We start from the raw sequence: 71335 nt of genomic DNA, 5'->3' as shown, positions 1-71335 counted from the left end.
AACATCTGTCACAGTCGTTTCTACCTTTCCTGCCTGAATCACACTGGTTCGTCTGTTGGCACTGAGAAGATTGCGGCCAATGGTTAACACAAGCGGAGGTGGCAAATGTGCTGTTGGCTCATGTGAAAGCCCATGTGGACTGAGTTCAGGAATAACGAGGGGAAGATTTACGGTGGAAGGGCAGCGATATGAGTGGAAATTCCAGTAGTGGTGGAGCGGAGACACGGACGGATCAGAATGAGAGGGTTAGACCCGCCCACTGAGCTACGAGCAAGGAAATCTGGACAGAAGCACCGAACCAATTTCAGGGCTGCAAAGGGAAACTTGTGTCAGGGAAGGTTGCAGGGCAGTGCTAACTTCGGTGCCCCGGCTTTGCCCAGTGGACACCTGGGGGCCTTCAGCCCTGGGCAACTTCTGCAGTGAAATGAGCGATAACAAGCCAACGAGGTGACAGGTGGCAAAAAGAGCTTCCAAAAATCTTGGTGATGTTCTATCCCCAGCAAGAAACAAGTTTTATGTCTTTTTGAAAAACGTTACTCTCTGTTGAGGTGTCCACGCATTGGAGGAAAACTCATCTTATTGATGCAGATAAAAATCAGAACCTATTGATCAGTTACCCCTGGGTTGTGCTTATGTGTACCCAGCATTCCCCCCCCCCCCGCCTTAAATTTTTCTCCACCAATAAGGAGGATGTGGCTATAAATGCTAGCGATCTCGGGAGCAAGATTGACCCCCGGCCTGGAGAAGAGGCACAAGGTGAAGGATGCCCTCATTAAGGTAGGTTTCATTTTCCCTCTATTGGGCTCTTCCCTTCGGCCAGGGTTGAACTCACGGTGAGGGAGGAAGCCCAGTTCACTTCCCTATTATGGTACCTGGGCAGCCACAGCACATACTTTATAAATTATGTTTCATCTGGGTGACACTGCCCTTTGGAATTAATCATAAGAAAAATCCTGGGAAATATGCAGGAAGTAAATCTAGTTTCTGCTGGCCATTATGAAGCCTGGTATTTACTTTTTAAGAATTAGTTTGACCATGGTTTGGTGTTGAAGCTGTCTTCAGATGATACTACGAGGGTGGTGGATACAGTCCAGAGAAACTTCTTAGCTTTTTTGCCCACCTCAACACACATAAAGGATGACATTCTTAGAGCATTTCTACCCAGTAAAGAATTTTAAGGAGGGGCGCCTGGGTGGCTCAGTCAATTAGGCATCCGACTTCTGCTCAGGTCATGATCTCACGGTCTGTGAGCTTGAGCCCCACATCGTGTTCTGTGCTGACAGCTCAGAGCCTGGAGCCTACTTCAGGTTCTGTGTCTCCCTCTCTCTGCCCTCCCTCGCTCATATTCTGTCTCTCTCTCAAAAATAAATAAACATTAAAAAAATTCTAACAAAAGAATTTAAGGAAATGAAGATCATATTATCATACATGAAGAGCCTGGAATTTGTTTTTTTGTTTTTTTTTTTTTTCAACATTTTTTATTTATTTTTGGGACAGAGAGAGACAGAGCATGAACGGGGGAGGGGCAGAGAGAGAGGGAGACACAGAATCGGAAACAGGCTCCAGGCTCCGAGCCATCAGCCCAGAGCCTGACGCGGGGCTCGAACTCACGGACCGCGAGATCGTGACCTGGCTGAAGTCGGACGCTTAACCGACTGCGCCACCCAGGCGCCCCTGGAATTTGTTTTTTTTAATTAATTAATTTATTTTAAGTAATCTCTCCACCCAATGCGGGGCTTGAGCTTAACACCCAAGGTCATGAACTACACACTCTGGGCGCCTGAGTGGCTCAGTCAATTAAGCGTCTGACTTCAGCTCAGGTCATGATCTCATGGCTTGTGAGTTCAAGCCCCGCCTCGGGCTCTGTGCTGACAGCTCAGAGCCTGGAGCCTGCCTCACATTCGGTGTCTCTCTCTCTCTCTCTCTCCCTCCCCGCCCCACCTGGCTCACCCTCTGTCCCCCCCCCTCAAAAATAAATAAACATTAATAATAATAATTTTAAAAAGTTGCACACTCAACTGATGAGCCAGCCAGGCTCCTCGAGCCTTGAACTTATTTTAAAAGGTGAAAAATTGGAAAAACGTAGATGCTCTGTTGTTAATGACTCGTCTCTTGTGAGTCTCCTCAAAAGGGACAGCAACACACCGGGTGTGCTAATGATACGGTCTGAGGTACTCTTCTCCCAAAAACCTCTTGAGGACTTGAAATTTAGCTGAGGCAATTCTTTCCACTCTACACCATAGGATTCCTGAATAAAATGCAATAACCCTAAAAGTGTGTGTGTGTGTGTGTGTGTGTGTGTGTGGCCTTTGAAAGGAAACAGCCAGGTACCAAAACAAAAGATGGAACTCAAAATGAGAACAATTGGTGTATGAGACAACAAAGAAGTCCCAGGGACACTGTTACCCAGACGTCGGCCCTAATGGCCATGGGCTGGCATTTTAGTGCTATCTTTGTGAAGATGAAGGCTGTGACTGAGGGCTCCTACCAGCTGGGAGCTGGAACCAAGACGTTTGCTGCAGAGCAGAGTCCAGGGAGGGCTGACCGCTCTGTGACAAGAATGTTACACAGACCACACCCATGGCCTACAGGAAGCTTGTGCCCTGCGTGCTTTGTGTGTAAGAGGGAGTTTCCTTTGAGAAATAGAAACCCGTGCAAAAGTATAAGGTCTAAATTTATACTGTCCACATGGTATGGGACTTCTGAGCCCAGAAATTAGTATAAAAGTGGGTCCTGAATGGAATGGAATCCCAGAGGGCCATGCCAGAAGCAAATGCAAAATCTCTCTTTGAGGGCACTTTTGTGACTCAAAACACATGCAACAACAAAAGAAACAATGCATCTTGCTAAAGATATGCTCACAGTGAAAAACCACAGACCTCACGAGGAAATGAGCCAACGGGAGAGAAAGTCAGGAGACAGTGAATGGGAGAATTAGCACCCCAAGAACCTGAGAAAATAGATACTGCAATAAAAACAATCAAGGGATGATAAAATAAGGAAAAGGTGAGATGGTAGGTTGTTTACTAAAAGAAAGATGTCAGAATACGACAGCACACATATTTGCTATAAAGTCACTGATTCATCGTGGATTATATTGAAAGCAAATAATTGAAGGTAAGCTTGAAATGTTTGACCATCATACTTTGGAATAGATTGCCTACAAGGATTATGGAAACTCAATTATGTGGCTCTTACAGGATTATATTTAAAACCACCCAATGGGTTTAACTTATATCATAAATGTATAAACTTTTCACTGATTTTGAGTTGCTGTATGAATAAGTTTTGTCTGTAGAAGTGTTTTCTAGTTTTTTCATTTTTTCTAATTATCAAAATAAGAAATCTTCATTATTTGAGACAAATTCTGAAAAATGGAAAAGCAAGAGAAAAAAGTAGTCTCACTACCCTGAAACCCGATTAACATGTGAGCATATTCCCTTCCAGTTTTTCATTCTGTTCAACGTATCCTTTTTTTTTTTTTTTGAGATTTTATTTTTAAGTAATGTCTACACCCAACATGGGGCTCAAACTCACAAGCGTCGCATGCTCTACTGACTGAGCTACCCAGGCACCCCTTCAATGTATCCTTATGGAACTGAACTTATTCTTTATTCCCTTTATTTGATAAATTTTGCATTACAAAAGCATTTCTCCGTGTTCTTAAAACACGTTATAAGCATCATTTACATGGTTGCATAATATTTCTTCATGGGTATGCCATTTACTTCATAATTCTAATTGCCTATTTATATTGTTTCCATGTTTTCTGCAATAAATATCTGTGCATAAATCTTTGTTTATGGGGTTGGTTATGTTCTGAGGCTATAACTGTGTTTTTTAAATCCAGGGACAAGCCTTGATCTTTTATAATTTATGTTTTCAAATGTATTTTATTTCACTTTAACAAAATGTATTGAGTACCTGCTAGGTGCCATATAATCTTTCCTTATACATTTATTATTGTGTATTTCTTTTCTTTGAAGACTCAAGCATTGTAAGTCAACCTGTGATTATATGAATATAGTGTGTGTGTGTGTGTGTGTGTGTGTGTGTGTGTATACCTACATATATATATATATATATATATATATATATATATATATATATATAATGAGATGATTTCAGGAAGAAGAAATGACAGTGGGTTATTGTGTGAAAGACTCATTTCTGAAGGATCAAAGAAAAGGGGACAATTGTGTATATGGTTCAGGAAAATGAAGCACCTCTTTTTCAGGAGAACTATCTCTTGCACAGTGCACAAGCCTGGCCTGGCACCACGGCCAGATTTTTGAAGGTTGCTGTCAAAAGCTGAGGCTAAGAATATATGTCAAAAAGCAACTTAAGCAAATAGAAATTGCTGCAGCTTCGTACTTCAGTAATTCCTTAAACAATGTTCGATGATAAGGAAGAGGAAACTCAAAATGAATAACAGGAAAAACGACTAAGCGGGTTTTCACCCTGCAAGGATGGTGTCTCCGGTGCTTCCACTGCTTGCCTGCCACTTGAACCTTTCAAACACTGGCCCTCACAAGTGGCTTAAAACCATGTGGAATCAGCACTGGTGAGGCCACGTTCTGACCCCATGTCTTCCAGATGTGGCCACAACACTGCCGGAGCCCTTCTAGGGCTGGTTTCTGAAGACGGCGGCCTCATCTGCCTTTCTTTGGTCTCTGTTTCTTGGGCCAATGCTGGAAGGTGCAGTGAGACCCATGGAGACGGTGTCGTCCAGTTGTCCACGCCTGTGTGTCTGACGTACAGCATGCTATATTGATCGAGTGTTTCTCCTACGTCAGGACCTGATTAATTGGATTCCCACAAAACATAGACTTTTCCCTCAGAGTCACCAGGCACCTTCAGAAGCCATACTATCTTTTCCCGTGCAATACAATGGAAAGAGAACGAGCTTGGGAGTCAGGCCCAACCAGGTTTTGAACCCTGAGCAAGTGGCCTGTGCCTCATTTTCCTCATTTGAAAAATGGGAAAACAATGAGCTCCTCAAGGAGGAATAATTAACCCATGAAGATCACTTGATACAGTGCCTGACACACAAAAGGCTCAAAAAAAAAATGTAATTTGTGTTGAGCGGCTGCTTAGTAAGGAAGAGATTAAGCTTGGAGACAGACAGAGTTTAAGTGTTGGCTCTGTCACTTACAGCTGTCTGGCCTTTGGCGGGTCACTTCAACTCTGTGCCTTAGTCTCCTCATCCCTAAAATGGGAATAATGAGAGCACCTGCTTTGTGGAGAGTTGCGAGGAATGAATGAGTTAATACGTGTCCAGTGCCCGGCATATAGTAGATTCTCAATAAAAATCTTAGCCATTCACTAGAATAAGAATTAACAAATTACCTATCTCATAAGGTTGTCAGGAGGTTTATATAAAATAATCCACAAAAGTGCTTAACTAGCAAAGCTTCTAGCTCATATTAAGTACTTGCTTAGAGTTCGATATTACATTAGTGATTATTATTACTACGATTATTGGTATTTCACTATATTAAATAGTTCTGTAATAGAAGACAAACTTCCACATTTCTAAAAACAGTGATGTGTTAATAGTAGTGAATTAGATGCTATTATGAGTTGGTAAAAACAGCATTTTCACACATGGAATTGAAAAAGGTTGCAATAATATAATTAAAGAAAATACAAAATGTATTAGCCTTTATGGAAACGTCTTACTTTACTACTTTACAACCCTTTGTAACACAGATTTTCCATGTTTTTCCATCTGAGTTGGTTAAAGATATATTTTTTTTCCTTCAACGTAATTTGAGTCAGTCCCCTGGTATTCAGCTAAATTGAACTCCGGTATTTTGGAACAGCGTCTGTTGACACAAATATATTTGGCATCACTGGGGAATTTAAAACTACGTACAGACAGTGTCATGATCCCTCAAACTCAAGATGACGGTATTATTATGAAGTATGAGTGTTACTAAGAAGTTTTATGCTGTCATTTCTCTACTGAACCTAGAGACACCGTTAGTGTCTGGTTAGCAATGACAATTACAAAGATTAAACCACAGTTTTGCTAACGTTCTTAAAAAAGTACACCAGGCACTTTGCTCTTTTGCCCAAGAAAATAGGAATGAGAATCTGGTAAGATACGCAGAAACCTGTATAATTTTTCACTCACCTTCTATCTGATTTTGAGATGACAATGTAGGGTGAAAATCAATTCCCTTGGTCACTTCATCCCAGAGGCATATCTGATTCTCACTCAACCTGGAAGATGTGGATTCACACTTGAGATTTTGTTTTGGTCTTGCTTAGATGTTTCCAGTCTAGAAAATTCCCTGATAGCCAAATTAAACAAAAAAAATCTAAGAATTCAGAAACTGGCTGGCCTAGGAAGAACATTTGTAACTTGGGATCTTCTGCAACAACATTTTATTTTTCTAAGTAAAGAAGTAACATGAGGAGGCCCTACTGCTAAATGACCAGACTTTGTCACCTTGCCTCGGTTTCAGGTTTTCATAAGGCCTTTCAGAGGTCAGGAAAAGCACAGGCCACTTCCATATTAAAGCAAACCAACCAAACTAAAGCAAACAGAAGAAGAAGAAGAAAAAAAAAAAGAAAAAGAAATGCCAAAATAGTGTTACAACTTTGGGGTATATTTTAAATGTCAGTATCTAAGAAGTAAACAATTTCAACCTACACATGCACACCCACACACATTCAGTTCAATATAATTATGCTATTCCCAGGATGATTAAGGGAATTATTAGGGGATTTATTAAAAATACTGGTTCATGGGGCGCCTGGGTGGCGCAGTCGGTTAAGCGTCCGACTTCAGCCAGGTCACGATCTCGCGGTCTGTGAGTTCGAGCCCCGCGTCAGGCTCTGGGCTGATGGCTCGGAGCCTGGAGCCTGTTTCTGATTCTGTGTCTCCCTCTCTCTGCCCCTCCCCGTTCATGCTCTGTCTCTCTCTGTCCCAAAAATAAATAAAAAACGTTGAAAAAAAAATTAAAAAAAAAAAAAAAAAAAAATACTGGTTCAACATTCACGACAGATGTGGCCCAGTAATGAGAAACAGAGATAAGTTGGGAGGAAATGATCTTCTTTCTTCAAACCTACCAATGCTTCTCTGTAAATACTGGTTTAACCTGGTGGCATTGAGGCCCTTTGTGAGAGCAGGGACCCAGGCCAGTGACCCTCCTGGGGTTCCCCTTCTTTAGCCCTGCGGTGTTTGCCCTTGGGAATATTCAGCTACCTGTCTTTTTAATGTCAACTCTCATCTGTGGTCAAGTGAACAGATCAGCCCAAGAGTCTGGGCTGAACTGGCACCCTTACTAATGGCATCCATTTGTTTTTTTTCCACTTCTGTGTGTTTATTGTTCTTTGAGAGAGAACAGTTTGATCTCGTGTCTTCATGAAGTGAATAACAGTCAAAATGCAGCCTACAGCAGGATAAGTATACATTGATAGAGTCAATAGGCCTCGGGGGCTGGTGGAGGACATGGACAGACCTTGAACAGGAGGCAAACATCTGTACATACATTCTTAAAGGAAGCTACTGATGAGGGCTCATGAGAGAGGACCCCTCAGGAGCCTAAGAGGAATCTGGAAACTAACAAAAGCTTCCCTGGAGGAGCTCACTGGTCAAAGTTCAGTCCAACTCCTAGCTACTTAACTGCCCCTCTACCCATTACCTCTGATTTTTTTAAAATATAATTTATTGTCAAATTTGATTCCATACAACACCCGGTGCTCATCCCAACAAGTGCCCTCCTCCGTGCCCATCACCCACTTTCCCCTCTCCCCAACCCCCCATCCACCCTCAGTTTGTTCTCAGCATTTAAGAGTCCCTTATGGTTTGCCTCCCTCCCTCTCTGTTTGAAACTATTTTTTTCCCATTCCTTCCCCCATGGTCTTCTGTTAAGTTTCTCAAGTTGCACATATGAGTGAAAACATATGGTATCTGTCCTTCTCCGACTGACTTATTTCACTTAGCATAATACCCTCCAGTTCCATCCATGTTACTGCAAATGGTCAGATTTCATTCTTTCTCATGCCAAGTAGTATTCCATTGTATGTATAAACCACATCTCCTTTAACAGAAGGCGTGAGGCTTCCAAATGGGGCAGAGTAGCCATGACTTCAGTCCCATATCCGACTAACAGACATTGTCTACTTCCCTGAAATTTCACTTACAGATATCAGATAAGGCTTCCATTTCTCCATTCCCTGGGAATGAGGGCATGAGAGGGAGAGAAGCAGGAGAGAAGAGTAAGATGGAATTCTGGCAGACGGCAGCTGGTGCCAGTGAGCTAGGAAGGCTTGAGTTGGGGTAGAGGGAGCCTGAGGATTGAGAACCTGGGTGTCAGATCCAGCGAGAGGGAGAAGAGGTAAGGGAGAGAAAGGGTTAGCCACCAGAAGGCCTTGAAATGGGGAAAGAGGTCTCGCTGAGTGACCCTGTGCAAGAGGACTCATGGAACAAGTCTGAGGCTGGTTTAAAATGACGGTTTATCCAGTTTATCAGATAGGGGGGTAGGATGGCCAAGTGGGATGGTGGGGGTACAAAGAGGGCTTAGGACTCGGGGCCAGTGTCCCTGAAGCTCTGCCACATATTGATTGATGGATAAGAGGGTTACAAGCTTTTTGATACATGGGCTCCCCAAAGGAGCCGAGGACCTTTGTTAAAATATGCTAGGTCCGGGGCGCCTGGGTGGCTCAGTCGGTTAAGTGTCCGACTCTTGATTTGGGCCCCGGTCATGATCTCATGGTTGGCGGGATCAAGCCCCACATCCGGCTGCACACTGACAGTGCAGAACCTGCTTGGGATTCTCTGTCTCCCTCTCTCTCTGCCCCTCCCCTGCTCGCTCGCCCTCTCTCTCAAAATACAAACATTTTTTAAAAAGCCAGTTTTTTAACTGTATGTGTGTATATATATATATATATATATATATATATATATATATATATATATTCCAGTGGTTCTCCAGCGGCTTCCTATTTTGCAGACTATATTCTGAAGCCCTTTCTGAGGCCCGCAGGGTCCTAGTGGTACCCCGCTTCCTCTTCTGCCCTCACCTCCTTCCGTTCTCCCCTCAGTTACCCTTCCAGGAACCTGGCTCCTTTGCTTCCCTCTAGTGCAGAGCGAGGGAGCAAGCCGCTCCCGGCGTACTGCGGGACTTGTACCCTCTCACTGCACTCGGACCTCTCTGCTCCTGTTAGTTCACTGGGTAACAAAGTACCCAGCTTGGTAGCTTAAACAACAGAAACTGCTTTTCTCAGAGTTCTAGAGGCTGGAGGTCCCAGATGGTGCCGACAGGGTTGGCTTTTCCTGAGGCCGTGTGGGGAAAGACCTGTAGCAGGCCCCACTCCTCGGATTATAGGTGACCATCTTCTCCCTGTGTCTTCACGTGGCCTTCCCTCTCCGTATGTCTGTGTCCAAACTTCCTCTTCTTTAACATTTTATTTTCGAGAGACAGAGCGTGAGTGGGGGAGGGGCAGAGAGAGGGGGAGACACAGAATCCAAAGCAGGCTCCGGGCTCCGAGCTGTCAGCACAGAGCCCGACGCGGGGCTCGAACCCACAAACCATGAGACCATGACCTGAGCCAAAGTCAGACACTTAACCAGCTGAGCCACCTAGGCACCTGAACTTCCTCTTCTTAAAAGGATACCAGTCATTTGGATTAAGGCTCACCCTAATGATCTTATTTTAACTTATTACCTCTCTAAAGACACTGCCTCCAAATACAGGCAGTATTCGTGCCTCACACTTTGAGGTGGTGGGAATTACGACTTCAACATCTGAATTGGGGTGCAGGGGGCCACGGGGGGTGGAGTTCAGCCCAAAACAGCTTCCTGTCACAGAAGACTCCCCGACACATCCAAAATAGTGTCCCTATTAAGTGACACACATTGATTCATTTATTTTTTGAAGGTCTCCCTCTATTTATTTATTTATTTATTTATTTATTTTAAGAATGAGTAAAACATTTATGGAAGGTCTCCCTCTATTTAAACGTTAGCCCTAGAGGGACAAATTTTTTGTTTTGTTAACAGACACATCTCCAGTGCCGGGTCACTGCCTGGAGAGTAGCTGGCCTTCAATAAATATTCATGAACCAGTGATTGCATATTATGAAGCTATTGCAAGTTACTCTGCAAAAAAAGCATGACAGAAAAAGATGTTCACAGCATACTGTTGAGAGCACATTAAAAACTACTGTCTGTAGCTTAGTTTTATTTTTAAATCATACAGATATAATTTATCCTTTTTAAAAAATGTTTATTTATTTATTTTGAGAGAGAGAGACAGAGAGAGCACATGCACACATGCCCACCAGATGGGGAAGGACAGAAAGAGAGGGGGAGAGAGAATCCCAAGGAGGCTCCATGCTGTCAGCACAGAGCTGGACGTGGGTCTCGATCTCATGAACCTCGAGATCATGACCTGAGCTGAAATGAAGAGCCAGACTCTTAACCAACTGAACCACCCAGGCGTCCCAAAATATAATGTATCTTTACTAAAATAAAACTTGGAGAGAGATGCAACAAAACGCTAACAGTGGGTGGTTCTTGGGGTAGGATTTTGATTTATTTTGATTTCTCTCATTTATGTGTATTTTCTTTTCAATGAATATATACTACTTCTATATGAAGAAAAAGTTACTAAAAGTTAACAGAAGGTATTGTGTCATGACTTCTAGCTGAGCCACCTAGGCACCTGAACTTCCTCTTCTTAAAAGGATACCAGTCATTTGGATTAAGGCTCACCCTAATGATCTTATTTTAACTTATTACCTCTCTAAAGACACTGCCTCCAAATACAGGCAGTATTCGTGCCTCACACTTTGAGGTGGTGGGAATTACGACTTCAACTTTCTAGTTGAGTATTAAGAAAAAAAAATACATTATTTATCATTTTTGTGGGGAATGGTGGGATGTACAGCCTGTGGAGTCGGCCGGGTATGGATTCAAGTCCTCACTTGCCACTCTCTAGATTTGTCATCTAGGCATGTCTGTCACATGCACTGAGACTCTGTTCCTCATCTGTAACATGTAGTAATAATGGTACACAGAAGACTTGGGCTGTCTTTAATCCCAGACTAGAATTTGGTTATCCCGTTCTCAGTAATTTGGAAATTTCAGGACACCCAGGATCAGAGGATTGACTCCCTCCCAAGGATTTGACTCCCTCTATTCCCACCTCCAGGTCAGGCCAAGCAGTATCCAGATGCCCCTTCCATTGTTTCTGGGCTAAGGAGAGGTGAGTGAGGCACTTGCCACAGGAGCCCAATTTAAGGGGGCACAAAAACTCGGCAACCAAGATAAATAGTAAATAAGTGGAATGTTTTGAAAAACAAAATTATGTAAAAAACCTGTAATGAACAAACTATCAACAATTTTAGTAAAGATGGGATACATGTTACTGATTTCCCCTTTGTCTCGGGCTCCATTATGGCTCAGAGTGTTACTGTCTCCAGCCCACAGCCTGAAGGTAGGGAACCCTCAATTATTCAAATCATTATTAATTACCACTTAATTATAATTAATTATCCAAACTCTCTCTGAGCCTCAGAATTGCCACTGTTCTCTCTGTGACTGTTTGGCCTTGAGTTAAGCCCCTGCAGGGATACCAGGAGGGAAGTTGTAGTTTTCTGCCCCTGTTTCTTTCTTTCTCCTCTGAAGACACCGAATCACAATTGCTAACTAATCACGGCTTTCTTACTTCACTGAGGACTCTGAGGGGCGAGTGTCTCCCTGTTCTTTTATAGAAACATAAAATGCCAGCAAAGCATGATTTCTACCCAAGAGAGTGCTAAGCAGACTTTGCAGATGTTGCACCCCCCCCCCCCCCATTCTTCTGGGGAAGGGCACAGAGACCTTGGCATACCTTGTTTCAAAAATAGGCAACAGCAAACAGCATGCTTCCTCCATCTACTTCCCAAGAGAAGGGAAAATCCTTATGTAATGGGATCGGATCGGGGGGTCAATGGTGCCATGTGGAGAGTTGCCCTGAGGGGCTTTCATATTACCACATCCCGAGATTTTTGTGGCTGTACGAGTTTATGCACGTCAAGCCGTTCACAGTGTGCGTTCACAGGGCAATTACTAGCTAAACATTGCAACGATAGTAACATTTAAAGTCTTGTTTTCAGGCAATGGCTTTATTTTACACTGGACACTTCATTTGCTGAAACTGTAGATACTAAGTTGCGCTACCGAAGTAACCGCTAGAAAGATATGATGTTCTTAGCATGTAGATTTTAGGAATTTTCTCCTATTGCTCCTATATTTGATTTAAGGTAAACGCTATTGTCAAACATACAATTCGAAACATCACAAAAGGAATGTAACCAATGGCACATTTGTTTCTGAAGGCACCTGCAGAAATCCCTATTCTTTCTCAGAACTAAAACACTCAGGGACCAAGGGGGAAAGGGGATTACTTAGATTCCAGGTAGTGCAGAAAGATTTGGTCACAGAAAATTTAACATAATCTTGCTGGGTTTTTTTTTTTTTCTTCAGTTTATTTACTTATGTATTTTGAGCGAGTGCAAGCTGGGGAGGGACAGAGTAGGGTGAGAGAGAGAGAATTCCAAGCAGGCTCCACACTGTCAGCACAGAGCCCGATGCGGGGCTCCATCTCACGAACTGTGAGATCATGACCTGAGTCGAAATCAAGAGTCAGATGCTTAACCGACTGAGCCACCCAGGCGCCCCGTAAATTTAACATAATCCATTGTAAGGTGATGTTCTGGACGAACTTCCTAACTTTACTTCCAGTAAAGGAACTGGCTTTGAAGGGTTTTTTTGTTTTAATTGAAGGAATGTTGCTCACCACACCTCTCCCTTCCTCCCCCATATTTTTATATTAAATAGTGTTTACCAGAGAAGTGAAACGTTCTGGGATTTATACTTGTGTCCGGGAAAAGGTCTGACTACTCTGAGAGAGCCATGCTGGGAGGCATATCCAACCAGTTCCAGACACTCCGGCCTTGGCAGGCCAGGCCCCCCACGTGTGAGTGAAGAAGCAGGCTTGAGTCATGACACCCAGAAGCAGGGGGAGCCCGGCTGACGGGCCAGAACCGCTGCTTCAGACCTGTGGCCCCAGATGAGCCTTCCTGCCCAGCCCCGGTTGCTAGACGTGCTCCAGCTCAGGCCGCAGTGGTCCCGGAGCAGGGATGCCCAGTTCCCACTGTGACCTGCCTGCCTTCCTCACCCACACACTTGAGAGGATTATAAAATAGCCACCGTTTTTAAACATGCTATCAGGGAACAGAAACTAGACGCAGAGGCACAGAAGAGAATACTAGAGAATACTGAAAAGTAAGGAATCGTTACAGTCGTTCTTGAATTGTGATTTTTGGTGCTCTCGACTCAACTTTTTCATTCACGCACCCATTCATTCAAGAAAAGCGTGTGGGACAGTGGCAAGCCAGGCTTCATACTTAGCGCCGGGGATACAAACACCTAAATAAAATAGCTCTGTCTTCAGAGAGTGCCTGGTTTAATCGGGTGGAGGGGGAGGGTTCAAATAAGAAAACAATATCATACATGCATACATACATGCAATTATCATACATACATAACAATCATCATATGATACAAGGCTGTGTAATGGTAGAGATTTGCAGAAGGAACTAATTGCAGATGCAGAATTTTACAGCCTTAAGGGAGTCAAAGAAGCTTGGCAGCCAAGCTCCACTTCACAGAAGCCTCAAAGAATGAGTAGAGGTTTATCAAATGGTCCAGATGGGCCAGCTCTAACACTGTGGCTGCAAAGAACAGGGCAGATCGGGTTTGGGCCCTGGCTTCAGCTGTTTTCAGGGGGCTTTTTTGTTTTGTTTTGTTTTGCCTCTTCTGGACAAAGCACTGACTATATAACTAGAGTATTTTTTTCCCCCCAGAGGAGCATTCTATGTTATCTGTATAGTAAATAGAACTGAGCAGAAATAGCTCATGGGGTGTGTGGCATTACTCAAAGAATCACCCTTATAGAAGCCAAGGCTGCTCAGCGGAGGGGCCAAGGCCCTAGTCCCCCCCAAAATGCAATTTAAATTGTTCATTTTTTTTTTTAATTTTTTTTCAACATTTTTAATTTATTTTGGGACAGAGAGAGACAGAGCATGAACGGGGGAGGGGCAGAGAGAGAGGGAGACACAGAATCGGAAACAGGCTCCAGGCTCTGAGCCATCAGCCCAGAGCCTGACGCGGGGCTCGAACTCACGGACCGTGAGATCGTGACCTGGCTGAAGTCGGACGCTTAACCGACTGCGCCACCCAGGCGCCCCTAAATTGTTCATTTTTTAAGTGCTATTCAAATGTGTCTCTCTCTTGTGAAAAAATTCATTTATTTATTTTGAGAGAGAGAGAGAGAGAGAGAGAGAGAGAGAGAGAGAGAGAGAATCCCAAGCAGGCTCTGCACCATCAGTGCAGCTCGGGGGCTGGCAATGGGGCTTGAATTCACAAACTGTGAGCTCATAAACTGAGCTGAAATCTAGAGTCAGATGCTTCACCAATTGAGGCACCCAGGTGCCCCCAAACGTGTCTCTTAAGACAAATTTCCTGGCCCCTACATCAATCCAGTTTGCTATCCTAATCCCTTCTGATAGAAGAATTCTAGGGGCGCCTGGGTGGATCAGTCCGTTAAGTGTCCGGCTTCAGCTCAGGTCATGATCTCGCAGCTTGTGGGTTTGAGCCCCGCGTCAGGCTCTGTACCGACAGCTTGGAGCCTGGAGCCTGCTTCAGATTCTGTGTCTCCCTCTCTCTCTGCACCCTCCTCCACTCGAGCTCTCTCTCTCTCAAAAATAAATACATGTTAAAATTTGAAAAACATTCTAGAGGTAGTACAGGGTGGATCTCACACTGTGGGGATAAAAATTGATTTGTCTCCACAACAGACAATGGACTCATCATGAGGAAAAGATCATGCCCTAAAATCTGTGAGTTTTGTTTCCAGGGAACAAACTTGGTGATAAAGACTTCTTTAAACTTTTCCCTGCTGTCAAGTTTAATGAGACTCCTCTTCCTACAGTGTTTCTAATATCAGCTTGATTTTAGGAGGCTGCTGTCAAAAAGGCTACCAGAAGAAACCGAGGGAACACGTGAAATCATTGCAAGAAAAAGGTTCTAACTTCAGTAAACCAATTTGGCCAAGGATTCCATTTTAAGAGTAAAATTGACACATCTTAAAAGCACCAAGATATCACTCAAGTGAAACAAGTGGAAATAGCAAAGCATGGAGATGCCGAGGGAAGGAGTATTGGCAGGATTGGGTAAAAAACAACTGAGAGCATTTAATGCATTTATTCATACTCTGCCTTGTTCCAAAGTGGATTTGGCAGTGAGTTTGTCTCCGGGGCAAGTGTGGAGGGCAGTTCCCTCCTGAAACTAGTGAAGTGCAGATCACGGACGGTTGGTTACAGCCTTTGGAGCCAGGGGTAGAGCCGCGTCTGCTGTAGAAAACCAGGATCCTGAACGGAGCACTCGACGGGAGAGAAAGGCTCTTCCAGCCCTACCGGAAGGTGATCTGAGGAAGCACCGGCTGTGGGCTAAGATTTTAGATTTCCTATAGCACTTAGACAAATGCAACTGGATGCAAATAAACCATAGAACGGCGGAGAGGAGAAAAGGCTCCAGGAAGGGCAAAAAGAAACTCCTAGTCTCTTAAAACTGCAGGCCCTTCCTAGAACTTGTCTTAGCGCCCTAATGTTCGGAGTTGTAATCACAGTGGACATTTGGGGCCAGAACTACGTGTCCAATGAACATGAACTGCCCTTAATGGAATGCCAAACTAACACATTTTTAATTTTTTTCAGAGCATCAATTCAAATTAACATTCTTATCTCGACTGACTCACTGGACAGAAAGAAACCTGCATGCTATGAGAAGAGAGAAGGTAGAAGAACAGTTCAGAAGGTGTAGAAAGAGTCAGATGGAAGAGGCACTGGATAGATTACTTAAATATGAATGCCAGCACTATCAAATGCCCTACTTGCTTAATGATACCGATTATAATTTTCCAAACTCAGAAATGAGAAAAGTCCAGTTGTTCCACATCAAATCAGGTCTAATAATAATTCTTAACATTTTTGTTCACATATGCTGTTGAGAATACGGTGATAAGGGGAGACTCTGCCCAAAGAAACCCTATCTATTACTTACACACAAAATCCTATTCTATATGACCAACTAGTCACAATACCCAAGATGGAATCCAATTAGTCACAATACACATATAATATGTAATCCTAATCACCTGACCACCATAAAATCTTTCTTGTATCTGAGGTAGTTTATTCTATAGTTTAAGCCTCGCTCCACTTTTTTTGTCCTCTTAGCTTAAGGTCACTATAGAACTCTTTGCATAAGTTTCCATATATGCTTGCAAAGCGATATGAAATTGTATTATGATCTTCCTTGCTTTAAGCTGAGACTTCTCTAATCTTACCTTAAGATTGTAGGGTAGAGTTATCATCCAATGCCCAGTTATTCCCTATGCATTAGTTCCTCAGCTATATGACTACATTTTCTGATCCTTTCGTAGAGCTGTGTGTGGCCATATGGCTAAGCTTGAAGTCAATGATATGTAAGTTCTATGCTATATGCATCTTCTTAAAAATCTCCATTCCCTTCCTCCACCCTACTGTTTGGAATAAAGATTCAGTAGTTATTCCTGGGCCATGATTTTGAGGTGTGATGGACAACACTGCTTGTTGACTCTTTTATTGGAAGATACGTTTCATGAGAACAGGAACCTTGCTTATCTTGGTCAAAACAACATCTTCTGTACCTAAAAAGTATGTGGCATGTGGTAACAGCTTAGGTATTGAATGAATAAAATGAATGAATGGGCTTATTCCGAACCCGTGTAAAACACTAATCACAAGATATATCCCAAGAGGATATATCCCAAGAGATAATTCAGCCATCAGCAGCCATATGCAAGGTCTCAGGTTCTATCACAGAGTCAAACTCTTGCTTAATTCAAATCACATTACTATTCTTTGCTTCCCTTTTCTCCATCATTGGAGGATGGTTTTTTCTTAATGTACCCCTTAACCATACATCTCCCTCTAACTGCTACTGCGTGTCTATTCTCAGTGAAAATGTTTAGGAAAAGAAGCTCTCAGTTAGGGTCTTCACTTTCTCAACTCCTATTCATTTCTTTGCCCACTGCCGGCCACCAGGCTCACAACACATCCCCAATCACCCAGTTGCCATAACCCATGGCATTTGTAGTTTTCCCACACTTGACTCTTCAGGGAATTGCTTATTGCTGCCTACTGACCAGGCACTGTTCTAGATGCAGCCATTGCAGATATGAGAGGCAGATGTGAGCCCCCCTGCCTCCCACACACCTCATGGAACTCACCCGATCAATCAGTCTTTTCTGATTAGTGCTCAGGTCCTAGACTTCACTGCTTACCTTTGCAGGTTTCACTTAAATGCCACTTAAATCTCTCTATTCACCTAGTCTGCCTTTTTAAAAAATCTTTAAAATTATACACATCTTCTCAAGACAATCACTTCTGTACCCATGGCTTCGTTACTTTCTATATGTTTTAATGACAATACAATTGTAAATAGTTTTTCATTTAACAGTTTTGTTTTATATAAAATGTGCCATTTATTAAAACCATAGATTCCAAGCTTTTCTATGAAAGTAACCACCAGGAAATGTTACATTCTCAGCATGTCAACTTTAGGAAATCTCCCCAATTACTTTTTGGGTGGTTGAATATGTGTGTAATTTTTGAAAATGTAACTTGGGATATCACAAAACAGACTTAGTCAAAAGAGCTATAGATCCAACTTTCCCCCGGAGATCTCCATTTGGATGTTCCACTTCATAGGGCAAAGATTATCTTCCTCCTCAAACCTATTCCTCTTTCTGTGTTCTCTCTGGGAAAAAGTCACCGCTCTCTATCCAGTCCTCAAAGCCAGAATCCTAGCAGCCATTTCTGCCTCCCTCTTCACTTCTCCCTCCATACCCAGTCATCAAGTATTGCAATTCTACCTCCCCAAAGATCTCAAGTCCTTTCCCCCCACTTCAGTCACTGCCACTGCCTTCTCTCCTAGTTGAACATAAAGTCTCTGAATTGGTCTTGCATCCTTCAGTCCTTATTGTTGGGAGTGACCTCATGACAAACCATCTGATAGTGACACGCCAGCTTCCTATTACTCAATCGTCTTGTGTTTCCAGGGTAAAAACCCATCCTCTTTCCCCCAACATGTACTTTGGGGTCAGTTTAGATCTAGGTTTGAACCCCAGGTACAAGCACTTTCCAGCAGCGTGACCTCAGACAATTGGACTCTCTGAGCCTTTGTTTTGTTATCCCTGAGAGCTCACTGAGGGCCCGAAGGTTTCCCACATACAGTGACGGGCACATGGGAGAGAATGTTGAGTGAAGGGAAAACATTTACAAATCTACACTTAAAAAAAATTGTCCTCCCTTAAATAAATATCCTGATATACAGAGTCACTTCCTCTCAAGTTTTACTTCTGCCTTTATTTTCTGGTAATCACAATAAGGTGCCTGTGGGGATCCACAATATCTGGGCTCAAATCCCGGCCCCACACCTGAGCAATCACTTGGCCTTGGGAATGTTAATTCGTCTCACTTTCTTCCCCAAAATCTGTGAAAGGATTGTTGTCGAGGGTTAAACGGGTACCTACCTAACTTGGAATGGGGTTGGGCGCACTACTAAGCACTACCCAAATGTTAACTATCATTATCATCTCCATCAGGTCAGGACCCGTGCCACCTCACTCTGTGGGTCTCAATTTTGTATGAGAAAATCGTGCTTTATGGGTTGTTGGCCAAAGAAGGGCAATCTGGAAACTCCTGCCATCAAAGGGGGAAGCAGAGGGGAGAAAAGCGAGTCGGTGAAACCCAGCGTTTCCGGGCCGGGAGGGACGAGTTCGTTCCTTATTTTAGTGAGAAAGAAGTGAAGGGTGACGTGTCCTCGGGTCTCACTCAAGACACAAAGCCACAGCGCTCTACTGAGAGGAGGACCAGGGCTCCGGGGGTTGCTGTGGTCAAGTTGCAGGCGAAAACTAACGTTTGGAAGGCAAGAGAGGAGGAGCGTTTAGTTACAAAAACGGTTCAACAATTCGGGGGGAACTAAGTTCGGTGGCCGATCAAATGAGTCAGCTGTCACACCCGGTGAAATCGGGTTGCTAACGGAATCGGCTCTTTACTAACGAGACTTTCTATAACGCCCACCGACCCGGGACGGCTTAGAGTAACTAACGCCCGGTGCGCTTCCCACGGGACCGGAAAGCTCCGGGCTGCGCTAGATGAATGGAAACCGGAGTCGGCGGCGCGCCGCGCGGGGGGCGGAGCAGCCGCGGGGCGGGGCGGGGGCGGGGCACTGCGAGTCACGTGCCTCCGCTCCGAGGCGGGCGCGTGGAGGGAACTCTGGGTGTGATTGGTGCCTCGTAACCAGGTGACCGCAGAATGTGTTCCGGTTGGCAGGCGCCAGCCAGGCCAGCGGACGGCAGTCGGGAGGTGGTGGCGGAAGGAGGAGGAGCTCCGACCGCGCTCTCTGCCGGCAGTGGCTGCGCCTCTCAGCGCTCGTCGGGTCCCCACCCCTTTTAAATAAGCCGGGCTGGTCGCCGCCCTCACAGACTAGTTGGCTCGGGGGAGGCGGCGGCGGCGGCGGCGGCGCGGCGGCGGGGGTGCGGCCGGGGCCGGAGCCCTGCCCGGGGCCCGGCGGCGGGGCGTACCGGCGGGCAGCGGGCGAGGCCGCGCCTGCATGCGCGGCACAGCCCCGGCGTAGCCCGGGGCTGCCGGTGCCGACCGCGCCATTGTTGGGGGAGGGGGCAGCTGCTGAGCGCGGCGGAGTCGGGGGCGAGCGCAGGCGAGGAGTGGAGGCGCCCCATGGGGAACACGCTGACCTGTTGCGTGTCCCCCAATGCCAGCCCCAAGGTGGGCCGGCGCACGGGGCCGGCGGAGGCAAACTACGAGTCTGAGATCTACGAGGCGGCGGCCGGGGACGCGGTGGCAGTAGCCCCGGCGCCTGCTGCGGTGGAGCCCGCCGAGTTGGATTTCGGAGCCGGCGAGGGCCACCACCTGCAGCACATCAGCGACCGGGAGATGCCCGAAGGTGAGGAGGAGGCGGGGCCCTCTTGTCCCTCTCGGGGGCCGGTGCTGTCCGCTCTCTGGCGGACCGCTGGCCTGCGCCGCCCCCGGGGTCCCCCGGGACCGAGCCGCCGCCTCGGGCTCCTTCCTGCCCGGAGCGGGCTTTCTCAGGGCTGGGCGCCGGGGATGAAGGCTGGCTCTGCCTGGCGTCCCCATCCTTTCTTCTTTCCCCGTCGTGTCCGGCCAGTTTCTCTCCCTCTTCCCTGCCCGAACGCCTAGTTCTTTCCCGTATTCCCGTTTCCCAGCGCGGCCTGAGACCGTCCAGTCCGCAGCCCTTTCCTGTTTGGGGGTCTCCTGGACGTCTCCGGAGACTTTATAAAGACTCTTTTGGTATACGCGCTCCCCTTTCTCGGTGGAAATGTAAATACCCCAACTTGGGAGCATCCACCTCATCTCCCTATCCTTACCTAAGTAAAGGGACCAAGTAAGGGCCTGATGGTACCCTTCCTCCTACCATTAAGGTAGTTGACACGCGGGACGATTCAGACGAATTGTAGGAAATTCAAAATAGAGATTGGCTTGCGAAAGTCTATGCGGTGTTCTTAAGTAGGCTGTTTCCAGTAGCCTCGATGGAAACTGCCTAATTCTAACTATATTTTGAAGACGGAAGGAAAATGATGGCAGAAGAGACTTGAACTTATTGTGAACAGTGTGAAATGTTACTGCCAGGGCTGCGAGAATATAGTTTTTTGTTTCTTGTTTTCCTTTTACCGAACGGAGAACCCAGGGTGTTTAAAATTCCCACTTTGGCACAAAAGTGTCTTCTGCTCTATCTCAGTGATTTAACAGACTTAACTTACATGCTGCCAGTTCTAAAAATGAGCGGGGCAGTGGTTCATGAGGCTATTGGTAGAAAGTTTCCAAAGAGACAAAACCATAAATTTAGACCTTAATTTGTAATATAAACGTTTGGCAGTTAAAGTGTCAGATCTTGTACAGAATGTTTGTCTCCATGGCTCCCTCTCCTTCCTCCCCCCTCCTGCCAATAGAATCCTGTTCAACTTTAAGAATGTTGGGGTAAAAGTTCTTCAGACTAAACGGTTGGGGGAGGGGGGAGGGCAAAGAGGAAGTGTTTGATTTTTGCCTCTGGAATTTTGGAAAGGGAGGACTAGGTAAAAATAATTCTGAGTAACAACGTGGCTCTTTAATAACCATGTGGCTCTTTAATGAGTCTTATGTTCTTTGAAGTAGAAAACATTGTATCATAAAGATGTTAAAGCCCCATTGGCCCATTCGTTTCATTTAAATGCCACAGCTTATAGAGGAAATGTCTTACAGCTCTTTTTCTAAAACTTCAGTGGGGCTCTTAAGAATTATAATAATTAAGCCTGTAGATTCACCCATATGAGGGACATGGCTTTGTAATAGGGAAGTACTGTTTTTTCAGAATATTCAAATATTGTAAAAGAATGAACAAATTAAATGAATTAATTGGACGTTTAAACACAAAGCATGTGAATACTTGTGAAAACTTCTATTCTGCTTGGTGTTGAAAGGTAAGCTTCTGAGTGATTTTACAAACTAGTTAGTAGATGGGTAGTGTTGGATGAGAGACCAAATGGGACCTTTACATAATTCTTTTAAGATTTACACCACATTTTCATGTCAATCTCATTTGGCCCTTCCAACTACAAATAAGGCTGCAGGTATTCTCCCCATGTTGCTAATGAGGAAAGAGAGACCCAGAGATGGGCAATGACTGTGTAACACAACTACTAAACAGAAGAGACTGACATGGAGGTGACAGATTGCTGGGTTCAGCTCTTGTACAGCTCTCATAGTCAGCTCTCACCTTATTTATACATAAGGTAGACCTATCCCAACGTAGTCATCATGATTGTTTCCATTCAAGGTTGATTGTTCACAACTCAAAGCAACTTTTACCTCTCTCTCCTGTCTGTACATTCATTACAATAGGTAAGACTAGATAAAAGTGGAAGCCATGAACCTAGATTAACCTGTCAGGGAAACGGGTTGATGCATTTTAAAGAGTTTGTTCTGGTGACCTCAAATTGAAGCCAAGAATACGCTGGACAGAGGAACGTTAGGAAAAGCAGATGAGAAGGATGACTGGGAGGCTTAGTCGGTTAAGCATCTGACTCTTGGTTTTAGCTCAGGTCATGATCTCATGGTTTGTGAGTTCGAGCCTCACATAGGGCTCTGTGCTGACAGTGTAGAACCTGCTTGGGATTCTCTCTCTCTCTCCCTCCCCCTCCGTTCCTCCCCTGCTTGTGCCCCCTCCCTCTCAAATAAGCTTAAAAAAAAAGAAAAGCTGATGAGGTAAGGTACCTTAAGCATAGGACTGTAAGGAGTATTAAACCAAAAAAGTTAAAAAAGTTTGTAAGTATAGAATTTACCCTTTATGTTTAACATGATAGTTTAAATTTCATTTCAATTTGTCTTAAATTTTTCTTTGAAATTCAATAAACTGATAAGAGAACTCTCAATTTCAGCATTTGCCTATTAGATTTCCATAGAAACAAGGTCAGAACACTAACTCTAAAGTGCAGGCACATTGAAAGTTTGCTTTTAATGTCTTTATTTCAAAAATTTTATATCAGTTTCCCTGGAAACTAAGAAATACCTACTTAGATATAAAGCATTTTGGCTTTTCTATGATGAAGAATTTATTTACTTCATTTCTTAGACAAAAGTCATCCATAGATAATGCTGTGCCTTGTTTTTCTCAAACATTTCAGAAAAATGTGATTTCTTCAAACCTTTTCAAAGGGGTATTCTAAGAACCTAGCATAGATTTCAGATAGACTCAAAAGAATTTCTCTTTTTTAAATTTTTTTTTTTAACATTTATTTATTTTTGAGACAGAGAGAGACAGAGCATGAACGGGGGAGGGTCAGAGAGAGGGAGACACAGAATCTGAAACAGGCTCCAGGCTCTGAGCAGTCAGCGCAGAGCCCGACGCGGGGCTCGAACTCACATACCGCGAGATCGTGACCTGAGCCGAAGTCGGACGCTTAACCGACTGAGCCACCCAGGTGCCCCTCAAAAGAATTTTTCTAGGTGCACCTGGGTGGCTCAGTCGGCTAAGCATCCCACTCTTGGTTTCTGCTCAGGTCATGCTCTCATGGTTTGTGAGTTCGAGCCCTGCTTTGGGCTCTGTGCTGGTAGTGCAGAGCCTGCTTGGGATTCTCTCTCTTTCTGCTCCTCCACTGCTCACTGTCCGTCCTCTTTCAAAATAAACAAACATTGAAAAAAGATTAAAGAATATCTCCACTACCTTGCCTTTACCTAACCCTGTATCTACTCTAACTGGTGTATCAATGACACAAAATAAGATACTGAAGTCCTATTATCCAATTTTATTGTTACTCACCAACTTTTCATACAGTCTTTTATGTTCTGACCTTACAGGCCTCACTGATTTGCTGGCCAAAGTGCTCTCTGAAGTGACCCCTTCTTCCCCCTTCCCCCTAGGAGTGAGTAGGGAAGGAATTGGCAATATGATGTGGAAAAACCTCTGAGCAACGGATCTTTCCTCTTTCCAGTAGCTATTTTAAACCCTCCTTTTTTTTTTTGTTTTTTTGGGGTTTTTTTTTTTTTTGGCTTTTTTAAATGACAATAAGCATTTGATATAAAAGATTTAGAAAATATAAAAAAGTCATTCACTTAGAATATCCAGAACTTTTATTAATATTTTGGCATTTACTCTTCCTAAATGTGCTGTATGTGTATAAACATAACATTTTGTTTATTTAACAAAAATGAGCTAACTCTTCATGTACTGCTGTATAGCATTTTGTTTTAAAGGAAAGCAACGACCTAAAGCTCCTAGCACTGTGCTTGATGCCTAGAGAGCACTGTAGGATATATTTCCGTGCAGCTGCACGTAGCTCGACTACATGCCTTTTCATAACTGTGTAGTGTACTGTTGAATGGTGGGAGCACCATTCATTTACCTACCCCTTATGGTTGGGCATCTTTTGTAGTAAAACAGTATACAATCCCATTATTATGCTTTATTCAGGGGGCACAGATAAAAACTGGTGCATTGTACCTCCCTTTAGAATTCAGATGGTATACGGAAATTAAGTCTTATGACTTAATTAAGTCTGCAGGATGAGTCCTTTTGTAGGTAAAGTAGTTTAACACTAAATGTCCTTATACTGAATTACAGTTACCATTGGTTTTTCACTGGATGTTAGAATACCTCTTTTAGATTTTTGTGGTTCTTGGTAGCCTGTCTTGTGTCTTTAATTCTGAATAACTACTACGCTAAGAGATCTGAAAGTAATGCCAGTCTAAGATGACTAATCAAAAGAAGCATTAGAAGAAATCTTAGTAGAGATGGGAAAATAGGAAGAAACTTAACTGGTTTAGGGTACACTGAAACAGATGTTTATTGGGCACGGTTCCAGATGCTGGGCAGCCGGTGGTATACATGACAAAGCCCCTACCCTAACTCCTTACATTCTGGAAGGACCTAGGGGCAGACAGCACATGAATAATAAAGAATGTCAGGTAGTGAGGTGCTGAAAGAAAGTGAAAGAAAGCCAAGGATGGGAAGGCAGTTTTGCTTGAAGTGGTTAAAGACGGCTGTTCTCAAGTGACAAGTACACAGCCTTAAAAGTGAGGGGGAGCTGTGGGAGGGTGTAGGACAGGAGGCTTCCTTGCAGAGGTCCTCAGTTGGGAATATGCTTGGTGCAAGCAAAGGACAGAAAGACAGGGGCTGGCTCCAGAGTGAGAGGGATGCTATGAGAAATGCCGTGGGTTAAGACCTTGTATGCCTATTGGGCCTTGACTAAAAAACAAGGATCTTCGTTTAGTTGTAATGGGAAACCAATGGAGGATTATATGTGGGGGAATGATGTTAATTCTTAAAAAAAAGAAAGAAAGAAGAAAGAAAAAGAGACTAGCTACTGTGTGAGAATGTGTAATGCAGGCACGGGTTGGAGTCAGGGAGAGCAGGTAGAAGGCTGATGCAGGAGTTTAGGTGAGAGCCAACAGTGAATTGAACAGAAGATAAAGGTCTAAAATATAGGCTGACTTAAATTAAGTGAATTTAAAAGGCAACAAACGTATGGATGGGCAAGTCACAGAAAAAGAAATGCAGATAACCTTTAAACATATTTTTACGCATAGAAGAAATGTGAAATAAAACTATACTGTAGTTTCTCTCCTGTTGGGAGAAAATCCATTGATGCTACATTCTTTGGTGAGGCTGTGAAGAAATAATCATGTATTGCTGGTGAAAATGCAAAGTGGTTTGACCCCGTGAAAGAGAAATTGGCACAATCTCACAACACTGCAGGTACATTAAATCCAGAAATCCTACTCTAAGGAATTTATTCTGAAGATATACCCCACAGATATGAAACCACATATTCACAAAGGTTTTGTTGCATTATTTTCAAAAGCAAAATATCGTTAGTACCTTGTATGTCCAGTAAGGGGCTAGTAAAATCAAGTGGTGCATCTACATAGTAGATAGCTATGGAGCTGTAAAAAAAAGTTCAAGGTCTGTCTTCACTGTTGTGAAGTGATCTCCAGGATATGTTACATGAAAAAAACAAGGAGAGGACATACAGTAATCTGCATGACAGAAGCAAGAGAAATGCATATTTGCTTAAAGAAACCAGAATCAATGAGAGAAATTCTTACTGATTGTGTGAGTATTATTCCTTTCCCTTTAGTGGTAGCCAAAGCACATATTTGCTTAAGATGATATTTGGGTATGAGTAACGAGTGGACATTTCATACACTTTCCAGTGAAATGATAAATATTCACTTTTTGCTTTTGAGTTCATTTGTGAAAGCTTTGTCATTTATTGTGCTTTAGATGATATATAGATTGCTCTTACATTTCTTTTGCTCCTCACAAAGTTGAGTTACATAGTATAGGAATGATATGTTTTACACATGAGAAGACCAGCTTTGAGAGGTATAAATTGAGTTTTCTCAGTTTTAACAATGAGACAGTAGATCAGGAATGTAAATTAAAGATACACGGTCTATAGGAATAGAATTTATTGAATGACTCATCATGCAGGCTACTGTGGGATACTTTTTTTTTTTTTTTAAGAGTTTATTTTTAAGTAATCTCCACACCCAGCATAGGTCTCAAACCTACAACCCCGAGATCAAGTGTCACATGCTCTATACTGAGCCAGCTAGGTGCCTCTGTATACTACTTTTTTTCTCACTCTTTTGTGCATGTGTGTATTAAAATAATTAAGCTTTAGAATTAAGATATTAACATTGCACAATGTAAAATGAAATAGAGGTAACTTGCAACCCAGAAATGTTCTTAAAAGTTCAGGAAACTGAGAAAAAATACTCTTTAGAAATATATAAAGGAAGAAAGGTGTACTTCACTGTATGAAATGTCACATCTCAGTTAGAGTCACCAAACCATGGGTTGAGGGTTAAAACAAGGCAAGACTGAGAAGCAAGGTAGAGTCAGGTACAGTAGTTTGAAAGCCAGAGTTAGAAGGATTGTCAGAGGCTAGGAAGTGGAAGGAGAGCTCAAGCAAGGAGTAGATTGGGGGATGCGGGAACACGCTGTGTGCCCTCTGGTGACGCAGGCCAGCTCAAGGCCATACGGTAGAAATTACCTGACTGGGGTGGAAAAGTGTGGACTCAGATAAAATCATCAGTGTACATGGCAGTTGTAAGACTTGAAATGTTTTTGTTAATGGGCCATAAAATGAATGCACGTACAGTATAAGGATGATAGTGTAGTTCAGTAAATGCAGGAAGCCTTAAGTGAACAGGTACCCAGCGGTTAGCCCAGAAACTGCTGACATCTTCTATTTTAATTGGGATATATTGAAATCAATATATTGAAATCAATCGCTTTGTGAAATATGCTGCTCTGTCAGGTCGTTTCCTGGTCACTGCCTTCTCCCTCTAATATTTTGACAAGGAAAAATCATTTACTGACAGTTTCTAGTTGCCTAATTTTGCCACATTTAGCCTCTAATAATGCATTTCCTTTATTCTAAGTTGCCTGTGTTTTCACATTTTTAACATCTGTGCGTTGTATAACTGATAGAATCTTAGGGGAAAAGCAGTATTGGATGTCAATGGTTTTACAGATTTCCTCTGTATTTATATTAAGACCCAAGTTTAATTTTTTTCTGAAGTTCTACTTTTCCTGCTTCAACCTGTCATGCTGTCAAATTAAGTTGCAATTTAAATTGATTTAAAAAAAAAGTGATGGGTATTAAAATACAGTTTTAATCATAACCTCTAAATCATGAACTCAGGAATATTTCTCTTAGGTTAAAAACATTCGTGGGGCGCCTGGCTGGCTCAGTCTGAAGAGCATGTGAGTCTTGATCCTCGGGGTCATGGGTTCAAGCCTCACGTTGGGTGTAGAGATTACTTAAAAAATTCTTAGAGGTGTCCAAAGAAATAATTTTGGGCTAGATTCAAATACAAGATGTATAGTAATTTCATGCCATCTCTCTCACTGCGTGTGCTTGCATGAATATGTGAGTGCATGTTGGTGGGAGGTGGTGATGCTTTGCTTAATAGTTGGCAGTATGACCTTTGTGATAGTATGATTTTGCATAGTTATCTTAGGTGCTTGAGAAGACAGTAATGGACAGCACGGAAATGTGTGTGTGTATCTGAGTTTACAGTCTAGTGGCTTAAATATCCATTCTATAAAGCAGCAATGTGGTTTTTGTCATTAGCAAAAAGTGCAGGTTATATAGACAACTGTTGCCGGCTAAAGACAGAAGGTTACTATTTTCCGAAAACCTCATGCAGACTGACAACATCAGGGTCTTAGTAGGTGTAATACATACAGTATATACAAATCATAGCAACTCACCAAAGTGGCAATAGCACTGTTAACTGTGGGGAAAATAGTCAAACTGTGTAATCAGAGAAATGCAAATTAGAGACTGTGGACTTCCTCATTTTTATCAGTAGGAATCTTTTCTTTCAAGTAATCAAAGCCCGGGTAGGAGCTGAAACTGGTAGAGTTGATAGCATTATACACTAATATCCCTTCCTCCCCCCCCCCCCCCCTTCTTTAGAAAGCAACTCAGCAATACTTTGAGCCATGACAATGATCTAAACTTGTGGCCTAGTCATCCTATTTTGGAGATCTTTCCTAAGGAGATAAAAAACAAAATTGTTTTTTAAAAACTTTGTATATGAAGATTTCCCTCATAATATAAGAAGTTTGTAAGCACCTAAACCCTAAGAATAGGGGATTGGCCAAGTAAAGTATAGGAATAATGCTTGGTAGGCCATTGTATATACATTAAACAATAAATATACTGGAATGGGGTAAAGATCACTTGTCAATAACAAGATAGGACATAAATGGTACACTGATTACAGTTGTTTTTCTTTCTTTTTTTTTTTAAAGAGTATAAGTAACAAAGTAATGGTTGTGAGTTTATGAGTAATTTTTAAACAAAGTATTATTTTGACTCTTGTAAATTTGTGTTCATGGTATTTGTTAAAGGAGTGAGCAAGTGACTTTTATCTATTTGCACCTTTAATGTGATCATCATTACTGCCGATTAACCAGATCCCTTTCAGTGACAAATTAAAATTGATCTTAAAAATTTTTAAAAACAATATTGACTCCTATAACCAGAGTTCATGGAGTAAACTGGGTACCACTTGACCCAGGAATTAAATGGCCTTTTTAGAACCTGTCTCAGTTCTGCTCTCTTCTCTTGATATCTCCTAGCAAGGTCCCCCTCCCCCAATGATAGCAAAGGAAACATGGGACAGCTCCAGGCTAGCTGGGAGCCCACAGCTTGGCCTTGCTCAGTGGTTCTTTGGAAGTCCCAGGGCACGTGCCACCCTAGAACTCTAGGTGGAGTAGGGGCAGTGCCAGTTTCCTTCTTGTCGCTTGGGCTAATTTTGCTTTGTTCCTGCACGTTGCCATTTCTTTTATCCCAGCGCTTGATTTTTGTACTTAGATCGGTAGTAGAACATCTTGGTTTGGGGTGTATGTACATGTGTAGCCTGCTTCTTCTCCTTTGATTCTGGTACTTCTTTTTCCTGGATTTAATTTTTTTTAACTTAAAAAAATTTTTTTTGAGTTTATTTACTTTTGAGAGAGAGAGAGAGAGCATGAGGGAAGGGCAGAGAGAGGGGGAGAGATAGAACCCCAAGCAGACTCTGCACTGTCAGCATGGAGCCTGATGTGGGGCTTGAACTCATGACCTGAGCCAAAACCAAGAGTTGGATGCTTAACCAGCTGAGCCACCCAGGCACCCCTAATTTCTTTTCCCAATTTTTAAAAATGTTTATTTATTTTTGAGAGAGAGAGAGAGAGTGGGCGAGAGCAGAGGAAGTGTAGAGAGAGAGGGAGATGCAGAATCAAAGCAGGCTCCAGGTTCTGAGCTGTCCGCATGGAGCCTGATGTGGGGCTCAAACCCACAAACCGTGAGATCATGACCTGAGCCGAAGTCGGATACTTAATTGACTGAGCCACTCAGGTGCCCCCCCATTGAAAAGATTTAATTAAACTTCTGTGGTGCTATAGGCACTGATACATAGTATGTTTACTTCTGCAAACATTTCTGTTTATTTTTTGGATTCAAATGCAGTATATTTGCTTTCTTTTTGGTAGGAAGTTGGTCATGAACTCTTTTGGAAGCTTTAGGTTAGAGGCAGCTGTGAGAGTCTTTGTCACTTTGAGCACAGCTGAATTCATTTATTTTCCCAATAGCTGACACTGTCTCATTTTTCAAATATGTGAAAAAAGTTTAATTTTTATGGGTCTTTTACATAAAAATGTTGAATAAGTTTCTCCAAAAGCAGTTTTAACAAACTTCAAATTCAGTGAAGGAATTTCCATGAAGAACAAAGCTATGTTTAGCTATGTAAATTTCTAGTGCTGGCAGCACCATTAAAATGGATGGTTCAGATTCCTGTTAAACCAGGAAGTCCCAAATGATGTTTGTGCAAGATTCTAACTATATTACTTGGAGGAAAAAAGGATTCTAGGTAGATAAATTTTATGAAATGCCGAATTAGACAGGATTCACTGTAAGAATGATTAGTTTTTAATATATCATTGGACATTTTGATTCTCTAATAGCCACAGATAGTGTTTAAAGAAAAAAATATTTTAATGTTTTATTTTATTTTTTGAGAGATGGAAGGAGACAGAGCATGAGCAGGGTAGGGGCAGAGAGAGAGAGGGAGACACAGAATCTAAAGCAAGCTCCAGGCTCCAAGCTGTCAGCACAGAGCCTGATGCGGAGCTCAAACCCACCAACGCGAGATCATGATCTAAGACAAAGTCATATGCTCAAAAAAAAAAATTTTTTTTTGATTGGACTGCCAACACCCCTTTTAAAAACAGAACAATTATTATGTGGTTTCTTAACCATACTCTGTCAGGATCTTGGTCCAGTTTCTTACAAGATTGACTAAATGCTTTGAGATGGACATTGCTGAGTGTCATAAAGTTTTGTGGGTTTTTTTTTCCTTTTTAAGAGAATTTTGAGTGGTTCTTACAAAGGTTGTTGCAATATGAAAGTCATTTATTTGATAGAAATATCAAGCTGTCTTGTCAAACACAGTGAAGTAACCCAAAAATATATTTCAGAGCTTAAAAAGAGCAAAGATTATATGGAACCAGACAAAACCTATTTGTGCATTTCCTATTTATTTCTCAAACTGCTTTGCTTACCAGACTGTCACTAAACATCTTGAGGAAATGCAGGGATCATTTTATTTGGAATCTTAGACACACCAGAGGTTTTTTGTTTTGTTTTGTTTTTTATATGACAACTTTGTTTCCCATATGGTGGCAAACCTTGTTCTATGAAAATTCAAGGACCTGTTTTTGTATTCTTGCATGAATAGAGAGACTTTTTCCCACCTTGGTGCAGGATGGACTATAGACAGACATACCTTTTACATAGGCATGGAAAAAATTTTTTACAAGTAGCCTCATGATCTGCTCCAGAAAGTAGTCTTATTGAAGCCCCAAATGAATCATGCAGCATGGACAGAAGAAGCAAGAGTCTGGCTTTAGAAATCAAGGGCAAAAGTTAAAAATCACTTGCTATTATGGAAGTGTACCTAAAGAAGAGAACATTGAACCTTGTATACATATAGTCTTCTTAATTCTACCTGTGTATAGCTCCCTACATAAACCACAGCTAATTCAGTGAGTTCATTTGTTGAATGGAGTTAGAATTAGCCATTTGATTATCTAAGGAACACGAGCTTGCCAAAAGCAACTTGTTTGGTTTTGGCACATTTGATATATTGAGCTGGTATCTGACAGTAATTAGCCACAGCGTAACTTGCTTCTTGGGACTGTTTCTAGAATATGCTGTTAATATCAGCTTAAAGGATGGTAATGGGATTTTTAGTAAGTAGGAGGGGGAAGGCACATATTTCATCTAAAAGTTGCATAGGTTATTTAGGTGCAAGTTAGAATAAAAGTCTAAGACATAGCCTGGTTTTATTCCACGTGTGTGGAGAGATTCTACCAATTTTGCAGTGTCCTGGTATATTTTTTATATTGTTTCTGTTACTAAAATTGGCTTTTTGTCATTACTAAAAACTCTTCCCAAGACTGCTAAGTGATTCAAATTGATGTGTAGCTATTTTTAAAATCCTGTCTTTTTCTACTCAAACCATCATACCTTTTCTTCCTATACAGACTTAGCTTTGGAATCAAACCCTTCTGACCATCCAAGGGCAAGCACAATTTTCCTGAGCAAATCTCAAACCGATGGTAAGACAGTATTTTTTTTTTCTTCTGAAAAAAAGATTGAAAACCGTCTTTGTTTTGTGTATTATAGAAGGAACCTAGAAGAACTCATACGTTGGTTTAAGTGTTTCACTTTTTCATGTATTCACTTATTTTAATATGCGATGATATACTTGCGTTGTCACTGATTTAGTTAGCAGAACACGTGGACTGTTCACACATTTGCCACCTCTTTATCAACACAGTCGGTTGACCACATGATTTAGATGTGGTCTAACTCATACCACTTTGTCTTTTTCCCCTGTTCCAAAGAGCACACATTTTAGAGATGAGTGATAGGATTTAGGCCACAGTTAGGTTTTCATTTAACAAATTAAAAAAAATCATCAATTTATGGGGATTAAATCTGTGATTCTGGCCCCATTTCACACAGTGCTCAACCAAACAAGCCTATCTCACATCCACATTTATGCCATTCAGAACTTTTGAGCTATTCAAAACTTCCTCATCCTAACGTAGTGATGTGGCAGGATTTGTAGGAACAAACATAGCCTGTGGGGTTTCCTAGAAGGTTCGCTTCCACGAGTGAAACTAGTATACATTGCCTGTGCCCTTGATTTAGAATGAGAGTCTGAACTGGAGATTTTTTAGCACTCCTGCTTTCCTGCTTATTTTCCTTAATGTTATGTTAAATCCTCATTTATTTGAACTAAAAAGCTATACGTGACCAAGTTTTTCAGTTGATTATGACAGAAATAAAAGAAGTGAGGGTTCCATAATATTTGAAGTGATGCAGCACAATAAATAATGGGGTGTTTTAACCTGCATGTTCACAGTGTGTGTACTTAGCCTATCGCAAGCAGATCGCTTCTGGTTAGCATTGCTGTATTTCTCAGATTCATCCAGAAACATGGATTGCCCACCTGATACAGACAGTGTGGAGACAGTTAAAGAAAAGCTATCTCATGTCTCTCTCGCCTCAGTCATAAGGAGTGCGTACCTCTGATGTCACGCCACATTAAAGGAGACAGTGTGGGAAACAAAGTGTGGCCCGAGACCCTCATTGGACCCTTTTATTCTACTGCTGTCCTTTCTTAGAGCAAAGTGATTTTGTGTGCTGTAGATATGTCCAGTTAGGTTAACATACTCATTAAAATATAAATTTAAGGTAGATTACTTTGCAGTTGTGTAATGACCCATTTATTTTTTTAGTAAGGTGTATTAGTAGATTACCAATAAGTGCTTCAGGATGCTTCCAGGATACTGATGCATCTACAGATCAGTGCCTGGCCAGAGACTGGTTCTTAGAGCTGGCAGATCCTGGTAACTAAAGTAAGTTATATAGAGAGAATTAGAAAATACTACAGTGTAGTGGTTCAGATATAGAACAGATAAACATTTTTATTAGCTAAATTTTTACCTGGTGTGGTTTGCTTTGTCCTTTTCTTTTGTACGTGGGGAGCCTTTCATTTGTACCTAACAGGGAATATCTGTCGAGTCAAAAAGTAAAACTAAGTCTTTAGATTTTACTATAGGATTCCTCTTGCTAGGTGATTTAAATTATGAATTTTACTGGAAATTATATTTTAAAAATGGAATTTGATCTCCTTTTGTATGTTGGTAATCCATCAGATAATTAGCAGCTACTTTTACTTTTCTATGGCATTTGTATCAGAATTGATCAGTTAATCTTTTTTATTCTTAGTGCGAGAAAAGAGGAAGAGCAACCATTTAAACCATGTAAGTAAACAGTTGAAAAGTTAAAAAATTAACAGTTTGAATTAAAAATGTGTCTGCCATTATTCCTAAAAAATGTAATGGATCCAGTATTGTTAGTGTGAACCTCTTTTTCTGGGTTTTCTAAATCTCTTCTATTTTCCTCATTATGAAATGTATTCAGGAAAGTCTTTGGCTTAGTAGTCCTCATTTTTTAAGGGTCCTGACATTTGACTTAAATTTTAAAAACATGATTGTGATATAAAGTTCTACCTTCAATTTGTTCGCTTTAATTTTTTAATCTTATTTTTTAACCAAAGTAACAAAAATATACCAAGTTAATTTGTAGCGCTCTCTATCCACTTGCTGTCATGCCAGGTGAAAGCTTAGCTCCCTCACTCACCTTGGCCTTACCTCCCTCCCTCTGTTCCCTCAGCCTGTATCATGGTTCTTATTAAATCAGCACCAATGTTTTGTTATGACTATGCAGATACTCACTGCTGAGCCATGTAGTTCTCTGCCTTCTCCTGTATACACTTCATCCTTTTTCTTAAACATTTCTGAAACCTGAGCACTTCAGCACTTCTCCAGGGTAATCCAGTCCCCATCTTCCTAGCCAACATGATCTCACACAGCCAAATGCTGTAAGTAGCTCCCTGGCGGGCCTTCCTACTTTCACATACCCCATCTTTTGTGTGTGTGGAATTAATTTCCTGACGATATTCACTTGCCTATTTTCTAACAGCTATTTTTCCCCCAAATGCTGTAACATTTGTCATATGTCTATCAAAAATATTTTTCGTTTACTAAAACACATCTGTTCCATTTTTTTTCTTGGAGACAGCCTTTTGTCATTCTACTCCAGTAGAGTAGACTGGTTTTTGCTAGGCCAGCTCTGCGTCTGTTTTCTTAGGACATCTCCTTGAAGTCATCTGGGATCTCACATAACTACTGTCATGTTTTGGGTCCCCCTGTGTCCTAGAATCTTTGTTTCCCTTTGTCTTGTTAAATGCCCTTGTTTTACTGGAGTCCATTTTTCTAGGAATGGGCAGAAGTTTTTAGAGATCTAGCCTGTCTCAAACTCCTGTTTGAGAAAGTATAGAATTCTAGGTTGAAACTAATTTTGGCAGTTCTACAGACATTTCTTTTTTTGTCTTCTCGTTTACAGTGTTGCTCATAAATCTATTGACATTGTGCATTATTGATTTTAGTCATTGTTTCCTCATCCCTTCTTTCTCTGGAACCTTTGAGTACCTTCCCTGTCCCTGGGATTCTGAAATTTCATAATATGGTTTGGTATGGACCTTTTCATTTTATTGGGGCCAGTAAGTCTGTAGACCATCCCTCCTCCTAGTAAAGTAATTAATTAATTAATTTATTTATTTATTTATTTATTCTGTTTTGGTATTTTCTGTTATTCAGATGTTGGGCCTCTTAGACCAGTATTGCTGCATGGATCTCTAATCTTTTTGCCTTCTGTTTTCATTTTGCCTTTTTGTTCTACTTCCTAGAGATTTTCTTGACTTTATGCTCTGACCCTTCTCTTGAATACTTAGTTTTATCTTATTTTTAATTTATAAAGGTCTCAAAAAATGACCTTTAAATGATTTTTATTTATAGCATTATTATTCTTATTATGCTTATTTATCACATTTTAATTCTTTCACCAATGCAATTTCTTGTCTTTCTGAGGGCCTTTAAGAGTTTTTTAAGTTTTATTTGCTTCTTAATTTTATCATTCCTATCAGTTTCTTTTTCCTGTTTCAGTCTCTTGTTGGAGGCTTCTCTTAAATGTGTAGTGGTCCCTGCCTATCTCAAATCTCATTGGAAGTCCTTGTTAACTGATGGGCCTCACTGTGGAGATTTGGGGCTGAGCCTCTGAATTCTGAGCCTGCCATGGCTTCTTAAGACAACTGGCTTTCTTGTTCCTGTTCCTGTAGCATCCTGGTTGTGTTTTCTGTGTTCTTCCATGTCACCTGCCATTCCTTTGTCTAGTCAGGTCATCTTTCACACATTAAAAATCACCTGCTGTTTATCCTGTGTTGTGTATAACCTCTGAAAGGAGGGGGAGCGGAAATAGATACGTGATCTTTTACCATGTTTAACTCAAACTTAGAATCTGTTTTAATTTAATACAATTAATCATATTAAATCAGACGCTATTTTTGGTTATCCCTGTAATTTGCGTATTATACTTTTCTACTAAGGCTTTGGTTAAGAATTCAAACCATGCACCTTGTCATATTGCCCCATTAATGCACAACATAGATAAAGCGTAGTTTTTACTAATGCGTAAAGTGCTGGAAATTTTTAAGTTATATTGCAAGAAAGACAAAACTTGTCCTGTGAAAAAGGGGAGGCACAAAAGTGAACTTCAGCAGTAGGCACAATGGAAAAGTCAATGGGTGGGGGCAGGATTTCAACAGGTACTTGACCTTTGATGGTAAGTTTTGGGTTGTGACTTCCTAGACTTCTAGGTGTGATTATTTTCTAGTCTTTGCCGTTGAACCTTAAGTCTATGAAATAACCTCTCCTTTTGTTGTAAAGATTATAAAAGCCCACCTATTCTGTTAGTGCTCAATGAAGATAAATCCTGCCTTTGTCTCTTCTAGTGACCACTGAAATAATATCTATGAACACTACACTGCCAGTACTGTTTTTTGCTCTTTGTTTTTTTGTTTTTTTTTTGTTTTTTTTAGTATTTGCATTTTATAACCCTGTGTTTGTCAGTATAGTTTATTGAGGCTGTAAGCCACCAACAGTTAAGCCTTTAACCATAAAAGACAATTGTCTTAAAATTTCAGCTAATTTTAAGCTAATAAATAGTTACAGCTAATATATCCAGGCTTTGCTCAGAGACTTAATTCTGCCACTCTCTAGTTGAATATTGGATATTACTGAATACTGAAAAGTAGGCCTGGACTGATGGAGAAGTATTCAGTGTTTCTTTGGTTAGATCTAGTCAGTAGACAGTAAGTTCCTGATTCACTAACTCCCTCCCCTGCCCAATATGGCTATAAGGCCACATGTAATTAAAATTTCTTAATGTTTCACACTAATATTTTTAGAGACAAACCAATATACATTTATAATAGAAAAAAAATTTTTTTTAAACATGTATTTTTGAGAGACAGAGCACAGCAGGGGAGGAGCAGAGAGAGAGGCAGACACAAAATCCAAACCAGGCTCCAGGCTCTGAGCTGTCAGCACAGAGCCTGATGTGGAGCTCCAACCCATATACCATGAGATCATGACCTGAGCCGAAGTCAGACGCTTAACTGACTGAGCCACCCAGGTGCCCCAGAAAAAAATTTTTTAATGGAGGAAAGTGGGAGTAAGTATAACCAACCCAAAGCTTTACCAACTAGTCTACACTTCGGTGCATTTTCTTCCTATTCTTTTTATAGCTCCCCAGTGTAGGTTTTTGGTCAGAATTGACTTTTCTTATGATGTAATATACACTATATTATACCCAGTAGTAGTGGCCTAAAAACATAACTTTCTTCCCATTTAGAAATTTTTTTTACCATTTATTTTTTAGAGACAGAGACAGAGCATGAGTGGGGGAAGGACAGAGAGAGAGGGAGACACAGAATCCAAAGCAGGCTCCAGGCTCTGAGCTGTCAGCACAGAGCCTGCAGCGGGGCTTGAACCCACAAACTTGCGAGGTCATGACCTGAGCCGAAGTCACTTAGGGGACTGAGCCACCCAGGCACCCCTAGAATGAAAGTATTTAAATGAATTAATTTTCATTTTCATGCTGTATTTTTTGAGATTCTGAAAGTAAATTACATATTAGCTGAATAGCTTAAGGAACATAACAGAGTTTTAGATACAGTTGAACATTTCTGGCTTAAAGGAGAAGTTAGTGATACTTTTCAAAAATACAATGTCTGGAATTTTTTATTAATAAGTGAAGTGGCGTTTTTATATGCCATGTGGATATTTCTGATTATTGGCTGCTGGCAGTTTTTAAATGCTCTATAATTTAAAAAGTATCAACTAGATTTTTTCTCTGCCCCATCTGTCTTGTATTTGAGGAGGATGCTAGTGGGAGAGTGTGACAGGATGGCAAACCCTATTTTATCTTAATAGGAGGAAGGAAGGCTCATCTGAATTAGTAAAAAAACAGAAGCAAAACTAAAACCCCACAAACTAAGCACTAAAATTGTTGGTATTTTGTGGTATTGAATGCTGCCATTTTGACTTCTCAGTTATTGGCCTTACTTTAAGGAAGAGGTTTGTCCTACCAGAGTTTAGGCTGTTTCAGTATTTGACTGCTGCTGTATACCCCGGCTCTTCACAGATAAATGGATACTTCTAAAGTGTTTTAAAGATCATTTATTACTGCATAGAGGGTCTCCGGAAGCTCACTGTCACCTCTCCTGACACCACTGCAGATAAATTCCGCAGATAAGTTTGTATCTGTAGTAAGATTTACCTTCCAAGTGTAATTGATTTTTAAATAATTTGTCAGACACTTATGGAACTCCTGATTTGCCCCAGATTCTGTGCTCAGCAGCTGGAGGTGGGAGGAGTAAGAGTCCTCCTTTTCCTGGAGAAGCTTACTTTCTAAGGAGGGGGACACCCTGTAAGCAATTGATAGCATGTAACAAGTGGCAGATGAGCTGTGTGAATGTACAGAAAGAGAAATTTTGTGGTGTGGCTACTGGCAAAGGTATCCTTCCTTGGAGGTAGATGAGATCAAGCTTGCTGAGACATGGAGGAAGAAAAAGACATTGTAGGCAAGGAGAGCAGCATGAGTGAGGCAGGCACGTATAGAATAGAATAGAATTAATAAAAATTTTAAATGAATGGAAAGTATTCTGAGGTTCTCACCTGAGTAATGCGATGGCAATCTTACTCAAACATGAAGTCAAAGTTAAGTTGTCATAAGCTGTTTTATCTGTTTTTGAATGTGAGGGAATCTTAAAGCAATACTCTTACCCTCCAAATAAGGAAACTGAGGCCCAGAGGGACCTATGGCCGCTTCGCTTATTAGTGATAGAGCAGCCCTGGTACAAACAGCCTCTGACTCCAGGACGTTTGTTTCATCACACTGTCTCCTGAACTGACACATTTGTTGTTGGCTTTCATTCACTGCGATAAAATGTTTTTGCATCAATATTCTACAAGGCATTACATTTTATTGTAGTAAATGAATAGTAGAAATGGAAGTCTCAGCTGCTTTTCATTGCTTAAGGAAAAACCCACTGAAGTCTTATTCTAAGCTTTTTACCTTGTTATAAAGGGAATTTATAATAGGTGCTTATCAGGTTTGATAATAGGCAATTTATCAAGGGCAGTAGTTCATAACCCATTCCTTAAACCTCATGTGGGAAGTTAGAGTATCCACTGGGTTTCCCATAGCACTGCACATGATAGCACACTCAAGCAGTTCATGAAGTATAAGAAAAAACGTAATGCTTTATCGTTTGACATTTTAACCGAGGAAAAAACACACTTTTATAGGTTTAACTTACTGTGACATTTTCTTCTATTTCCCTTCCCCTTCAGGTATCTCCAGGGCAGCTTACTAAAAAGTATAGCTCATGCTCAACAATATTTCTAGATGACAGCACAGTCAGCCAGCCTAATCTTAGAACCACAATAAAATGGTGAGTACAACTAGGTTGCCAAGGGCTGAGTGACAGACCCCCTTATGCTCAGACAGCATCCTAGCCATACTTGGTCATTTCAGTCACTTGATTGTCCTTTTCAGTGATCAGGTTAAGAAACTGGTATCACTTTTATATTGCTTTCAAGGACCTAAATCTGAGTATTCAATTTCCATTTTAATCTTAGAGTACCTGGTGGAAGGGAAAGCCAGTTAGCAAATAAGAAATCCCAGAGAGAGTGCACCTCTTACTTGGTGCATTTCTGTTGTGAAGACATTGTTGAACATGATGAGGAGAGGGAGAGGTGCTTTTTATTGGGTATTTCTAGGAAAAAGTATTTCTTTATGAGTCATAAGTCTAAAACAACGTGTATTACTTTGGAAGCTACTCTTGAAAGAAGGAACAGTTTGTCCCCTACTGGCACCAGAGTGTATCTACATTTAAACGTAATTGAATTTTTGTCAGATTTTCCCTATTGTGCGCTTTTTTACCCTGCCCTTTTTCTGTGTGAAAATTAACTTCTCCTTCCTATCTCTCAGAGAGGGGGAAAATAAATATCGAGCCTATCTTAAGGAACAAATTCTTCAAGCTTTATGGATGAGATTTGCTCAACTGGAAATTTTAACTTAATAGATACACCTAATTTTAATTTTATATGTGTGTATGCATACAGAAATATATATCCAGGCCCCACTATATCAGTCCATATATTAAAAAAGTACAGCAGAGAACAGAGAGGGTTTTGGAAACATAGCTGGTCAGGTTTATAGTTCAGCAAACATGAACAGCGTTGTGATGATGACAAGTATTCCTTAATTTCTGAGAGCACTTCATAATCCACAGTTGGAGTTGCACTTTCGGAACACCCTAAAGATGAACCTTTCAAGCTTATTTAAGAGGAAAAAATAAAACAGGATGCAGTGCTTCTTGACTTCTTTGAGATTGGCCAAGGAACATTTATTAATGTCTCTTTGAGACAGGAGTGTGGATTTTCCAGAACACAGTATGGAAACACTACTTCAAAATATTAGTATTCTCATCTTTACTTTTATTTTTCAGTCTTCAAAACATTTTTCTAACATACCAAGCTTTTTCAGCTACTTAAATTATTAGTAACTTCTACTTTAATTACAGACAGCAGGTTCACAATCACAAAAATGTAACTTTCCTCTCTCCCTTATAAATAACAGTAGTTAAGATTAAATTGTGTTTCAGCAAAACCTGAGCCCCAAAAGTCTAAAATCCTGAGTTTTTGCACCTAACAAGTGATCACTGAATGTTTTTATTCAGCCAAGACACTAAACCCATGTGTAAAAGAACACTTTACTTTGGCTAGAGTCCCCAGCTTTTGAGTTCAAAAGATTCTAATGTTTTAGTATATAATTCAAAAGTGGTTTTAAAGATTAATCTTGCTCAGACAAGTAGGTTTCATGCTTGTTTCTCCCAATTTAGTCTAATTTGTGGAAGTACATTAAGTTTAATTTGCTCTAAGTTTAAAAAATATTAATTCAGTGCATTCATTATTGGTGAAATAAAGGTTTACTGAGAAAATTAATAGGGCAAAGTGGCTTTTAGGAATGATTTTGAAAAATGTTTACATTGGGGTAGGGCATTGTTCTCAGTGGGGAGGGGGGCTATTAGAATCACACAACTTTTTTCAAGATCGGTGTTTCCAAATACATGCATTTTCCCCTCCCCCACCACACTCTCACAACCCTTTTGATAGGCTGAGGAAGGATGGGGGCATAATTATATGGACAAAAGCATTCTGGATGATTCATTCATTCCCAGATTTTGTTGCACATTGCAATCACCTAGGGACTTTTAAACACCCTTCTGGTGCCCAAGTCCTACCTAATGCCAATTAAATCAGAACATCTTGAGGTGGAAGCCAGGCAGTTTTTAAAGCTCCTCAGGTGATCCTAGTGTGCAGCAAGCTTGGGGAACCACTGCCTGGTTAGAGTGTAGGAGAATGAGAACTGCTTCTGACCATCTGTGGGGCTTTGGGCAAGTCAGTTTTAAGCCTTGGTTCCTTATTGGTAAAATGGGTTGTTTCGTTAAATGCTACGTAAGGTTTAGTGGTCCTTTTCATCATAGAACTTTGAATTCTGTGATCTTAAAATCAAATTGAAGTTGAAACTGTTTGAAGCACTATAGAAGTATCCATCTTTGATGCTAATAACATTATAGGCCTTTTTACAAGTGCTCACCCAACAGACCTAGTTAAAATTCAGATTTGCCTTCCCTCAATTGTTTTGAGCTTCATTTTAGATACTTTGAGGGTAAAGGGAAGCATATAACTTAACCAGGAGAACCCCTTTGTTGCCTAATACAAAACATCTGAATAACTTAGGACTAGTGATTTAAAGAGCGTCTGAGAGACTTCAATCTATCTGTTCGTTAATATTTTATTCAAACTAATTTGGAAATACCTGTCATTAAATACTGTGTAGTATGATGCTGCATTGTTAATACCGCTTATTTCGGGATAGCTAGACCTATCATCGATTTTGTGGGTACTTATACTTACCATTAAATTTTCTAATTATGCAAAAGTGATTTTAAATGATTTTATTTGGTACAGAACACTTTCATTTACTCTTAGGGAAATAATGGAAAATGGGTGGGTTGGTGGATAGTGAACTAAATCAACTGAAATGCAGGGCCTAACCTTTTTTTTTTTTTTTTTAATACAAAAACTACCTTATGGCTTAAATTTAAGCATGTGTACAAACGATAAAACTTGTACAGGAGGAAAGATTCTGTGGGTAGAAGGACAAATGACAGGGAAAATATGTAATAAATTTATAATTTGTAATTATCAGCCAAAACTTGTCTTCTAACAGCATATTACCTAGCAGTTTGGTCCTCCTATTTTTGCCAAAGCCAATGAACTAAAACAAGGGGGGAAAGTGCCCATATAAACTGCTCTGAATTAGAGGATTTCAGGGCCACTAGGCCTCTGGGAAGATCCTCTCTCCCTCCCAACCCCTCTTAAGAAAATGTCTTCATGCCTAACATGGTAAAATCAATTGTTACAGTTTTCTTTTTCCCTCCACAGTGTGACCTTAGCAATATACTACCACATAAAGAACAGGTGAGCTCTTTTCAAACCTGTCTTGTTATTCCAGTTAATTTACTAGATATCAAGTTTAGTGTTAGGTAACAACTATAGATATCATTAGAGTAAACTTATAGAGTGCTTTTATTACAATATTGAGACCCAAAGAGTATTTATTCCTGTGGGTTATATTTACTGTATTAGAAATTAAATTTGAGAATTAAAAAATTAAGTCCACTGTATGTTAAAACATGGTTTTTATGGCACTATTGGAATTTTGAGCTAGATAATTCTTTGTTTGGGGGGATTGGCCTGCATATTATAGGATGTTTAGCAGTATCCCTGGCCTCAGCTCACTAGATGCCAGTAGCACCCTCTCCCTCCCTCCACATCGTGTCTCCAGACCTGGCCAAATGTCCCCTGGCGAACAAAATCATGCCCGATTGGGAAGCCCAGTGTTAACAGAAATCATATCTTTTATTAAAAAGTAGCTATTATCCACAACAAGAGAGTGAAAAGTATGTCACTGATTTACAGTTTTGCAAATCTCTTTAATATCTGGCTTAATAGAAGACAGCTCATTCTCATACCCTGTCTGTCTTCAGTGATTTGTTTTGAAGAAACACTATGAAGAAGAGCCAGCCTCTTTCAGATACATAGTTGGAAAAAGGTGTGCTTTTAAAGCCTTCAGATAACCGTGGATGTTCTATGATGCTGCACCAAAAGTCCACAAGGGCTAGTTTCTTAAATTGTAACAGAATTTTAAATCCTGTCCGTGAACTTGTACTCTGTTAATACATTGATCTATCTATCTTGCACACTGAATGGATCTTTTACGTGTATGTGACTTTATAATATTATGCACTGATCAGTTGGAAAGTACTAGTTCACATTTCTTTATACAGTATCAAAATCTCACTTTTGTTAGTATCACCACCAGTCTTACCAGAAAAGTGTTTTAGGTATTGAGAAGCTGTCAAGCTCACAGTAGCTGAAGCTCCCATTGAAAGGTACAAGTTTTCCAAAATCCTGATTTTTTTAGCTTGATAGCCTGAATTTTATCATTGGCAACAAATACTTTAGTTACTTCCTTGAAGTTTCAGGCTCACTTTAATTTAAAAAAATTTTTTAAATTTTTATTTTAAAGTAAACTCTATGCCCAACATGAGACTTGAGTTCACGACCCTGCGATCAAGAGTCACGTGCTCTACCGACTGAGTCAGCCAGGCGCCCCTCATTTTGTTCATTTTTAAAAAAATTTTTTTTTTAATGTTTGTTTATTTTTGAGACAGAGAGAGACAGAGCATGAACGGGGGAGGGTCAGAGAGAGAGGGAGACACAGAATCCGAAACAGGCTCCAGGCTTTGAGCTGTCAGCACAGAGTGCGACGCGGGGCTCGAACTCACGGACCGTGAGATCATGACCTGAGCCGAAGTCGGACGCTTAACCGACTGAGCCACCCAGGCGCCCCCATTTTGTTCATTTTTAAGAGAATGACTATCAGTTGCACTTTCAAATAAAGATGGTGCTCTATGAAAAAAGCGGCTTGTTCGGCTCACAACTAAGTCGCAAGTGCTTTTCCTTAACTATCTTCGAGTATGCAGAAGTGTTTCATATATACTTTCTGCTTATTCAGAATATTAGAAGGGTCAAGGCTTAATAACTGTTAAATTTTCCTGCTCTACCAAAGATGTTCTTAAGTACAGCAGAATTTTTTTTCAACTGCAAGTGGCAGTGAAGACTAGAATGACTAGGTACAGTTGGGTACCACTGCCTTGATTCATGCTCAGAACCCAGCAGTTTTACTCCCTTTTATTTTTTTATACAATCACTGCAGATGTCAAAAGTGTATGAGCAAGTAATGTCTTTAATATTTCCCTCGGTTCTGACTTCCTGGGTCTCTGAAAAGGGGAACCCTAGAGACCTGTAGACCACACTTGGAGAACCACTGTTTAAATCAGTGCAATGTATTAGTGTGGTGAACTTTTAAACAAAAAGACTTTGAAAATTAAGAAGAAGATTACATTTTTAACTCAAACTATTTAAGAGAGACAAGAAGAAATACGTGATAAGAATGTGTAATATAGAGAACTACAGAGAGGGAAAAAACAGGGAAAAACATGAATTTCATATTCACATTTATTAAAATTCTGAAGACTTTATTGTCCACCACTATGGCTTTATGAAATGTTTTTCTGTGTTCCAGTGTGTGGTTAGAGAAGTGAAAATATATTGGCTTCAGTAGCGTTGCCGGCTAGGGAAAGTCGGTGCTAAAGGCAACTCTGGCTTGGGCTGGTCATTGTAGGAAAGATTTCACAGAACTTGATGTGTTGAGTAAAAAGAGGGCAGGAAACCCTCTTAAGGCCAGAATACAAAAGAGTTTATAAAACTGTTTGCTTTGTTGAAGGTTAAGCTTCTTCCACTCCCCTCTCTACTCCCAGCAGATATATTACTAAGATATTAATTCCTGAATTAATTTTTTAAATGCATTCTTATTTTATAGAGATGCAAATAGATCCTTGGATATTTTTGATGAGAGATCACATCCACTCACAGTAAGTGTCAGTTTTATTGAAGTTGTATTTTTCTCTCATGCAGTTGTGTTTATTTCATGCTGATTTGATTTGATATGAATTGCTAAAAGAAAATTACTCGCTCCAGCTTGAAGTCAGACTCATCTTTAGTCTTCTTCCCTACCCCATGTTGTGTCATCATTTTACAAAAGGAATGTTGTAGAAGGGATATGAAAGAGTAAGAACGGATTTGCCTGCTTTGTCTAATTAGTGAGCCAAAGTGAGTAAACATACCCAAATAACAGAAAATAGACCTTTTTAAAAGCTAATCTTCAGTAACATCAGACTGTATATATTTATAAGTAAACCTAATGAATATGTTATGATCTCTGTGAAGAAAATTAGAAGACTATTTAAATTTTAAATCACTTAAAATAACAGTTTTAAAAGTCACTTTCTCAGGTGCTCTACGGCCACAGGTGGCTGGTGACTGTTGCATAGGTCAGCACACACTTAGTGCCTTGTGGTTACAGGAAACTGAAAATGGTGTTTCAAAGTTGGCTGCAGAGAAGTATGACTTGTCTGAACAACCAGACTCTTGAGCCTAAAAATAGTTTGCATTTGGTTAGATTTCTGTGGGGGGGAAGTAGGAAGGAACACATAACAGATTTTCTGAGGTCGTGCCTGTATTTTTCTTTAATGAATGGTGGTGAGTATTGAATCACTGTGGTATTTTAAGATCCCATTGTTTATATTCAAAAGACCAAAAGACATGTCACGCAATCAAAATTACTCTAAGGGGCACGTGGGCACAAGTAAAGACTGCTATATTATGGGCACTTAGGTATTTTTCTTTGACAGATATTTACACTGCATTTTCTTCTTCTTTCAGCGAGAAAAAGTTCCAGAGGAGTACTTTAAGCATGATCCTGAACACAAATTTATTTACAGATTTGTTCGTACTCTTTTCAGTGCTGCACAGCTAACAGCCGAATGTGCAATAGTAACTTTGGTAAGATATTTCTTCTTTCCTAAAGCATCTTTAGAAATTTCTATCTTGTGCACAGGGTATGGTCCTGATTTTCACATAAAAGTACGTTCCTGAAATGATCATCAGAAATTTATTAGGAGAAACCTATGGAAAGTCACATACACACATTCGAGTTTAATATAATTTGAGTTTGAGAATAATCATTATTCTTTAAAATGTTGCCATTGCTTTTCTCATCACAAAACAATTGCTATTAAAGGCAGCAGGAGCGACTTCTGGTTTCTCCATCCATACCTCAGGACACAGATGCACACATAGCACACACATGTTCACACACAGAGGATGTGCTGGTGGGCGTGGGTAGGATGGGGGCAGTCACAGAACCATCTGGTCCACAGGCAGGCACTCATTCAATGTAGGTCTCAGCTGAGTCCCAGATTATTTCAGTATTCCCCAGACAGTTCTGATGTGGGTCCTGATTGAGAACTATTGCCTTCAGTTCTCTGTTCCTTGGACGATGGGTGTTAATCCATCCCTGGTGTCCTCTCGTGCCTGCCTGTGAAGTTGCCCAGGGTTATAGTGCCAGAAGGACTCAGAAAGGCTTTGTTAGTCAGCCTGCTAAGCTACAGCTGTGTAAGGGACCTTTGTGTTCTTCATACAAATTCCTGTGATAAGATTTTATCATTTGAAAAATAAACTCTATTTAAGTGGGAGGTGGTTGGGATTATTTTTACTCCTCCCTACAGCAGACCTATAGTGGAGGCTTACCCGCATGGTCCGTAGGGAAAGAATACTTAGGTCAATGCCTGCACTCCCTTCCTATCCAGTTAGAATTCAGGAGAGGAGGCTTATGCTTTTGAAGAGAGACCCCTCTGTGGGCACTCAATCAGACGGGCCTTTTCATTGAACTATAAACCATTTGGAGTGCTTAGCCCATGCTGGAGAGGGGCAGCAGTGGTACTTGCATCTGAAGAGCCAGGTGATTCAGGAAGGAGAATATCTGGAATGGAAGAAGGGGAATTCTGTGTTAGGTTAAGTGTGACATTACCGTGAGACAGCAGAGTGATCTTGTCTGGTCATCACTGGAACAGATGGAATCGAGCATAAACCTGAGCTCTAGAGGTAGGGAATTAAGAGTAGTAGAGAAAAGTATAGACTAAAAAGTGGATAGAAGCTAGACCTGGAAGCACTAACAACATATAAGGGACAGGTCCTCAGAGGAGCGGCTAGAGTGGTAGGAGAGAGAATAATAGTGGTAGGACCAGGAGAGAATAATAAAAGAGATGCCAAGATGAGAGGTTCAGTTCAAGGAGAGCGTGGTCCAGATGCCAAAGGCTGCCGATCAGTTGCTAATTCCATACCCACTGGATACCTCATCACTATTCCCAGTGTTGGAGGTAGAGGAGACGACAGGTTGAATAAAGGTCTTGCCTATTATATGGCTTATATTCCAGTGAGGAAGAGAGAAGTGTGTGTTTTTTTCAAGTGAGTGTTAACCTAAACATTTCAGGCAGTGGTAAATACCAAGAGAAAGCAGGGTACAGTGATTGGAGGGGCTGCCATATTAGACTGATCGGAACAGCCTCTTTAAAGAAGTAGCGCTTGACCCATGACCAAACTAAACTGGGGAAGATGATGAGCAAGACTCTGAGATGGGAACACATCTTGCGTGTTCAGGGAACTGCAAGTGTCCACTGGTCAGAGTGAGGAGTGAGGGGAAGAACATGGGAGATGAGGTCACAGAAGGGCAGTGCCGTATCTCATGGGGTCTTAAGGCTTACAGGCTGTGGGAAGAAGGTAAATTGTTATTTGGTGGGAAGCCTTTAGCAGATCTTCCCCCAGGGGTATGAAGTGCTCTTAATTTAAGAGGCTGTCCTGGCTGCTCTGGGGAGAATAGACTGTAGCAATAGTCAATGTAGAGGCAGAGAGGTCAGGAGGCTGTGACAGTGAGTGATACAGCTGAGGAGTGACAAATAGAATAGAAATCAGCCAGATTACCAATGACGGTAGAGATAACAAAAATTGCCAATGGATTGGAGCAGGATTAACTTAAGGGAGGTTTGGGCCCCAGCAAGTAGGTGAATGGCAGTACCCTTTGGGTTATTAGGCAAGGCTGAGGGAGTAGACAGTTGGGGTGAAGAGCTCTGGCTTCTATGTGTGGAAGCACCAGTAACGTCCTGAGTGACAGGGGCAGGGGGGCATACTGCCCAGGGTTAAGACAATGGGAGATGAGAAGCCAGCAGGGGGCATTTTCCCATGAGCAAAACTAAAGGAAGCTTTGTGCTGGGGGGCGGGGAAGGGCAGGTTAGGCTGGGGGCAATGTAAATACATTCACATTGGGGGAAATCTCTGGCAAAGAGGGAAACATTCTTCAAGAAGAGGGAATTGTGAGATGGGATCACGGAAAAAAGAGTTCACTTCAGTGAGAAGAAACCTCCCTTCCACTGACACTGTAGAGCCGGGGGCATGAATGATTGGGCAGGTTCCAAGTTTGCCAGGGAAGGTGATAGGAAATCAAGACATTGCCAGTGTCCTACACATGCCTCTCATTCTTCCCGTAAAGTAGAGAGTTGAACCTTGTTGTAAGCAAGGGTCGTTCTTAGGACACCTGAGAATGCTGGGTTTTGGGGGTCGGGAGCAGGATTTCACTAAGAACATATAGTGTTCAAGAACCATTTGTTTTTGAAAACACAGTTGAGTTTGGACAATATTGCAAATCTGAGCTGGCAATCTGACAACCTTCAGACAGTAAACGTAACTCTAAAATTGGACTTTTCTTGTCAGATGGCACCCTTCTTCTTCAGAGCACCCTTTGAAGTAATGAATCCTAGCTTAGCTCTGTAATCTCTACTCAGCTGCTCACTCCACCCCGGTCTTTGCAGACTGGGCATTTGATACACAATAAAAGAAATCATGAAATCACCTCATAGGCGGCTTTAGAGGAGCCCCGGTGATCTAGAACCTGGCAGCTGTGAGCCCTTTAAAACCAACAGAATTGAGTATGCTGTAGGTTGTGTAAGACAGGGTGAATTATCACGAAGGGACAATAGAGATGTGAAGGAGAGGGGCCAGGAGGACTGTCCTTTGTATGCGCCTATGTTCCCGTAAGAGACACTAAATAGGGGATTACTCGACAGTTGGAAAGACTGGCCCAGGCACACCTGTTGCTACTTCCTGTCCTGCTGTGCCACGCAGCAGCCACTGGGAGGCTCTCTTGACCACCAGTTTTTATCTCCAGGCTCATGGCGCCAAAGGACTGCTTGTGAAAAGGGGAAGGCAAACATGTGCTCAGTATCACCAGGGTTTTACATATTCAAGTATTTGTACATTACCATGTAATCACCAGCCAGCTTTGGTACACAGCACATGGTAGGCCATCAGGTTTATTGAACGGCTTGAATCTACAATCGGTTGTACTGAATCTTTTCCCTTTATGAATGGGAAGGTTAATAGCCCAGTGCCTGTCTTCAGGATGCCCTTTGCTGAGGCGTCCAGTCATTCCTGTGACCAAAACTGGGCTGGAAATTCGCAGGGGCAGAGTAGGCAACAAGTATCCGACCTACAACTGTGACCTGGCCTCTGGCTTTGGCTGGCGGAGCAAAGTCTTTGTAGAACCTAAGACTAAAAGGCATGTCAAAAACAGATGAAATCTGTCATTCCTAACAGTTCTTATCACAGCACTTAAACTGAACTAAAATGAAAGACCAGTGCTCTACTTTTGCAGGTTTACTTAGAAAGGCTTTTAACTTATGCTGAGATCGACATTTGTCCCACTAACTGGAAAAGAATTGTTTTGGGAGCCATTCTTCTTGCCTCCAAGGTTTGGGACGATCAGGCTGTATGGAATGTGGACTACTGCCAGATCCTCAAGGACATTACAGTTGAGGACATGTGAGTTTGTAAGGTTTTGGTGAACTTTCTAACCATTTTTCAGTGCCTCCTTTGGTCCGGTAAAGTTTACATTTTAAGCATATTTTTAAAGGTTACGTTGTGCAGACAACTGCAATAGGCATTAAAATTACATACTATCTGGCTATGGTATAACAATTCATATTTCCCCATCATCAATTGATAGGTCTTGATGTGTTACTTGTAATAATCTCCTTGGTAAATTGAAGTGTATTTTTCTGGTGGTTTTTGGCATACATTTTACAGGCTTACTATCAACACAGTACAATACATATCTTCATGGCTTTCTTCAAACTGTCTACGCGTTCCAGCCCATCTTTAAGAGGCATATGTCTGGCCTTTGAGATAAATGTTTGGCCACTGTTAAGGCCTTAGGGCCTCTAGACTATAGAGAGGTTATACCTCACCCTGACTCAGCCTTTGCTGGTCTTTCCTTTTTATCTCAAGTTCTGTTGTTACAGAAACCATGGTACAAAAGTAGCCACATGTATGAAGGTTTCAGATCCCTGTTCTTCTGCCTCCTCCCCTCCTAGGTGTATTGCTCCTGTTTAAAAATAGCTCTGAGAAGTTAGGGAGCTCCTGTTTCTCTGGCATCCCTGGGACATCACCCGCTGCCCATCCCATTGAAGAGTCTCTGGGGCACTCAGCAACCACAGTAGTGCCTCGTGGGGGTTTCGATTAATCCTGAGGGTGCCCCCCACAGATGACATGTGAACATGGGAGTGAAATGCCAAACTCAACGAGGGCTTTCGACTTGGCCACCCTGGCTTTTGTGAAGGGCCCCAAGGATGGTAGGCAGAATGAGCCAGAGAGGGATTCGCAGTAGACTCTCGGAGTGCCCCCCTGAGAGTGAACATGTCTTTGTGGGTGGCATTGGAGAAGATGTGGAAGAACATGTCTTGATTATACAGAACAGCATAGGAAGATTAAGATCTTGGCAGGCAGTGGCAAGTTTGTTTTTGTTACCTTTCCCTGTTGTTCTAGATAAGATCGTCATTCAGAATTACCAAAGTGCATATTTACAGCTGAAGTGAGGGTACTTCTGACTAGGAGAAGGGACCAGTCATTGTCGGTAGCAGTCAGAATGGCTTTTGAGAACAGCGTGGACGGAGTGGGTGTGGACATACTGCTTGCGGCCCCAGTAGCAAATGGTGTAATGGCAAATAATGGATTTGAAATGAATAAAAGTGGTTTGGGAAGTTGCAGAAGCTGAAGAGACTTTGATCACCACTGTTGTCAGTCTTCAAGCTCTGGTCCCTTAAAGGAAGAAAAACGTGTAGTCCTGAACACTAGCCCTGCCGTGGCGGCAGCTGAGAACCCGTGTTGAAGCTGGCTGGGCCTCTGATTCCAGTGAGAACATCAGAGCCCGCTGGGAAGTGTGGAAGCTCGTAAGAGCGAGTTCCAGGAGCAGTGGTGGCAGTGTCTAGCTACAGGAAGACTCGTTGTAAACAAGTTTTTTACACGATCAGAGAAGCACCAGGAGCTATGTTTATAATAGGTTGTTTTGTTTACGGTCTTTGGAACCTGGAAAGTATCACAACGAAGTGTTTAATACACATTTGTGTTGTCCCCCTGCTGTTGCCTTCAATGTATAATGGTCTCATTTTGAGTCTCAATTGAAAAATCGCTGTCTATCCACTTTTTCTTCACACTTTCTAGCATCCACGCTTTAGAATATATTCCCTTCAAAAGAGTAAGTTAAACTGAGCAGCTGCTCTTCAGAAAATTTTCTGTGCCCGTAAATGGTGTGCTATTCAGCCATCTAGCTATTTAAAACACAACCCAGAAGACGCATATCCTATAGGCATAATGCTTTTCTTCGGTGATTAAACCTTGATTATAGACATGTTAATCCTATGAAGTACTGTATTTCTACACAATTAAAATGTATTAGTGGAGGAAATATAAAAGGGATAGTGAAGTGCATTTATTCCTGTAGTAAATTAAGTCCTGATTAGCTCATTATCAAAACATTATCTGATTTACATTTCTATAGACTTGCAGCCATATGAACAGGAAATTAAATTTGGAAGTAGGTTCGATTGGGTTTAAAATTCAACAAACGAGCACCTCATCTCTTCTGTTCATATTCTGAATGTTCTCCATACAGGAGAGCATCAGGCATTTGTCGATCTGTCCAGTGGATTAAAATATTAAAACCGAGAAACCAAATAGGTTATAAAATTACCCTCTTGCGTTTTTTCAGGTATTTGCCATTTTTATGTATTTGCCTAAAAGGATTACTGTGAACATGGTAAATTTTTAATTTATTAAATATTTGGCAAGGAAGCTGTAAAGTCACGTGTAGCAGAGGACTGCTCCCAACACTTTCCTTTCCTGTTTTATTGAACTCACCCCAGGCGGCTGTGTTCACACTCTGTTCTGACAGGGGCTGGTGACACATCTTGGGGTTGCATTCCCAACATGAGACATGCTGTTGGAGTCCAGTGCTCTATCAGAGGTCCTATCGTAAAGTGAGCTGTCTAGCCATGACATCTCTTTGATCGTTCTGCCTGTCAGAGTTTAAAAAGTACATCCTGTCCTGTCATAGTGACAATCTCTTGCCCTAGTAAGACTAAGGTGAACAGAAACTTACGTTTATGAATGCCCTTTGACATAGTCCCATGCACTGGGGGAGGGGATTCCCTTTTCCATCGAATGTAGCTTATTTATTTATTTATTTATTTATTTGAGATGAATCCTTGTTGCTTCAAGAGTTTTTCCCCCTCAGAGATAATAGCAGTGGCTCTCGATGGATCCATTTGTTGCCGTGGTGATGTGCCCACTCCTTTTGTTGGCGCGTCTCTACTTCAATAAGCCCCTTCCTGTTATCGGCCCGGTGAAAATGTCTGCAAGTTCTTCAGAGCTAATAAACAGCACACATCACTCCTTTCATCTGATCACTATAGTGGGGCCTTGTGAGTGAGCGTGGAGCATGAATCGTACAGCTGCACTAATGGAACTCTGAAGAATGAGCCCCTGAGTCAGCAGCAGGAGTGCATAAGAGGGCCATAACCTCTTCCCCCTTGTCCCAAACTCAAAGTGCTGGGATGCAGAAAGGACCACAAATAGCTGTACCTTGTTGGAGCATTAGTGTATTAATCCAGCCAGGGAGCCTTTATTTGTTTCAAAACAGAATTTATAGCTCTCCTAGTAGCTCAGAATGATACTTTTGAAGATAGCCCAGTTGACTAAAATTGTCCTGTGTTGGTTTTGTCTCTTCCCCCAGGAATGAGATGGAAAGGCATTTTTTGGAGCTACTTCAGTTTAATATTAATGTTCCCGCCAGTGTTTATGCCAAATACTACTTTGACCTTCGCTCCTTAGCAGATGACAACAACTTGAATTTTCTGTTTGCTCCTCTTAGCAAAGAAAGAGCACAGAACCTAGAGGTAAGGCTGTGAAGTCATCAGTCAGGCTTTTCTGTCAGCCACCAAAAAACCCACGTCTGTGGCTAAATCTCATTCGGCAGTGATTCGCAAAACGGAAAGCTTTTCAATGAACACATCGAAGAGCTTATTAACCCTTTGGCAGCATTTTTCCAGTGTCTTTTATGATTTATATAAAGACCTCACATCATTTTAAAGAAGTATATAGGTGTCTCTTCTGTGACCATAATTCAGAATATCTTGAATCGGATTTAACCTGTTCTTAATGGTTTTCCATTTGATCCATTTGAACCTCTACCCTTCCATATAACCATTCGTGAATAATGTATGGTTGTATCCCTAATCATGTCTACATACATAATCGACTCACTGCTCTTAACTGTCTTTTACTCGGTTTGCAAATTCATGCTGGTGTTTTCTATAGATAGCACAGTTCAATCCCATGAGTTTCTTAAACATAGCATTAGTGGCTCACCTGAGAGACCTGTACTTAGACTGTATATCGCGTGTTTCCAGTACTGGTGTAGGGCTTTTAATGGAAACGGCAACATACCGGAGACAAAGTAGCACGTATGCCTTATGACTGTGGGTGAGCGTACAGCAGAAGTAGTCACAACTGAAATTTCAAACACATTTACAATGGACACTTTTGGGGGTACCTTGGGTGGCACTTTGCAATCAGGGATTTTCTGCCCTGGTTGATATGCAAGTGAAACAGCCCTCTTTGGCACTTCGGGCGTTAGACCTCCCTTCCAATCAAGTCCAGCATGTGTCTGCCCTGGGAAAATTTGCTGAGAGTATGTGATAATCACTGCAGACTGGAAAGACGTTGACTAGCTGAGAAAATGCTGATTTTTGCCCAGGTCCATGTTCATTATGTTGAAGGAGCAAGTGTGGTGCTGTTAGGAGCCTGTCACAATACGTTTCACATCTTTGGAACCCAGTTTTTAAATTCTTCTTTGCCCCAAGGATCAATCATAGCCTTTTAAGGATTTTACCTTAGTGAATTGGCAGGAAGGAGCATCCCCAGAATCTGGGAGCATAGACCCCAGCTCTCCAAGGTAGCAGTAACTGTGAAGTATCTGAAGGAGTGTGGCTGTGTGGCTTACCAATGATGCTTTTTTTTTTTTTTAAGGTTTTTTTTGTTTTTAAATTGTTCTTGTGTTCTGTTTGACTTTCCAGGCCATTTCCAGGTTGTGTGAAGACAAATACAAAGACTTGTGCAGAGCTGCTATGAGAAGGTCTTTCAGCGCTGATAATTTCATTGGTATCCAGCGCTCTAATGCCATCCTCTCTTAAGGGAGGAAGGAGGGGTTGTAACATCACGAACCCCTCACCTACAAGGACTGGAGAAATACCACCTCTTCTGCTCAAAAACCAGCAAAGTTAGTATTTTCACCTAAAAGAAAGTCAAGAGACTCGTGGACCGCAAGGATTATGCTCATAGGAAAGAATGGAACTTGTCAATGCAACACACTCCTTTGTCCTTTTTAATGTAAACAGAGTTACAAAAACCACTCCAAAGCAAAAGCTCCAACCCACACACAGATATTTGCTTACTATGTAGGCTTATAGCTGTGAGCTAAGTGAGGTTTTAAAATTTTTAGACAAGACACTAACTATATATAACTTTTATGTTTTTCTATTTTTCTTGCCCCTCCCTCATTTTGCTGCATATTTCTTTAGAATCAATGCAGTATTACCATTAAAACATGGGACTCCTAACAACTCATAAAGCCACTTAGGAACAGACTGTAGCGTTGTGAGGTATCGAAGGGTTCTTCCTCCCTACTTTACCATTGAAGCTGCTGGTCGTTATTGGCAATCAGTTTAAACCAAAAAGCTGCCGAATAACGCTTGTTGTTCAAATTCTTTGCAAGCACTACTTATTAGCGTTATTAGTATGTTTGGGATCATAAACAAGAGAAAGTACATTATCGATTATCTACTTCTATTGGGTCCATGCTGCATTTCTTGTGAACTATAATGGTGCTTCTCATTTTCTGACGATTTTCCTCTTTGTTAAATGCGTGTATTAAAATATATTTTCATAATTCCAACCAACATGGTGGTCCAGTGGTAACAAGCAGGTAGTGAAATAGAAGGTGTCCTGAAAATCTTATTGCAACTTTCAGCTTAAATATGGTGTGCTTGGGCCCTCCAGGGCCCTGCTGAAGTATAAATGCCACAGACTTACAAAATATCACTTGAAAGTTTAATTACATTTCTAGTAAACTTCTCTAGTTTTGTAAATTTTAAATATTAAGCTTTTAATTTTAATTTTTTGTTTCAGCCCCTCTTGAAGATGGCAAACATTGGCTGAAGCAAAAAATTAAAATTAGAAGTTTAATATTTAGAATTTACAAAACTAGTTAAGTTTACAAGAAATACCTAAACTTTTAAATGGTGTTTTGTAAGTTTGTAGCATTTATACTTCCACAGGTATCAAAGCTTAAAGTTGCACTAAGACTTTAAAGATACCTTGTACCTTCATAGACATGCCCTCCCCTTTGAAAGTAGTCCTTTGCAGGGCTGTGCCGTTTACCTGCTTTGATCACCTGAGTTTCTTTTTTCTAGATTTGGTAAGGATTATGAAGAGCAATGGTAATTCACATGTAATAAACTGAAATGAATTGGACTCTAATAGTAGTGATATGAAAGTAGGGGATAGGAAACCGCTTTTCTATCCTACGTGTTAACCTGGCTGGAGATGTCTCGTTTCAAGTCCTGCTATTTAAGAGGAACCCTCACCTCAGGCTTTAAAGGGCAGGGAGTTAAGAAATCAATCTTCTAGGACATTGGTAATGATGTCACCTAAACTTGAAATGTTAAAAAAAAAAAAAAAAAGAAAAAAAAGATTCGTGTTCTTAACCACGTGAGATCTTTCTCCTACCTTCTCAAATGTAATCCTAGGAATTTTGCCTGTAAACACAGCATTTCTGGGCCAGGAATACTTTCTCTCAGTATAGCAAGGCTTCATATTCTATTGAGGTTCCATCATTTTTAAAGGACAGAGACATAAATGATAAATAACAGTATATAAAATATTACAATCTACCACCTCAAAAAAATGTTTTGTGGAGTTCGGAGCTTGGAGATTCAAGTATTGATTACAGTCTTATTTTGAAAAGAATGCTACAATGTATGTGGTTTTTCTTCCTCATGTTTATATTAAAAGAAAAGCTAATAAACTCTATTTTAATTAAAATATGGCTAGTGTGTAACATTCAGTTCACCTAGTATTCTAACTGAAATGCTTTCAGTCAGCTCTAAGAGTAGGGTCTTAAAGCATTTTCAGACTGACCATTCGTGATGGGTTTGATCCTTGCCTCTGGTTCCAATGTAGTCACGTATTTCTTTGGCTTCTGCTCTTTTGGACCTGCAGGTAGTTTGGTACATTTAAAACCGCTGGCCATTGTGCTCGGAGGCACAGCGCAGTAGATGGCATCTTTCAACGGTTCATCATTGTGCCAAGAGGGAAGAAAGCACACTGAGAGATTCGGTAGAATATACCAGAGAGAAAGGAATTACAGGAATACTGTAGAATCAGAATGTGAGCTATATGAGGATCTCCAGCAGTTTTGAAAACCTGGAGGCTGGTTGGAAAGGGGAGCCTGGGTGCCTCAGTTGGTCAAGTGTCCTACTCGTGGTTTCAGCTCAGGTCACGATCTCACAGTTCATGAGATTGAGCCCCCTGTCAGGCTCTGTATTATCAGCAGAATCTTGGGATTCTCTCTCTCCCTTTCTCTCTGTCCCTCCCCCACTCACGTGTTTCTCTCAAATAAAAACTTAAAAAAACAAAACAGAAAGGAAAATGGAAGCACAGGAACATTGCTATAAAAAGAAAAACCACCCACATATTTTGACTTTAATATGCTATCTTCAAACTTAACATTTCAGTGAGAAATATGCCAAATCTCCATAAGGTGTCTTTAAAAGTAAGACCCGGCACCTGGGTGGCTCAGTCGGTTAAGCCTCCAAATTCGTCTTAGGTCATGATCTCACGGTTTGAGTTCGAGCCCCGCGTGGGGCTCTGTGCTGACAGCTCAGAGCCTGGAGCCTGCTTCGGATTCTGTGTCTCCCCCTCTCTCTGCCCCATGCTCATGCTCTGTCTCTCAATTAAAAAAAAAAAAAAAAAAAAAAGTTAAAAACTAAGACCCTGTCCACTCGAGCAATGCTCAGTAAACTGAGAGTCTGGCCATATTCTCTTCCACCTTCATTCACTACCGAAGGTCACATCATCAGCTAATCACTTTGTTCTTGAGAAACTGCCGGTGAGGATAAATGATCTGATTTCATTGAAAAGGGAATTCTGTCTCAAAACACTGTTAAGACTGTCTTCCCTTTACTATGCCAGCCACTAAGCAGAAATGCTGACACGAGGGGTCAGATGTTGAAGTCTGGCGGGGGGAGGAACACTGTGTAAGACTAGCTTCAAGAACAAGCAGGTAGCAGGAGAATCACAAATTACTCTTTCCCCTTTGGTTTTAATTCTAGGTGGCAATATAGCCATTGTGATAAAGGAGAAGTCAAGTCAACTTAGGGTAAAAATAATAAACATCACTGAAAGCTGGTAGGTTCTCTGACAAATGTTGCAGGGTCTGGAAACTAGTTGCTAATGGGGTAGTACCCATGGCAGTTTTCTCAGGGTTTTATACCTGGGAAGGGTTATATCGAACCATCTCATCTCATTTACCTTCAATTTTAGTTTTTCTCAGTGAAATTTTAATTCTGATATATTGTGAACTGAGCCTCTAAGTATTCTTTCCTTTACAAGGCAAAGACAAAGGTCTGAAATCTATGTTTGAACCAAATGAAATTGCCATCTCTGGAGGTAAAAAAAAAAAAAAAAAATGCTCGCCTATCAGCAGTTTCATATGGTTCATTCTAAGATTCTTCGGGCCCAGTGCTTCTGGTTAAAGAGAAACTCTCCCTGCTGTATCAGATTCCATCACGACCTTTTCTTTGACATTTACACTGAATGTGCCCCATATGCTCATACATTACTGAAATCCAACACCACTTAATCTTGGTTTTGTAACAGTGTGAGGTTCATCTCTTGGTTTAGTTTTCCTGTATGTATAAATACTACTTGATTTAAAGGAAAAGCATGCTGAAGCCAGTATTCACAGGAAAATAATTCCCTCTGTATTCAGGTTATACAATGTTTTTTGGAAAAGTTTAGCTACAGCATAGAAGTTAGCTAAATTGGTCTTTCATCACCGAAACTTCTCTCTAGTCACACGTTATATGACTACAGCTGTTCCCTCAACCAGAGGCTGCATCCTGGAGTGTGGAGCTGCTTGGAAAAGCGCCCGGCAGCCGGCAGCCACTCCCAGGTAAGCGCTCGTTTCTATGCAGAATCTAGATTACACGCAGCATCTAGCAAGTTAAGGACCTGATTGCCTGAAGTCTTAGCCACGCACTGACCTGGCTGGCCAGACACTGTGCCGGCAAGAAAGCAGATCTGGGAACCCTTCGGCAAGGCCTGTTCCTGAGGTACACGGGTGCTGTCGGTTTGGTTTCTGAGGCAGTTTCCACTACCCTGTCTTTAATGGGTTTGGCCCATGAGCCAACACGTACTTAATAGGATACAAATTTTAAGAATATCTGTGGTTTAGCATTTATAGGGTGCAGAAAGAACTAAGTGAAATAGTACAGAAATGAGGAATCTCAAATCAAATGAAAGAAGGTTAACGTTCTTTTAAGAGGCAACAGGTTAGGTGGTAATGATGGGAACTGCTGCGGAGGGAACTACGTCCTCTGAGGGGGGGTAGAGAAATTCAGTGATTGCCTCCGGACCTAAAGTCCTCAGGAAGGTTTCCATAGCATCTACTTCAAGACCGAAAGTCATTCTGCTAGCTTTTTCTTAAAACATCGATTCCTTCCTCCTCTTACCCTTCTCAGTTCTACTAACCTTGTCTTCTGGCACCCAGACGGGGCCCCCGTGATCTCACTGTGGGGGGAGAGTCTTCCAAGGGAGAGCTTCAGCGTGTGCACCTCCCGCCGCTGGTGAGGGTCCTCCCTCAACAAGACCATCTCCCCGTTCCACCTCTGCTAGTGCCCAGTGTGGTAGTGCGTGATGTCAGTTACTACTGTGACCTATTTCTAAAGCATTTTCATCAGGTTCCAGAAAATACAGGACTGTGGGGCTCCCAGGCTGAACCGGCCCCTTGTAAGCTCCTACAGTCACCTACCGGAGCCCTCCCCGGGTTCCCCAAAGCAGCTCCCCACACACTGCCTTTGTTGACTCCCCTGACCTGCCCCCAACCCAAGATGGATCTCCTCACTCCAGGTAGCATCCCCACCTTCCAGCTCCAAGACTCATTTCAGCTGGCATTAGGAACGGGCCCCTCACTTCCTGACATAACCCCTCTGGTCTCATGGAGGGGATTCCGTTCCACCTTTTTAACACCAGCCGTCTACATCCCCCACTTGTTCTTCAAAACTGCTTCGTCTTCCCAGTGTGAGGATGGGGCGATTGCTCGGTCCTTTACTTGCCCTATTATTTCTCAGGATATGGTCCCCAGACCACCTACCTCTCATCAGCTGAAAGTGCCTATGAAAAACGAAGCTTCTCTAAATGCAATGTGGAATCCTGTATTGGATCCTGGAATAGATAAAGAACATTAGTGGAAAATCTGGTGAGATCCAAATGAAGTCTGGAGTTAATGGTAACGTGCCAGTGTTGACTTCTTCGTTTTGACAGTGACCTTTGATGACATGTTAGCATTAGGGCAAAATGATTAAAGGGTATACAGGAACTGGATTATCTTTGCAAATTTTCTATAAACATAAAGTAAGTCCAAAATAAACTTTTCTTTAAAAAAAAAAAAAAAAAAAAACAGCTTTATGGGCCCCAGACCTACTGAATCTCAATTCCTGGAGCTTAAGCCTGGGAATCTACATTTTAATTTTTTTTTTTAACGTTTATTTATTTTTGAGACAGAGAGAGACAGAGCATGAACAGGGGAGGGTCAGAGAGAGGGAGACACAATCTGAAACAGGCTCCAGACTCTGAGCTGTCAGCACAGAGTGTGACGCGGGGCTCGAACTCACAGACCGTGAGATCATGACCTGAGCCAAAGTCGGCCGCTTAACCGACTGAACCACCCAGGCGCCCCGAATCTACATTTTTAGTAGGAACTCCAGAAGATTATATCCATTCGCTTTCCGTTCCATGCCTAAACCGTTGCTGCTTCCTTGCTTTACCTTAACCTGATCTCATCCTTTAGCTCCCCTCAGCCCTAAGATCAGTGCTATTCTGCCTCTTTCACAGATGAGAAAGCTGAAAAACTCAGAGATTAATATGTCCAGGGTCACACAACCCATAAATGGAGGAGCGGGAACTTGAATCCCTTGCTGTCTAGCTGCCAAGTCTTTAAAGACTTGGCATCCATTCTACTGCCTCTCAATCCCATTTCCATTGGTGACAAACTAAAAAGCTCTAAATCACTAAAAGAATTATTACCGGGGCGCCTGGGTGGCTCAGTCAGTTAGGTGCCGGACTTCAGCTCAGGTCATGATCTCAAGTTTGTGGGTTCGAGCCCCGTGTAGGGCTCTGTGCTGACGGATCAGAGCCTGGAGCCTGCTTCAGATTCTGTGTGTGTGTGTGTGTGTGTGTGTGTGTGTGTGTGTGTGTGTGTCTGCCCTTCCCCCCTCTCACTTGCTCAAAAATAAACATTTAAAAAGAATTATTACCAATAATACTCTGGACCCCACCTTTTTCTCCAACCTGCTAAGTCCCTACAGTCCCTTTGCCCTGGCCTGTAGCTTTACTCCTACCCCCTTTTCCACTGGGGAGAAATGAGCAATGAGGAAGCCCTGGGAGGGTGTGCCACCGCCAGAGTCCTGCACATGGAAGGTGCAGCTCTGTTCTTCCGTCAGGATTCAGCTCAACAACGGGGTCTTCCATTCTGCTTCTCCCAACCGTCCTCACTTCTATATGAATCTGACAATGTTCACAGCACTCACTCTGACATTAAATTACATACGCTCGTATTGTTGTCCACCTCTTAGATTTGTCTTATCTCCCTCCAACAAAACGTGAAGACCCTAATTACCCGTCTTCGACATACTTACACCTCAGAGCGATGCTGGAGAACACAGACATCCCAGGCATTAACAGGCGATGGTCCGTGGACTGGGGACTACTCTGCGTTTGGCCAACAGGCAGCCAGGAGAAAGGACTCTGACAATAGTATCTCAGGTTTATCAGGCAGCAGATTATCAGGGAGGTGCCAACTCTAAATCAATTTCTAGCCTCCTCTCTGGGCTCCCTGACTTGTATTCAGGGCTTAATACCAAGTTGTGGATCTAACTGCTGAATGACAAACGGTTTTGAGAGTCCCTGCCCGCCCCCCCCCCCAACCAGACACACAACAGCATCACCTCTATTCAAAGAGGTTCAGTATCAAGTACAGATGGAGGGCTGATAAAATAGAAAACGATCTCAGGCAAGGTCGCTGGTCTTATGTGTATTTCCCTTCATTTCTTCAAGGGATTCATGAAACAATCACAGGATCTGCAGGAGAAACCTAAGTACATTCAAGTAAAACATGTTTTCATTAGTTTTGCTGCTGGTGACTGGAATTGGCTTGATTTTCATACTAATAAAAGCATTGCCTCTTTAAGTACATCTGAGAAATCTGATTATGAAGTTAGAATCCACGTATCTCCTCAAGCACTCTTAGAAAGCAGTGTGTGTCTTCATAAAAGCATGAGGAGAAAAAGACTTGTACAGCATCTTTTTTATTTTCTTTACCATTGTTTTAATGCACTTTAAAATTTATCTACATTAATTGGGAACAAAGAAACAAAAATAGACATTTCTTTGTTTTTCATAAATAACTACTCTCCATATTTGATAAAAATCTCAAACCATTATTTTACCTCCCCACAAATATAATACATACAAAATCTTTTCTGAAATAATAAGGTCAGCAAATTAAGCATCTTGAGACTAACATAACCACATACAACTGCTGCTCTACGGACTTCCAGGAACAAAACCAAACCAAAAACTACCTATTGAGAATGTCTGGGTTTCCTTTTGTTAATGTTACGGAGTCAAAATTATAATCCTCTGCCAATAATAATTTATAGATTCAAGTTGATTGTCTACAAATAAAATATCGCTGGCTCTGATTGGGGAATTCTGGGTCGGACGCGACGGCGAGGATGCTGCAGTGATAGGCACTATACACGGGTGAAAAATTAAAAAAAAACGTACTGAATGCCCTGGACGCCACCTACTGACTCGGTATGTGCCTCATGTGGCTCAGTAATAAGTTCACCTGCACCAAACCCGTATCAAAGTCACTAAATCTCTCATATATATAATATATATTATATGTATATACACACCCACAACACATACATACTATACATACAGTTTGTAACAACACGAAGTCATATTGTCTCACAATGGTGTCCCAGACAGTGTCCTGGCTGAAATGAATCCTGCAATTGTCAGTGAGCTGCTAGAAGCTTTTGAGAGTTGAGTCAGGTTACTTAGTTCCTCACATCCTGCCCACCCTTTGCCCTGCTTTAATGTCTTGGTAGCTTTTTTTTTTTTCTTCCCCTCAGAACCACCCTCCCCCCTCCAGGCATATTTCCCCCCCTGGGATCACTTGCTTGGACTTTGGAGGGAAGAAAGGGCACGCAGAGGGAGCAGGCAATTCTCAGCCACTGGACCTCACACCTGCCTAGATGTGTGACGTTCTCTGTCCTGTTTGCCACATTTGGTGTTAGAAAGCAGTTATTCAAAGCTTTGTCTCTCCTACCCCCCTTGGTCTTTCTGTAGAGCACAAAAGTGAAAGAAGCCCCTTTAGCAGGGGTAGCAGTTCATTAAAATATACGACTACGTTTCCTAGCTCTGGGGTTTCCATTCTGTACTTGAGAGTGCAGGTCACGGATGCTGTTATTAAGGTTCGGTGTGGGATCCATGAGGTTTTCTCCTGGCAGCCAGTGTCAGGATTAGTGCAGCCCTGGCCCAGGAGGAAACAGCCTAATGAATACCAACTTGGAAACAGTGCTGTCGGCACATTATTTAAGCCTGTCCATGCACACAATTACACACACACACACACACACACACACACACACACACAGGCCCGTCATTGGAAACGGTCATGTGAAAAGATGACAAAGGTTTGCAAAGATAAACCAATAAGGCACCAAGAAAAATTATTCTCAGCCAATTTAGACAACATCAAAATGTAAGGAGGGAAATCATATAAATTAAAGAGACTTCCTAAAAGTCTGGCCAACGGATCCGCGGACGGGTCACATTAGTTCCTTTAGACAACTTTCTAAATCTTCACCCCCAACTCATGGAGCAAGACAATGCTTAAAACTGACCTGTGAAAGGGACAACCTGGAAGCTGTACACGTGCCATTAAACTGAGCCATAAATCCTTTCCAACTCCACAAAGCTATCTGTGAAGAAGTTGCTAGACCCCACCGCCCACAACCTTTTATTTTATAATTGTTTTCATGAGTATGAACTGTCTGCATAATAAAAATGCAAATCAGGGGGAAATAGCATGTGGGATGGAAAGAGAGGGTGGCCATAAATAGATCTGGCTTCTCTCCCCTGGGTGGGGGATGGGGTAGTTGACATTAGGAAGACTCTAGGGAAGCAGGTAGGCTTTATCGTTGAGGGATGGGAGAGGAAGAGCGGGGGCAAGAACACAGACTGAAAACAAAGGGGCATCTCTGAAAAGTGGTGTGCAACTAGACCCCAAAAGGCATTGCTTATATTGCCCCTCCTTGGCTCACTGTCCTTTTTCAACTGCTTTTCTTTTTTTTCCTTCACAGTAAATTGGTTGTTTTTGTGAGGCTTGGCATGTTGCCCAAATGAAACACTATTTTTTTTTTTTTAAAATGAAGAATTAACCCACTTTCATCCATTTCATCCCACACCTTTTAGATGCACTGTGCATCATTTTCTAGATTCCTCCACAAAGAAAAAAAGTCAAGGGGTCAACCCAAATTAAGCACAATGACCGGAGGCGGCATGACCATCTGTGTACTTTCTGGGAAGACATACTAAAAGAGGGAAGAGGTCAAGGTGATCGGGAAAGGTCCTCATTTGAAAAACACAAGAATTGGCCCTCAGACAGGGGATCTGTTCGAAGGTCCTAAGAAGCAGCTTCTGAGTAAGGACTAGAAGATGTGCAAAAAGTTCTGTAGCTCTATGTACTAGGTTTTGTCGAATCCGCTGAAATTTTGACTTCGATTCAGAGTATGAGTGTGTAAGAGCAGTGAGTTTTTATAAAAGCGAGCAGCTTTTGAGAGTCCCCAAAACTACAATACCAGGCTTCTCCCTGAAGCAAAGTGTTTAAGTTCGCTATGGGAACGGTGCATTTGTTTCCTTAATATCCATGAAGTGAAAACTGGCCTGGGTTTAAATCTTCCATTCCCAACTTTGGTATAAATAAAGCACAAATGCCTAGACTCGTCATTTTCCTAGGGAGTCATTCTAAAATTTTCATTGTTTTTGTCACTTGAGCTTCCTAAATTCGGTCCCCACTCAACCCTGGTCATTGGTATTTTGCTGGTCATTGCACTGTCACCTCCTTCTCCAACTCATGGCCTCACACTCTTCATGAAGGAACAGTTAAACAGATTAGAAAAGCAAACAGAATTCTTAAATAGTAAAGAAACCTGTGTGTGTGTGTGTGTGTGTGTGTGTGTGTGTGTTCATATATAGGCTTTCATATATTAATGAATGGTTAAGCATGTCGGAAAGCAAACAGAATTCTCTAATAGCAAAGTGCATGTGTACGTGCATGTGGGTGCATGCAAGTGTGTGCTCGGCAAAAAGAAAAACATATTGAGGTGGGGGAGAGAGGACAGCTTTCCTCCTGCAGCAGTCCCCTGAGCCATATTTTAAAAGCTTCTGCACGTGCATTATGGGTGTCATTTGTATGGGGAGACTGCAGAGAGCAATGTTTGGCTGCTTTTGGAATATCTGCCTAATAAACGAGTCCAAAGTCCAGGGACACTTATTTTCCCTCATTGCTGCCAATGTTTGTTCACAGGTAGCCAGCCTCCCTGCCCCCAGCTCAAGCACCCCATTCAAGGGTGGGTGGGGTTTCTTAATCACAGCTCTCCAGGAGAGGAGGACTAAGAAAAGCAAAAAGACTGTTTAACATGATAAAGGTGGGATGGGGTGGAGCAGATAAGTGTTAGAAATTTACTTAATTACTGGAGGTATATCCATTTTAGTCCTTAAATCTAAAAAGCAGCTCCTTTAACAACCATCTCTAAGTACTTCCAGAAGAAGGGAGTGGGTTTACCTTTACCAAAATCAGAACACGAGTTCTTAAAAAAAAAAAAAAAATGGAATCACTGAAGCCTGTTAACCACCCACTCCTTCTCTGGCACAAAGCTGCCATTTTACCAGTCTAGAATTCAAGCTCAACCAATCCCCATCCTCGAGATTTTCACTTTTCCAAATATTTATACCGGCACTCTATAATGCTACCTCTAACTTATTCAAGACCATGCTGGGTGCTGTTAGGAATAAGAACGATTACCAGAACTCCAGAAAAGAAACCGAAGGTCGATAAATAAACAAAACTAGTATGGCACACAAAATCGTTAAACGCTCTCCTCTCTAACCTTGTCACTTTGGGGAGGCCCTAGCCCCATTATGCTCCCGCTCCTCGACATGAATTGGGGTTTCCTCTAACTTAGGGACTATAAACAGAGACCAGCAGCTCAGCCTTAAAGCGTCTGGGACACTTTAAGCAGTGAAAGAAAACAAGCTGAAAAATCACACCTGACAACCTCCCAGTCATTCATAGCAACCTAAACTTTCACTGTTCACATTTGTTTTAAAGACACAAGTATAGGAAATATATTTTCCCAATTTAGACCACACAGTTCAAAGAAACCTGAACCAAGCGGAACTTCATTATAATGCCAACCTTAGGATTGTAAAGCCCCCAAAGCAAAGGTAATTTTGTTGCCAAAATGCAACAAAGTTAAAAATTAAGAAAACTACATATAAATTAACAACAGGGTTCCCCTAAAACAAAAACAAAAACAAAAGGTAGTAAGAAACACAAAATAGAATACACGTGGGCTGAGCCCCTTCGAGAAGTCCTGGGACCTGTACGGCCTTTGAAAGGGCCCCTTTCCCCTCTCTCCAAGTTGCCCCAGGAGGGGGCATCAGCACCATGAAGGTAAACGGAAGTGAACTTGGCAAAACTACCAAACAAAACAACCCCCCTCCCTCCACTCCCGGCCCCTCTGGGCCTCGGCGTCCTACACGTGCGACAGGGACACCTGCTTGTGGTAGGCGGCGGCGGCGGCGGCGGCGGCGGCGGCGGCGGCGGGGGGGCCCGGCGGCCCGGTCCTGCCCGTGAGCGAGGCGCTCGCCTCATAGTCCCCCGCGGCCGTGGCGCCGCCGCTCTTGTGGCCCCGCCGCGGGCGGCAGCAGCATCGGCTGGTGAAGCGCCGCCACGACTCCACAGTCTTGCCGGACCAAATCCAGACGCCCGACGTGATGCCCACCACGAGGCACATGAAGTACTTGAGCATGAGCACCCAGTACTCGGGCTTGGCGCGCGGCTGGCCGGCGTCGGGGCCCGGGCACGCGCAGGTGAGCGCGGCCTCCCAGCTCTCGCGATAGTGCTGCTCGTACAGGTAGCAGGCCACCACGATGCTGGCGGGCACGGTGTACAGGAGAGTGAAGATACCGATGCGGATCATGAGCTTCTCCAGCTTGTCCGTCTTGGTGCCGCCCTGCTTGATGACGCTTCGGATGCGGAAGAGCGACACGAACCCCGCCAGGAGGAAGAGGGTGCCCACCAGCAGGTAGAGAACCAGCGGGCCCAGCACGAAGCCGCGCAGCGAGTTCAGGTTCTGGTTGCCCACGTAGCAGATGCCGGCCACCGGGTCCCCATCCACGGAGCTCAGTGCCAGCGCCGTGATGGACTTGACGCTGGGGATGAGCCACGCGGCCAGGTGGAAGTACTGTGCATAGCCCGCGATGGCCTCGTTGCCCCACTTCATGCCAGCTGCCAAGAACCAGGTGAGCGACAGGATGACCCACCAGATGGAGCTGGCCATCCCAAAGAAGTAGACCAGCAGGAAGACGACAGTGCACAGCGCAGGGCCCGTCGTCTCGTAGTGAATGTGGCTGTGCTCGCGGCTGCAGGCGACGCTGGCGTGGCCCACCACCAGGCGCACCAGGAAGCCCAGCGACACGCACAAGTAGCAGGCAGACAGGAAGATGATGGGACGCTCAGGGTAGCGGAAGCGTTCCATGTCTATTAGGAAGGTGGCTACCGTGGTGGAGGTGGAGATGAAGCACAGCACAGACCACAGCCCAATCCAGAAGGTGGCGAACGTGCGCTCGTCGGGGCTGAAGGAGGGCTGGTAGCAGGGCACGGCGCAGTTGGGCACCTGGCCCGTGCGCACCTTGTTGTAGAGCGGGTGAGACTCCTTCAAGATGGGGACGAAGGGCTCGCGGCACTTGCACACCGACGGGCCCCCGGCGGCGCACTCGCCCCCTGAGGCCGGTGCGCCCGCTGGGCCCGGGAGGGTGGGTTTGGCCGGGAAGGGCCTGGGGGGCGCCGTGGTGGCCTCGCTGCGGTTGTAATCCATGCACAGGACCTCGGCGTCTCGGCCCAGCACCGGGAGGCGGTCGCAGCTCATGCGCTCCGGCCAGGCGAAGCCGTACTGGCGCATGAGCGGCGAGCAGCCGGCCTTGGCGCGCTCGCACACGGAGCGGCAGGGCGGCAGCGGCTTGTGGTAGTCGGGCAGGCAGATGGGCGTGTACATGGAGCACAGGAAGAAGCGCAGGTCCGGCGAGCAGTGGATCTCCACCAGCGGCCAGAACTGATGCACCTCCAGGCCCGCCTCGTCCTGCGTGTCGTGGTTGAACTGGTTGGGCATGTGCGTCAGGTTGTAGCCGATGCCGCGGCACATGGGCACTGTGATTTCCTGGCACACTGGGGCCTTGGAGGCAGCCGCCGCCCGGCCCGCCAGCTGCGCCAGGAGCAGCAGCAGCAGGGAGGGCGGTGCGGACGGGTCAGGCCGAGCCATAGCCCCCTCCCTCCCCTCGCCGCGCCCGCCGCAGCCCGCGCGGGGCCCACGCAGCCGGGGGAAACCGGGCTGGCCTTTCCGCCGACTCGTGTGTGGCGCCGGGGCTGGCAACCTGTTGGTTTCTTTTTCTCTTAAATCCGTCCAAAGATAAACTGTTTCGGGAAGGCGCTGCCTCCGCAGGCAGCGCTCTGCTCTTCGCCAGATAGGGCTGGGGAGGAACGGTTAGGGCTCCGATTCCAGGAGAAGTACTCTTTAAAAAAGAAGCTGAGGGAGAAGAAAAATTGCAACCACTCCCAGTTAGAAGGGAGTCAACCGCTCAGTCCCCGCAAGCGCTCTCCAAATCTCCAAGTTAATGTCTCTTCCTTCCCTCCCCTCCACCTCCGGGAACCAAACTACTGACTCCCGGCCCACCCCCACGCCCCTCCTCCCTTAACGCTGGGCCTTCTAGGCTGTACCCCGGGGTCAGAGAGCTCAGCCGCCGGGAAAAGCGCGGAGGAACCGGGAAACGAACGGAAAGAAAAGGGTTAGGCGCGGGCTCTCACCTTCGCGGATCCTGAAAAGCAGATAGTCGTCAGCCAGCCTGGGTCTCCTGTTCCTGGGGCAGTCTCTCAGAAATGCGACTCAGAGACGGGCTGGCACCCGGAAAGTTTGGCGATAGGCTGGGTACCCGAGGCGAGGCACATGGCAGCAGGTGGGGGCTTCTCAGAGAGGGGGTCGCACCCTGAACGCGGTCGCCGCAGGCCGGTCACTCGCCCTCTCCTCCTCCGGGGCCCCCCGCATGATCCGAGCGGGGCAGAGCAGGAGCCGACCGTGCGTTCTACCGGGGTCCGGGAGCCGGACGAAGGGCGAGCGCGCCTGGCAGCACCTGGGCGAGAGGAAGGCGGTGTGCGGCAGCCTGGGGATCCCGCCGCCTCACTGCACCGCGAGCAGCTGGAGCTGGCCCCGCCGGGACTGCATGGTGCTCGCCCGCCGCCGCGTCCCGCCGGCCGCTCGCCTCCTCCCCTGCAGGGGGCTCCGCGCTCCAGCGGACTCCTGGGGGCGGTGGCGGCGCTCCCGGGACGCGCCCGGCTCGGCTCCTCCCCCGCACTCTCTCACTCTTTTGCCCACCTCCAGCGGGCACCGAACGGCGCGCGCGGCGGCGACGACGACGGTGGAGTCACGGCCGCGGGCTGACTGGCCTCTCCCGCCCCGCCCGGGTCACCTGCCTCTAATGCCCGCCGGGAGGCCCCGCCCCTTCCCCGCCCCCTCGCGCTGGGGCTCGGTTGGTGGGCCGCCCCGCCACGTTCTCCGCGCGTCCCCGCCCACTGCCCCGCGGGCTCGGCCTCTCCCCCTGCGCCCTCCGACCCCGCCCGGAGCCGGCCGCCGAAGAGCGCCGGCCAATAGCTGGCCGGAGAGCGATGGGGGCGGGGCGAATGCTAATCGCTCCTTCTAGAGACCCCCGGCGGGAAACCCTTGCCAGAAGTCCCTCCGGAGTTCGCTGCGGGCGCACAGCGGTCCCCGGCTCACTTTCCTGTAATAGGCTGGCTTATGAACCCTTGCTTCCAGGGCCCCTACCAGGTCTCTCTGCAGCTAAAAATCTTCACAGTCCAGCGCTTGTTTAAAAGAACCGCTCGAAGAATCATTCTTAACCGTGGCACCTGCCTCCGCTCTGCGCTGTCCTCCTACCAGGTGAGCTCACACTGAGAGAAGAGCGAAGGTGTATTGAGTCCCTACTGCGTGCCAGACAGCGCGTTAATCGTTTATACCTTAATACAAGATCTCAGATGTTTACAATCCTGTGAGACAGGTACTCCTTACAGGTGAAGGAACAAAGGTTGAGAAGCTTGACCAAGGCAACCGAGCTAATACTTCCCCAAGAAAGCCGCAACATAGGCAGTCTTCACCCCAGTATTCCGAGCGCCTGGCACATAGTAGGCGCTCAAATGCTAACTCAGGATTCGAACCCACGTATCTGCATCCCAGTTTTAACCACTGTCCCCACCCGTGTACTACCTGTATCTCCTAGTCTTCAACCTTTACTGTTGCACTTAACAAACTCTTATTGTCGCCATAAAGTGATTTTCTTCCTGTCTTTGGAAGACTCGAGAGATGTTAGTCCTCTATCTGTCGAAGTTTAAAAGCCCAAGCAGTTCCGAAATCGCCTGCGGAGAGAAGCCGCGCCAGCTCGCGGATCTGTTGCGGGTAGGGCGCCTGGCCCCCCGGGGCTGCGAGCTGTAAGAGCCGTGCGCTGGCTCGCCTCTGGGGAGCGGGGGCGCTGGGAGCAGGCCCGGCAGGAGGGAGGACCAGCTGGGTGCCCCGACTGCTGGGACACACAGTGGCGCTCTCCAGATAGGTTATTATGCTGCAAGTTTTAAATGTCTTAAAAATGCCTCTTTTCTACGTGTTCTAATTAGGTTGGGAGACTGAGGTGTTTAGCATTCTTGAAATTCATTCACACGCTTACAAAAGGGTTTGCATTGTTTCCTGCTCCCCCCACCCCTTCCTTCTTCTGGGAAGAAGCCGCGGAGGGGGCGGGGGGCGGGAACAGGAGGGCCTGGGTACTTCAAGGAGTCAGGACTGGACTAAAGGGTTGAGACATATAGACTGCAGTTATCGTCGTTCTTCTGTCCTGGATCCCGTTTGTACAGACTGGGAGACTGGATTGCAGAAGAGCCGTCTCCCTCCGGCTCATCACCAAGGCTTTGTGGAAAATTATGAAGATACGTGCATTAATCCCAGACTCAAAGTTTAAAGTGAATAAATACAGTTGTTTCACAAGCATCAAAACTATTAATAGATATATTTAGAATGTCCCTTCCACCTTTCATGCCCTGAAATTCTACAGGTGTTCATATTTAACCTCTTTTGTGTTTTGGAAACACTTGGCACTCTGGGTCGGCAAACATCCCAGGGTTGAAAGTAGTGGGAGTTGAAAAGCTATGGAATAGCAATCAGAAAGAAAGGGAAACCCTCAGTGGAAAGTATGTGCAGACTGTGAAAATGCCAAGCAAGGGCTGTCTCATTCTGTGCCCTTTATGCAACGTGTGTATTATTGGGGATGGACAAGTGTTGGCTAATAATAAAAATTATTTGAAGTTGGAGAATGTTAATCACTCACACTGGAATTTAGCCAGAATACTTGTGTTATTTCACTTGGTTCTGATTCAAACGATGTTATCTACTGGTCTGTAAACCTCTCCCTTCTTAATCAAGAGCGAAATGTTATTTTTGCTTGGAGATCTCTAAGAACAGTAGTAACAACAGCAGGAAACTTTGCCAAACGAGACTTATTTTGCATTGTATAGTTTTTGTATCATTTAAA

The 71335-nt window shown here is 43.0% G+C and overlaps 2 protein-coding genes and 1 long non-coding RNA gene across 5 annotated transcripts; 1 reads left to right on the top strand and 2 right to left on the bottom strand.

The window, feature by feature from the left end:
- The first annotated feature begins 19581 nt into the window (after nucleotides 1-19581).
- Nucleotides 19582-56179, top strand: CCNYL1 (cyclin Y like 1). 3 transcript variants are annotated; one of them, XM_058707316.1, is made up of 10 exons: nucleotides 19582-20071; nucleotides 31724-31798; nucleotides 33480-33514; nucleotides 39008-39108; nucleotides 42170-42205; nucleotides 44673-44724; nucleotides 45575-45694; nucleotides 49398-49564; nucleotides 52812-52974; nucleotides 54154-56179. In XM_058707316.1, the coding sequence occupies exons 1-10, from the start codon at nucleotides 19846-19848 to the stop codon at nucleotides 54268-54270; spliced, it is 1092 nt and encodes a 363-aa protein (XP_058563299.1). In that variant the 5' UTR covers nucleotides 19582-19845; the 3' UTR covers nucleotides 54271-56179. The 3 variants fall into 3 exon arrangements, with proteins under 3 accessions (XP_058563299.1, XP_058563314.1, XP_058563308.1); XM_058707331.1 differs by lacking the exons at nucleotides 39008-39108; nucleotides 44673-44724; XM_058707325.1 differs by lacking the exons at nucleotides 19582-20071; nucleotides 33480-33514 and having other exon boundaries at nucleotides 31736-31798.
- On the bottom strand, nucleotides 54448-59753 carry LOC131499383 (uncharacterized). Its single transcript, XR_009255845.1, has 2 exons — nucleotides 59511-59753; nucleotides 54448-57079 (listed from the first exon to the last, which is right to left on the bottom strand). It is a non-coding gene; the product is annotated as an uncharacterized LOC131499383 (long non-coding RNA).
- A 1680-nt stretch (nucleotides 59754-61433) lies between these two features.
- Nucleotides 61434-69204, bottom strand: FZD5 (frizzled class receptor 5). Its single transcript, XM_058707303.1, has 2 exons — nucleotides 68577-69204; nucleotides 61434-68298 (listed from the first exon to the last, which is right to left on the bottom strand). The coding sequence occupies exon 2, from the start codon at nucleotides 68032-68034 to the stop codon at nucleotides 66250-66252; it is 1785 nt and encodes a 594-aa protein (XP_058563286.1). The 5' UTR covers nucleotides 68035-68298; nucleotides 68577-69204; the 3' UTR covers nucleotides 61434-66249.
- Between the last annotated feature and the right edge of the window lie 2131 nt (nucleotides 69205-71335).

The sequence above is a fragment of the Neofelis nebulosa genome, chromosome 2 (assembly GCF_028018385.1).
Source record: "Neofelis nebulosa isolate mNeoNeb1 chromosome 2, mNeoNeb1.pri, whole genome shotgun sequence".
Lineage (NCBI taxonomy): Eukaryota > Metazoa > Chordata > Mammalia > Carnivora > Felidae > Neofelis > Neofelis nebulosa.
The sequence above is the reverse complement of the archived record's forward strand: the minus strand, read 5'-3'. Positions and strand labels throughout refer to the sequence as shown.

What these genes read in the sequence shown, in the direction of transcription:
- CCNYL1 (XM_058707316.1), top strand. Translation starts at nt 19,846, where the DNA reads ATGGGGAACACGCTGACCTGTTGCGTGTCCCCCAATGCCAGCCCCAAG. An exon ending in CTTAGAACCACAATAAAATG is followed by an intron (nt 39,109 to 42,169) that starts GTGAGTACAACT and finishes TTCCCTCCACAG; the next exon opens with TGTGACCTTAGCAATATACT. An exon ending in TACTACCACATAAAGAACAG is followed by an intron (nt 42,206 to 44,672) that starts GTGAGCTCTTTT and finishes CTTATTTTATAG; the next exon opens with AGATGCAAATAGATCCTTGG.
- FZD5 (XM_058707303.1), bottom strand. Translation starts at nt 68,034, where the DNA reads ATGGCTCGGCCTGACCCGTCCGCACCGCCCTCCCTGCTGCTGCTGCTC.